This window comes from Coffea arabica, chromosome 3c (genome assembly GCF_036785885.1).
Source record: "Coffea arabica cultivar ET-39 chromosome 3c, Coffea Arabica ET-39 HiFi, whole genome shotgun sequence".
Taxonomy (NCBI): Eukaryota; Viridiplantae; Streptophyta; class Magnoliopsida; order Gentianales; family Rubiaceae; genus Coffea; species Coffea arabica.
The window spans coordinates 35,457,345-35,529,433 of record NC_092314.1 but is presented as its reverse complement, the minus strand read 5'-3'; the positions used below and the strand labels follow the sequence as shown (position 1 = coordinate 35,529,433).

General features: G+C 32.9%; 3 protein-coding genes and 3 long non-coding RNA genes across 8 annotated transcripts; 4 read left to right on the top strand and 2 right to left on the bottom strand.

Moving 5' to 3' along the window:
- Positions 1 to 16,502: 16,502 nt before the first annotated feature.
- On the top strand, positions 16,503 to 20,883 carry LOC140037698 (uncharacterized). Its single transcript, XR_011841697.1, has 2 exons — positions 16,503 to 16,908; positions 20,659 to 20,883. It is a non-coding gene; the product is annotated as an uncharacterized lncRNA (long non-coding RNA).
- Positions 20,884 to 22,581: 1,698 nt separating this feature from the next.
- LOC113736098 (uncharacterized) lies at positions 22,582 to 27,339 on the top strand. The gene is made up of 3 exons (XR_003459596.2): positions 22,582 to 23,042; positions 26,218 to 26,272; positions 27,107 to 27,339. It is a non-coding gene; the product is annotated as an uncharacterized lncRNA (long non-coding RNA).
- A 5,963-nt stretch (positions 27,340 to 33,302) lies between these two features.
- Positions 33,303 to 42,220, top strand: LOC113734986 (uncharacterized GPI-anchored protein At1g61900-like). 3 transcript variants are annotated; one of them, XM_027261819.2, is made up of 8 exons: positions 33,303 to 33,722; positions 34,061 to 34,178; positions 35,176 to 36,033; positions 37,680 to 37,925; positions 38,039 to 38,053; positions 40,007 to 40,147; positions 40,326 to 40,373; positions 41,925 to 42,220. In XM_027261819.2, the coding sequence occupies exons 2-8, from the start codon at positions 34,145 to 34,147 to the stop codon at positions 42,032 to 42,034; spliced, it is 1,452 nt and encodes a 483-aa protein (XP_027117620.1). In that variant the 5' UTR covers positions 33,303 to 33,722; positions 34,061 to 34,144; the 3' UTR covers positions 42,035 to 42,220. The 3 variants fall into 3 exon arrangements, with proteins under 3 accessions (XP_027117620.1, XP_027117621.1, XP_071938696.1); XM_027261820.2 differs by lacking the exon at positions 41,925 to 42,220 and adding an exon at positions 41,601 to 41,815 and having other exon boundaries at positions 33,304 to 33,722; XM_072082595.1 differs by lacking the exon at positions 33,303 to 33,722 and adding an exon at positions 33,883 to 33,977.
- A 1,441-nt stretch (positions 42,221 to 43,661) lies between these two features.
- LOC113735857 (protein NUCLEAR FUSION DEFECTIVE 4-like) lies at positions 43,662 to 45,544 on the bottom strand. The gene has a single exon (XM_072082594.1). The coding sequence runs from the start codon at positions 45,529 to 45,531 to the stop codon at positions 43,702 to 43,704; it is 1,830 nt and encodes a 609-aa protein (XP_071938695.1). The 5' UTR covers positions 45,532 to 45,544; the 3' UTR covers positions 43,662 to 43,701.
- A 6,434-nt stretch (positions 45,545 to 51,978) lies between these two features.
- LOC113734985 (cytochrome P450 704C1-like) lies at positions 51,979 to 55,111 on the bottom strand. Its single transcript, XM_027261818.2, has 6 exons — positions 54,572 to 55,111; positions 53,765 to 53,980; positions 53,348 to 53,638; positions 52,952 to 53,272; positions 52,645 to 52,848; positions 51,979 to 52,425 (listed from the first exon to the last, which is right to left on the bottom strand). The coding sequence occupies exons 1-6, from the start codon at positions 54,875 to 54,877 to the stop codon at positions 52,228 to 52,230; spliced, it is 1,536 nt and encodes a 511-aa protein (XP_027117619.2). The 5' UTR covers positions 54,878 to 55,111; the 3' UTR covers positions 51,979 to 52,227.
- Positions 55,112 to 64,455: 9,344 nt separating this feature from the next.
- LOC140038121 (uncharacterized) lies at positions 64,456 to 66,322 on the top strand. The gene is made up of 3 exons (XR_011841937.1): positions 64,456 to 64,621; positions 65,536 to 65,689; positions 65,869 to 66,322. It is a non-coding gene; the product is annotated as an uncharacterized lncRNA (long non-coding RNA).
- The last annotated feature ends 5,767 nt before the right edge of the window (positions 66,323 to 72,089 follow it).

Genomic DNA, 72,089 nt, shown 5'->3' with positions numbered 1-72,089 from the left:
TTTCTTGCTGGTGTTAAAGTGCCTATCTGAATGTGTGAACGATCCATGACATTAGCTGTAACTATTTACTATCTTCATTCTAAGTTTTTGAGATATGTGAAAAATATTTTGCCAATTTAACTGCATGTTTTCTTGGAACCTCACTGGATTTTAGTAAATTCCTTTAGTTTTGTTTTCCTTAACAGGGTGCGAGGATGAGAGAGACAAGAGTAGTACTAGTTGTATTAGGAATTTTAAACTTGTATTTGGTCGATACTGTATTATAGTACTAGTTGTTCAAGTTCTTACCTTTTGACTTGTACTTTGGCTTGTGTATTCGGATGATTTGTAGCATGTACATGGTATATTGAAGAATTATCATGTTATTGATTCGGCATCCAAAGAATGGTGAGCTCAAAAGTTATAGTCCTCATTTTAAATAATGGCCATCCTATTTATACTTGGTGAGGTGATTGAATTACTCGTATTTTGATCCGTTTAGCTGTATACTTAAGTATGAATGTTTTGTAAAGTTGGATAGTTGCAATATTTCTTGGGAAAGTTTGTGCTTACTTTATAGTTAATGCTATCTCTGAAATTAATGTGAATGAGTGAGTTCTGACGAGAGTTGGACAGGCGGTTCGCTAACCCTTGGGGTACGCCCTAGAGTGAGGTGGGGTCATCACAGATAGGTTTAATCTTTCTCATTTCACAGAGTTGAGAAAAAAATCTGAATAATCGATTTAGGAAGTGGAGTGAAGGCACAATTGACTCTTACAAATTACTATGTTGTTCGTAGGTCTTAGAAGAGACAGACCGACATAGATGGATTGATCAAAGATAGGACATTTGATGATACTAGGAGACTATTAAGAAGTTGGATAGCAAGATAATAGGTTAGATGGGTAATTTTGGTGATCATGATTGGGTAGCAAAAGTGTTTGTTGATGATAATTTTGATGGATTTAGGATTGGAAATGAGGTAGGTTTTCTTGAAATATCATGTTCGCCTAGACCTCTTAGAACTAAAATCAGCATGATAAAATTCCTCAACTTGTCTCTTTGACCATTGAGTTATTTTCGCTCATGATTTGATAGTTTTAAATAACTCTTTCATCTTTATTAGACTTAATATTATTCCATCTTTCAGTCCTACTCTATATAAGCCCTACGATTGACAACATTTTTAAATGCTCTGCCCATCTAAGAAAGGAGATGACTAAAATAATCTTTCTCTTGGGCACTTATGAAAATGTCAACCAATTCTCGGTTATTCATTTGAGCCTGAACTTGTGATGCCATTTTCCCCAATCTTATTGCATATGCTTGGAATGATTTAGATAATTTCTTCATCATCATCATCATACTATCACTATATGGGGGCCAAATCATTATTATACTCATACTGCTAAAGGAAAGCTATAGTTAAGTCTTTCCAAGTTTTTAACTTGTCATGATTGAAGTTTGCAAACAACTGCTATGCTATGCCTGATAGACATTGCTACAAAAAGTGCATCCTCAATTTCTCACTTTAATCATGGGGATCAAGTATATTACAGTACATTTTCAAATGTGTGTATGGATCACTCGTTCTCTCATGTTTCTCAAACTTTGGGACCTTGAAATTTGGAGGAATATCCATATATAAAACAAGCAAAATTCCGCATACTTAATGTCGCCAAAATAATTTAATCCTCTCGAACATATTTATAGAGTTTTTCAAATCTTGAAATCATTGAAGTAACTGTGGATCTTTTGATTATGTATACAGTAGTGGTGGTACCACATAGGCCAAGTTAACAAGAGATGGCAGAGATGTGTTAGAAACCAAATTCTCTCATATTAGATTAGCAACTTGAAACCTCTCTTACCTATCTACTACCAAATGAACTACATTCAATATATTTTGTCTCTTTGTATTGCTAAAATCAATTTATGTAGCACTAGAAGTCAAAGACTGCACTAACTAGAATCGACTGTCTTAAATTCGGCATCTTGAAAAATATTTGCTCAAAATCAACTGATCGTAGTGCTTAATGAAAATTTTCTAAGGAAAAATAGCAAAAAATCTATTCAATTTATGGAAAACATGATTTTAACTTTGAACGTTTTGAAAATTTTTAATAGCAATATAAACATGCATAAGATACAAAGTAATAAAACAAAAAGAAAAGAAAATTAAATTGAGTTAGTAAATAATTTAAAAAAAATGGTATGCGTGACCTATGGGGTTGCCTTTTTTATACCAAGAATTGGCCCAGAATGTAATGCAATCCACCGGAATAGGAACATACAAACCTAATGGACTTTGGTGCTGACTTAAAGACGATTATCGATTGTGGTTCATTGTTACTAGTCTAAATATCAATATCATGGTAAATCTAAAATAAGTTTCAAGAAAATAATGGTTGAAAGGATTTGTTAGTTTGATCAACCTATTGGAGATTGGACATTAATGGTTAGGTATAGTATTTGAGAACCTAATTCGAATGGATGGATTTGTCTGAAAGGTTATTTTGGTTCCACTTTAGCTTAGCAAGGGTCGAGAATTTGTTTAACAAATGGATAGTATATGAATCTTTAGATATCACAGTTTGGCCTTTGATTTAATGTTCTTGTTGTAGATGGAGAAAATTATTTTTTTTAATGTTTTATGAATTTAATGTCCATGAGTATAAGTAATTTTACCAACTTATTAATGTGGCCAACGTGTGATACACAAAAGTTCATGTTCTAGTAAATTCGAATCGGGTCTTTACTTGCGGTTAGAAATCATTTCTTGGATTGAATATTGATCCAAACCTTTATTTTGTACTCTCCTCCTCTTAATGATGCAAGAAAACATAAATGTGAAAATCATCTGGTTATGTATTTAGACTTATTGGGTTAGCTTGCCTTTGATAGGGTATCTAATTTAGTGTCCCCGTTATAGTTTATACATGATGGCAATTTATTCAAACGAATAAATATGCAAAAAGAAACAAGGCTTCAAGAGATCCCATTTGGATAATAGGGGTAAGTTTAGAAATGACATGCAATAAATAATTTTAATGCTATAGACTAGAATTTTTAATGTGCATATAGGAAATGGCTTCCTAAAGAGTGCATATAGGACTCCTGTTTTAAAATTTTTGAATGCCAGAAGCGAGAGATTAGTAGCATAAGAAATAGAGAAATAGCGAATAAGTACCTTGGAGCAACAAAGTTTACAAAAATGTAAAAAGAACAAGAATGAGGGTAAGATCTCTCCTATTGTGTCTGATATTCCTAATTGGGTAAAGGAAATTCTATCTTAGATGATTCTAAATAAATACATAAAGTAAAATCATTAATGTAACTAGACTCGATAAGATTTCAAACTCTTGAACCTTTAGACTAATTAACGGGCAAAGGTTCATCAATTTCAAGACTTCAACTCGATCGCTAAAATGATCCCTTAAGTACCGCTATAGATACAGGGCACATCATTCACATACCTAACAAAATGATCCTAATCCTACAAGAAATATAGGGTAGCATCCATAAAAAATAAAAATATTTAAAATAATGCATGCACATATGACGTGTTTTCTTTGGGAGAATGAATTAATACTATTAAACATGCATGAAAGTTTTAGAACAATTACTTCTTTGAATCCCAGATGTAAAGCATGACAAAAATAAATAATAAAAGTAAATAAACAAACTATCCATCATATATGCGAAAAACAAGGGGCTAAGGTGTGTGAAATGTCAAAAAGTCCTAAAAAGTGTAACCTAAATACAATCCATGAAAAGAAAAAGAAAGGAAAAACTAACTAAATCTATTATTCGAACTCATTAGTGATTCTTCAGTGAAGTCATCAAGCTATCGAGCCCCATTTTTTGATCAAAAAAGAAGTTTGTTTTTGAAAAAGAAATAATTTTGGAAAAAAAATTAAAAAGGCCTAAAATGGAGACTTCAAAATACAACGGTGTGACCGTAAAAAAAGAGTTTTGAGGAAAAAAAGAGTTGTCACTTGATACTAAATTTAGGCGTACGAAATCACCATAAAAAGTTTTTAGTGAAAAATGAGAAAACCATTTCAGTCAATTCTAGATCTTCGAAAACAAAAAAAAAAAAAAAAAAAAAAGAGCCCAAGAATCATAGCTGACGAGAAGGAAGGCACATCAGTTCAAATCTAAAGTATCTTTTTAACCTAGCCAAAGTTACTTACTAGATTTAGTTAAAATTTTCCAATCTAACCTTTAAAATTGTTACATTTGAATGTTTCTATATAGATGCAAAATCTAAATTTAAGGAAAAATTGGGAAGGACAAAATGTTCCTTCAAAATCTAATTGGTACCAACACATTAATTGCAAAATTCAAGAATGATCCCTTAAAGGGTTTACAAGTATGTAAAATGAGACTTAAAGAAATAAAAATTATACTTCTATATATAAAAATTATAACTTCTATGAGATTTAAAGAAATAAAAATTATAACTTCTATATATAGGTATAAGTAACCAAAGAAAGGGAATGCAGTCTAATGGGTGTAAAGGACTAAGATCCATGACAATTTTTTATGTTTTGTAGAGAATTAATGGGAGATTAGGGTTAAAGAATCAGTATCGCCCATTTCCATACATAAAGAGTAACTTTTTTAATCTAAACAAGCAAATAACTATCTAATTTCTAAATTTCTACATGGGATGCAATTTCTATGTGAAATAGTTTAAACACATATAGGATTGGAATATAAAATAGAAAAAAATACAAATGAAAAAATCTTAAAAATAGAAAATGTGCATAGAAATGACATGAATAACATATGATTGATGAATCTAGCGCGTAAAGGGTTTAAAGGTCAAACATTAAACTAACCTATTTTTACAATTCCTTACTAGCATTGAACTAGTAAAGAATAATAATAAATAACCAAATAAAGTATATCATTTAAAGTATCAATTAAAGTATGGATTAGTAATAAATAACCAAATAAAGTATGGATTAAAGCAAGTAACACATAAAAATACGTAGAGCAAATAACACATAAACACATAAGCCACACAAAACCTATCTACTTGAGGGACCTAATAATAATCTAAAAAGGGAAAAGAAAAGGAAATTAGTCTATCTAACCTATCTATTATATTCGAGTAGAAAAACAAACCTTTTTACAACTTTTCTAATAAAAGGAAAGAAAAATATAATATAATCAACATATTATATTTTAGTATTCAAGTGCCCTCCAAATAATAAGAAAGACTAAACTAAAGAAATAAACATGAAGATAAATAACTAAAGCCAAATGTAGACAAAAGAAATAGCAAACAAAGCACATAAATAGTTAAGATCACATATTTTGAAAATTTAGGGGGTCATAGGAGTACCTTCTTTTGAAATGGTGAGTTAAGATCAATATAATATTTCCTATCTAACATTTGAATAAATGACCAAAGGTGTCACTAACTTTGAAATACTTTAAAAAGAAAGCATTAAAATGAATTAAGCCCAGATTGCCATATTAAACATGCAAAGGAATTTATAGGCACTCAAAATGACTAGTTAAATGCATTCTTGAGAAGCACAATTAGCAATTAAAGAAAAGAAATAATCATAATTGAGAAGTTAACAAGTTATCAGTTACTTAATTACAAAAATTAGAAAGTTTTTGGAGTCACAAATATAATTTTATAAAAGATTAAGTGTCAAAATTAGACATAAACAAAGTTTATGATCAAAATGCAACTAAAATTGGGAGCCTAATGAAAAAGAGTCAAAGTCTCAAGGTTGTAGTTAAAATATTTAGAAATTCAAGGGTCAAATTACAATTCTATTTTTATTTTAAAAACCCATTTATTAATCTTTTAGTGGAGCAACGTCATTTTGATATTAAATTATCCAAAACAATGTAGTTTTACTAAACTTTTATTTTCTATTTTCTTTTGTTTTCATTTTTGTTCTTCTTCTTTCTTCTTTCTATTTTCTTCTTCTTTCTCTTTTCTTGATCTTTCTTCTTCACTAGCAAAGTGGCAGACAACCATGGAGATTCCAGAATTACTATCAGTCGGCCACTTATAATTAAATTTCACCGAAATCCTACCTCCCATTCAATTTTTTATGTAGATTCCATTTCTAGCCTTAATCTTAAAAAAATTATCAAAAGATGATCAAATGGGCAATTTGCAGCCGAATCTATTTTTTTCCAACTCTTTCAAACTAAGTCCAAATCTCAAAAAAAAAAAAAAAAACTCTACCAAAATGACCCTCATAGAATTTGTAGCGCGACCATGATTACAATTTAGGAAGAAATAATAACAAATATGATGAATTAAAGAGAGAACAAATCCCTCCTTAAGAAATTCAATTTTTGTTTTTTATGCATGAAATTTGCAAATTTCAATAAAAAAAATCACCGTAAGTCTACTAGTACCTAGGCTAACATATTATTAAACATGGAAGGCAAAAAATTTAACAAAAAAAAAAAATCAAACTTCCCATAGCTAAATGAAAAATGCATAAAGTTTTAATAGGGATGTCAATCGGATTTTTTGAGTCAGATTTTAGCAAGCCCAACCTTGACTCACAAATTATATAGATTCTTGGATTTCAGGCTTTCGAGATTCGGACTTATATTGAAAAGGTTCAATCTCAAGTCACACTATTTTATGAACTTCACGCTCAATTTGAGTTTGAGCCAAACTCATAATTAATACATAATTATATATAATATATATTTTATAATAAAGGTTTAATCTCAACTCACTCTATTATATGAACTTCACGCTCAATTTGAGTTTGAGCCAAACTCATAATTAATACATAAATTATATATAATATATATTTTATAATATTTTATGTCATAATATGTATTCAAGGCACACACTAATGTGTGTGCAACTAATAAAAAATATTTGTAAAATATTTTAAGTATACTTATTGAAATTATTTTCAAGAAAATTAGTTTTATATTTTGAAAATACATATGTAAAAAATTCACCAATATAAAAGTTATAAAAAGTAGTTGTTTGGTAGTTATTCATAACCATAATTGATTGTTGCTAATTAAAATTAAGATTTACTAAATAATTTGAAAAATAGAATATAAAAAATACATATTACTTTGTCAAAAATAATATTCATAGTAGGTAATTATCAAAGATAGATAAATTTTTGTTCATACCAAAAGTTCCCTCATCATTAACGGCAGTTTAGGAAGTATATAAAGTGACAGATTTTTGTTTCTTCCGAACCCTTCATCTCCCTTTATATATAGTATAAATAATTAGAAATGATAAATATTATTATATATATTTTACATATATAATTATAATCATATATGAATCGGGTTTTAATCTGGTCTGAACCTAGTATGGTCCAACCTCAACTCACATTTAATTCGGACTTAATATTTGAACCCAATCTCTATCCGGCCCAATTAAAATTTAGGTTCAATGAGATTTTTTTGGGCCGAACGAGCTGATCTCGAGTTGGCTCGGCCCTACTGACAGTTCTAAGTTTTAAGCATGTAAACAAGAAAAGAATAAATGTGATAAGGTAGTGGATTTATATGGGATTTGGCTGTGATAAGGTAGTGGAAGCATATAAGTAGGATTTGTTTCATGATTGAAATTCATAGAAGAACAAAAGGAAATAATCACATTCCAACCAACCTTGAAACACGAATCAAAGATTCGAGAATAACAAGAGAAAACTCTCAAAATTGGAATAACCAGTTAAAATTTCATTAATAGTTGATAAAGAAATAATTAAATACAAAGACCCTAAATATGCCTATTTATAGAGCTACTTCTACTAAAGACAATAAGAATAGGAAACCTATAAAACAATGTAACTTCTTATCTAAGAAAACTCCTAAATACCTAATTAGAATAGGAAACGAACTAATACTAAATAATAAAAAATAGGGAAAATCGTTCAAAACGTCCATCATATTTTGTAAAATGACTTTTTTCATCTCTCACTTTTAAAAGTGTAATCTTACGTTCCATATAAATTCACATTGGTCAAATTTGGTCCCTACCTAGGTTTCTGACTAGTTTTTTGCCGGAATTCATCACATGCCTTGTATGTGATCATTTTTTAGGGACAAAATTGTCAAATCAAAATCTACATAATCCATCTATAGTCTCTTACATTTCATAAAATGAATTGTTTCGTTCCTCACATTTTACAAAATATATTTTTTGGAGAACTACATAAATAGTTATATTTTTTCATCCCTCACATTTTAGAAAATGAATTTTTGTCATCTCTCATTAACGATGTGTACGAATAGTTTTTTTTTTAAATTCATATATATATGTATTTGATTTCACCTAAACAGTATGAATAGCATGTAATATATCTCTATTTGATTTCATCTAAGCAGACTGATTGTAGTTGTACATATTCTATTCAATAGATATATATATATATATATATAGGTTTAAATCTAACAATTTTGTTTTAAACCCATACTATTCAATAGATATATATATATATATATATAGGTTTAAATCTAACAATTTTGTTTTAAACCCATATATATATTTGATGTCACTATGCGAATTTATTCAATATTTGTAGTCTTTTCTATTTTGGTAATAATTCATTTATTGAATTATGTAATAAGATCATCTAATTAATCGGTGTTAATTTGAATTCTATAGTCATGCTAACAAATTACAGTTTAAATCTAAAATTTTTACTCGCTACTTTTAAAACCAACAATTGAATTCTTACCTTATGATTATCTTAAAATTTGAAAGTGTCAATCACTTACCTTTTTTATCATACTTTTTTTTTGTTTATTTTTCTGTCCAAATTTAATTCAAAATAAATACTTGATAATGTTTAGAATTAAATGTCTTCTTTATTTTCGATTTTTGAGTAAAAGTAATGAACATGAGTGAAAAACTAATAATTTTTTTAAACCCTTGTATATATCTATTTTAATTTTACCTGAACAGTATGTTCAAATAAAATCAAATAGAGATATATTACATGCTATTCATATTGTTCAAGTGAAATCAAATAAATATATACATTAGTTTTTTAAAAAAAAGGTATTTGTCTACATAATCAATGAGCGATGAAAAAATTTATTTTGTAAAATATGAGAGACGAAACAATTCATTTTGTGAAATGTGAGAGACAAAAAAATTTATTTTGTAAAATAAATCGTATATATTACGTTCATATAAAATCAAATAGAGATTTATTACATGCTATTTGTATTGTTCAAACAAAATCAAATAGATATATACATTAGTTTAAAAGAAAGTTATTCGTATACATAATCAATGAGCAATGAAAAATTTTATTTTGTAAAATATAAGGGATGAAAAAATTTATTTTGTGAAATGTGAGGGGCGAAACAATTCATTTTGTGAAATGTGAGGGACAAAAAAAATTCATTTTGTAAAATGTGAGAGATTATGGATCAGATTATGTAAATTTTGATTTGACAATTTTGCTCTTAAAAAATGATCGCGTGCAAGGCACATGGTAGATTCTGATAAAAAACTAGTTGAAAACCTAGATTGTGATCAAATTTGACTAATGTGAATTTGTAAGGGACATAAAAGTACACTTTTAAAAGTAAGGGACGAAAAAAGTTATTTTGTAAAATGTGAGAGACGTTTTGAACGATTTTTCCAAAAAAATACAATGAATAATAGGAAATAACAATAAAACCATGAAAATAAAATAAATTTAAATTCTAAATAATTTATTTTGATGGGGATGAGGGATCTCTGAACTCAGGGGACAACTCATTCCACATTAGACTTCCCTATTTAAAAAGAACTCTCCTCCGAGTTTTGCTCTCGAGTTCCACAAAGGAGCTTGACACATGATCTATGAGAAGATGTAGCAACTATTTACCCACAAATCTTGTAAAGATGATGCTTGCGATGGAACCTAAGTACCTATTCATGCTCATAAGAAATTCCACGTGATCTTGGAACCTGTATAGAGAGTTCAAACCCTACGGTTACCCTATCCTCCATTGACCAAACAAATTTTATCCCTTGATCAACAAGGAATTCAGCATGCAACGCCTTGATAGGAAAATACTTAGCAGGAACAAATTTGTAACATGGATTTTCCTTCACCATAAAGGATATTTTCTTTGGCCATAAAAATCATTACATCCTTTGAATTTTTAAGAAACAAATCAGTAGGGGCCGGAGGCGGTGGTGAATCATCTGTAAAAATGTCATCCACTTCCATATCTTCAAATTCTTCCAAGACCTCAAATTCTATGGTTGGAAAATGTACGATAGATTTATCTATCATGGACAAGCATGGAAGAGATTCAACTAAGCCTAGAGGAAGAGTGAGCTCTCCATCTTCAGGCTCACACATGTATTCCTATTCATCTTCGATCTCAGGCTTCAAAATTACAACATATTCATATTGAGCTACAACCATTGGTGTTGTTGTTTGGTGGATCGGATATTGATATTAAGTGATTTGGGTACTACTCTCATAGATCTGATAATTATGAAAGCATGGGGGAACTACACAGACACCAGGCTCATCAAGAGTAAATCTCTTAATTGCACAATGGTGATGTGTAGATCTCTTGTAGCCTTGTCTCGCAGCTGCTTGGTTTCCTTGATCACGTATATATATTAACAAATCCAAACATTGTAAGATCATGCAAGTTGTCGTTGTATACTACCCGCACTGACAATATGTTCATCCACACTAATGCGATTTGCAGTAGTATGCATGCGCTTGAAGCAATCGCGATCCAAGCTATTGAGATATGCATCGGTGTTCATCACAGGCGAATCCTACTCTGATACCACATGATGTGATAGCAGAAGCATGTAAATAAAATTTCTTTCACGAATGCAATTCATAGAAGAACAAAGGGAAACAATCACATTCTAACCCCGAAACATGAATCAAAGATTCGAGAATAACAAGAGAGCACTCTCAAAATTGGAATAACCAATTAAAATTTCATAAATAGTTGATAAAGGAGTAATTAATTACAAAGGCCCTAAATATGCCTATTTATAGAGCTACTTCTACTAAAGACATAGTAGAAATAGGAAATCTATAAGATAAGATAACTTCTTAACTAAGAAAACTCCCAAATACCTAATTAGAATAGGAAATGAACTACTACTAAACTCTAAGAACATACAACGAATAATAAGAAATCATAATAAAATCATGAAAATAACCTAAATTTAAATTCTAAATAATTTATTTCAATGGGGACGAGGGATTCCTGAACCTAGGGGGTAACTCATTCCACATTAAGTTGAAAATTTTTAGAGCAAATTTTTGACAATCACATCAACCTCCTTTGTTTCTTTGCTGCTTGCTTAGCCTATTCCTCATATCCAAAAATTTTGTATATGTGCATGTGAGTTATTTGTGTGTTTCGGTGAAATGCGTGTGGGCTGTATGTGTATCTGTGAAGTGTTTATGTGAAATTTGATATAACCTAAAAACAAAAGGGAATGACTTGAGTGTGTGTTAGTATGTGAGGAATAAAGAGAAGACTGAGGGAAAGAGGGAATTGAGTGAGTTATGTGTGAATGAGCAAAGTGTGTGTTTTTTAATAGCTAGTATGTATAATGTGTGTAGAGAGAAAGAGAGGCCCAAGAGAAATATGGATGGAAGATAATGACGTGTGTAATTTTAATGGAGAGAGTGATAGAGTAGAGAGTGAAAATGAGATTAGTGTGTGAAATATTGGGAAAAAAAGAAAAGCATAGGTAAAATAGTACAAGTAGTACTAAAGATGAATGTAAAAGAACAAGTAGAAGGTGATGTCTTGCAAGAAGTGAACTTGGGGGGGGGGGGTTTGGGTTTTTTGCTTTTGTTTCTTTCAATTTCTTTGGGTCTTGAGGTTGTGTGTTTTGTATTTCAATTTTTCTAAACTTGAGCTTAGGATTTTGGAATTTTGGACTAAACCGAACAAACTCTCTCAAACTGAAATATATTTTTTTGAGGTGCAAGAACCTCTTAAGAGTAAAACAAGCCTACTTGTATTACTTTTAAAATGCCAAAAAAAATTTGAATAAAAAATAAAAAGGGATTAAATTAAAGAAATTAGACTTCTAAAAAATAAGTACATACAAATATAACATGAAAAATGAGAAATGAAAATTTTTTGGCAAATAAAATTTTGAGGTATAGATCAAAATTTGGTGTCTACATGTGTCTTTAAAAAAGCATGCTCTTAATTTGGCACCAAACTTCTAAAAAACTTTTCCAAATACATGTTATTCACTTATCTCGTCATCTCCCTTTTTAGTGTCAGGTATCATGAGAAGAACAAAATGATAACTGTTTTTCCTTCCATCGATTCACATTTGGTCAATAACGTTTAACCAAACTTTTATGTGATAATGAAATTGTGATATCCTTTATCGGTGGGAGGAAATGAAAATGATTAGTATATTAGTTTAAACCCATAGGCCACCTAATAACTTGAGTGAACCATTTTGAAACCCTTGGTTTCGATCAAAAGTTATTTTGGCCTATCAACTTGTAGATCCGAGACATTACATTTGATATCAGAGTAAATTTCATGTGGCCTCTATGCGGAATGAGTTTGGGACCAAGTTGTGTAACGGTTCCGATTAAACAAGAGAGTGCATGGAGTTAAATATTATGTGGGGCTACTATATTTGATAGGAATGACCTCTAAAACTTGCAGGACTAAGTGCCATGTTGGAGAAGCGAACTCTAGAGGTCGTAGGAACCACCTGTAGAGTCTATATATGACTAAGCATGTAGTTTGAATTATGACATTGTTTTACGAGGATGCAAAGCCCCTAAATAGTGTAAATATGATGTCCCATATCAGTGGAAGAATGTAAAAATGATTGGTATTTTAATTTTGAACCTATAATTTCATTCAAAAGTTATTTTGGTCACAGGTTTAGGTCACCCCGTGGACCCAAGACGTTACACTTGGTATCACAATGAGGAATTGGAAATTATTGGTATATTAGCTTGGGCCTATAGGTTATTTAATAAGTTAGGTTATTTAAGGCTGTGATTTCTACATGATACGAATATGGGGTCAAGTAGCATTATGATTTTGACAACGCAAAGAAGTCAAAAAATCAAGTGTTGTATGATACTAAATGCTATATTCAACTAAAACCACCTCTAGAACCTATAAGACAAAGATACCATTTGGATTGAAGAAATCAGAGAGAAAAGAAAGGAAAAGAATCATAGGGATTTGATTTTTTTTTGTTTAGATTGATTTTTTAAGAAGAGAAAGGAAAGGATATGGAGTGAAATGGAATGAAATGCTCTAAATGCTAAGTTATAATTTCCATCCAAAGTGGGCAAAAATGGAGGGAAAGGGAACCAAATCTAATAAAAGATTTAATTTTTTAAAAAAAAGTCATCTTTTTCATTCGTTTCAATTCACTAACACTTTGATATTTTCCTTTTTCCTTACAAAATTTCAATATTTTCTTTCTTTTCCTTCCATATTTAATCCAAATAAAATGAATGGAAACCACTTTACTCCCTTTCCTTGCTTTTCCACTAGTATCCTTTTCCTTTTATTTCCTTCAATCCAAACAATGCCTAAATGCCATGTTAGATTGAGGGTCACCTCTAGAGTTTGTACGAGCTACTTCTAGAGTCAGCATATGATAAATGAATAGTTTAGTTTGTGAATAAACTTTGGAAGGACGTAAAATTCTTAAGTGGGGGTGAATGTAATATCTCATAGTAGTGGGAGGAAGCAGAAATAGTTAGTATATTGGCCCCATAGATTACCTAATAATTTGGATTAACCATTTTGAACCCCTAGTTTCATTTAAAAGTTATTTGGGACAGCCCGTGGGCCTAAAGCACTATAGTTAGTATGAGAGCGAACCTCACATGGTCTCTAAGCAATGTGAGCTCAGGGTCAAGTAGTGTTATGGTTCCGACTATACTAGGAAGTGCAAAGAGTAAAGTACTGTGTAAAATTTAGTGCCACGTTCGATGGGGGCGACCTTTAGAACTTGTTAGACTAAGTATCACATTGGACGATGACCACTTCTGGGGCCCATACGAGGCACTCTAGAATCCAGGCACGACTAAGTAGACAGTTTCGATCGTGACCGGGTTCTGCAAGGACACAAAATCATTAAGTGAGGGTGAATGTGATATCCTATATTGGTGGGACGAAGTGGAAATTATTAGTATGTTAGCTTAGATCGATGGGCTATATAATAATTTGGGTTAACTATTTTGCAATCATGGTTTCGTTCAAAAGTTATTTAGGTCGACCTAGGACATAACAACTCTAAGAACTTTATCTTACAAATGTAAATATACAAACAATCAATAAAATAAAAATGTCATATATTATTTTATAAATAGTTCAAGTACATATCAAATCCTAAAAGTTGATTGAATTTTGGATATATACACTTTCATTGATAACCCGATTAATTACTTAAGGGATTAAGTACTTTTTCTATTAAGCTTGTTTGATAACAAAATTTTCTTACCATTGAATTCATTAGGAGCTACTTAATTTATATACAAAATTTTAAGCGAAAGCTTAATTACTTAATTTGCTTAATATATTAATTAATGTAATAATAGTCATTCAAAATTATTATTACACATACCCACATTTAAAATTTTTTTTCCCTAGTAAGGGAAAGGTGGGATTTAAAATATAGGGAGGGTAAAGGAAATTTGAACCAAAACTTTTAAATTCTAAGGTCTCAATCTTCGCCACTAGACTAAGGTTTTCTTGGCACATACCAACATACTTTCATACATACACAATCTATTTCTCTCTTTCATACACACATACACACTTTCACACATATACATGTACTCTCTCGTTCTCTCTCCCATACACTCACTCACACACACACACACACATACATGCACAAGCATACTTGTTTAGCATTCTATATTTCAAATATAATCTATTTATTATTAGGGGTGACAACAAGTTAAATTGAAGTCGAATACTGGTGTATTCAAGCTCAAGCTTGAAGTGTATTATCTGAATTTGAATTCAATTCGTGTAAAAAATAGTGTGCTCAAGATTGAACTCAAGCTCAAACTGCTCAAGTTTGAGTAGCAAGGCATGTAATTTGTTCTAAAAATTTAGGCTCTGTTTGGATTAGTTATTTTTGGGGGTATTTTTCAAAAACTTTACTGTAACTATATATATGAAAAACTTCTACTATAAATGTTTTTTGGATTGTTTTTTAGAGGTATTTCTAAAATATATTTTGGAATATTTTTATAATTTATAACTTTTTGAGGTATTTTTTTAAATTTTACACCACCTACCACCACCCCCTATCTCCCTCCCTCCTCCCCCTCTCTCTCCTTTTTCTTCCTCTCCTCCTCTTCCTCCCTCTTTCCTTTCCCTTCTCTCCCCTCCCCTCCTTTGCTCCAACCCCAAATCCTTCTCCCACTCGCGAGTGGTGGCTGCGACTTTAGCACTGCTCTAGCCATGACCTTCTTGGTTGCTACCCAAAAGGTCACGACTGTGAGAACCCTGAAAATAGACATATAAATATCAGTGCATATTTTATTTGCATTTTAATTCCTTAATAAATTTTAGCACGAAGTCCAATTGTTTTTAAATAAGTATGTAGAATTAAACGTTATGTGCAAAATAAAAGAATTGTGCTAAACTACTAAACTTTTTAGTTTTGTTACATTAACTTCATATTTCGATGGTAAACTATTTCATTGATCTAATCATTAATTACTTTGAATTCTAATATTGTAACTAATTGTTTTGAAATAAAAGTGTAGAGATAATTTCTATGTAATAAATAATATAATTGTGCCAATATTAAATTATTTGGTTTTGCTATACTAAATTAATATTTCTTGAGTTAGATTAATTCTATTACTTTAAAATAAATTCTTTGATTTCCGATAACTAGTTTTAATCGTTAATAATGTTAAATGTTAATAGGAATTTCCGCGTTAAGATGAAAACCAATGAATTTTAGATAAATATGATTCTAATATACTAAACATACTTAATGCGTGAAAATTCGATAAATATATTTCCTTGTCTTTCTTTGTTTTCGCAATCAGTGCGTAAAAATACTTTTATGTGCAAATTGACACCTTGAATTTAATTATTATTTCACTTGACTCTATATTACTAAATCAATAAATTTCGAGTTAGACTAACCCTATTTCTTGAGTAATAATAATTGGAAATTCTAATAATTAATTTAATCGCTAAATAATATAAGAACTACTAGGAACCTTAATATTGAAGTTTAATCGATAATTATTCGATATAAATGGTTTAGGTATATTAGGGTATAATTAGGCGTTCAAATCACACTTGGGGATAATTTTTAGAATTAAGTCGAAATTGAGAAATTAAGTTGAGATTGGGGAGCAAAGTGAAAAGACTAAAATAACCCTACCTTACCTTTCCATGCAAATCAAACAACTCCTCGGACAGCAGCATAGCACCGCACCATCCGACCAATCAAAAACCTTCAACCATCTCAACACGCAACTATGTCTTACACTCAACCTCTTCTCAAAAACCGCGGCACCTCTCTTCATTTCCTCTTCATTTGCTGCAACACAAACCACCATTTCCATTTCCTCTCTGCACCAACTCACCCCAGTCCGCAACCAAACACTCCCTCTCCAGCCTCTGCCTCGTGATCATCGACCAAGAAAGTGAGAGAGCTGCACCCGGCAAGCTGAGAGTGAGAGTGAGGGAGAGCCGAAGTCTTTGCTCTGTTTTTTTTTTTTTTTCTGTTCGTGAGTTAAAGAAAAGAGAGTGAGACCTGCGGTTCTGCAACCATTCCATCCGTGAGTTGGGGAGGAGTTTGAGTGCCAAACTTCCTTCATCTTAGTTGCGAGCTTGAGCAAGAGAAAGGACGGGCTAGCAGGCTGCATTCTGGTTAGCCGAGAGGGAGAAGTTTTGCAGCCGCTTGTTGTGTGAGCTCGATCTTAAGCTGAGGTAATTTTCTGAATTTAAACTAATTGATTATGGGTTGATGAAGCCGTGTGTAAGCATGCATGTGGGGTTTGTGCAGTTAGGGGACAAATTAAGTTACAAGAAATCTGGTTGTGAAAGAATTAGAATTGCCGAGAGCTAAGCTGGAAATTTGTAGCTTTAATCTGCTAATTCGATGCAATCTGAACTTAGATATACGTTTAGCTAATTATAGATGGGATGATTATGCTTTGCATGAGGCTGCATAGCTCTGATTAATCCAGAAGATTGAAGTAGAACAGGATCGGTTGCATGCAAGCCATCCGAGAGGAAGGAAATAAAATTCTGATTGATGTTTTCTCTCTTGATGATGACCGAACCTAACTTTGGATTAGATCTGGATAATTATGCCTTGCACGATGTTAATTAGTGGTGATCAAACAAGAAAATTTAAGAGATATAAAATCTGTTTGCATGCGGCCTGTCCGAGGAGAAGTGGGAACATTTTTGGTCAAGTGATAACCTGTTTTTCTTTCTCTTGAAACTGTCCGAACTTGATGCTGAATTAAAATCTGATTTTGGAATTAAAACGGATAACTAATCAGTTAATCTAACCATGCATGCTGCTGTAATAAGCCGTGAGACTTGAGTTGGGAAATGTTAGTTCGAACCTGGAAATTTTGAGGATTATAGCTATTGTTTGGATTTAATTTCGAGCTGGAAGCGATTCTTACCTAGCTAAATATTTGCATGCCAAAATGGAGCACCTAACGCAATAATTTAGCCAAGGGAAAATTTTAATATAAGATCAATGGCTGCTGGAGAAATTTAGTTAACCAAGTGTTTGAGCTGAAAATATTAAATTGTTTCCGGAATTCACAGGTTGATTTTTGAATATTTTCCTTGGAATATAATGGTTGAGAAATACAGGGGAGTTGTAAGTCTTAAGTAGTGTAAGTTGGTTAACAATGAAATATTTGATAAATTGAAGATGGAACCAAAAAAATGTTGGGTTATACATGTTGGAAATTCTTGTGTGATAGCTAAAGGGTGAGTTGGAACCTTAACTTGATTTTTAAATTGTTCCTTGAATCATGATAGATGGAAATGCCTGGAATATGCTGTTTTAAAGTTTATAAGACATGTAGATGTGAAACACTCGAATTGTGGGTGAATTACCAATTGATGATTGTTATACTTAGCTGATGACAGATTAGTAAATATATGATTTCTTGGCTGAACCATGTACTGGAATTAAGCGTTACTTGCTTTGGTATATGCTGGTATGAATATCATACTTAAATGTATGATGATTTTAATAAGAGTATTATGGTTTTAAAAGAGGAAAAGGAGTTTTTCACAAGTGAAAAATGAGTTTCCAGATTTTCGGATTTCTCTGACCAGTCTCAGTAAAATGCTTATATCTTGGTGTAGGAAAATCCGATTGAGGTGCCGTTAGTGGCATTTAAAACTAGAGTCATGGGCCTTTGTTTTGTAGAAATTTCATATTTTTCCTCCATGTGTACTGCTGTCCGTGATTCCTCAAAGTAGGCTGTCATGTTTGAATGTCCTATTTTCTCAGGAAACTGAATTCTTGACTTGGATAGAATATTTGGCCCATTTGTGATTCGAATCTCTGAAAAGTGTCTTCTGGGATGTGATAGTATTAAAAATCTATTCTACAACAGTATAATTTTCATAACTGTTTGATTTGTGGAACATGAACTAAAGCAATTTTTGAAGGAAAATATTTTTCCAGCATGACCGAACTGGTTGGGACTTTTGGTGAGTTTATTTGCTGGATCCGTGTATTATTTACTTTAGCTTGGTTTGGACAGATTATAATCTATATGTATAGTGATTCTAGCAAATAAAAGTGGAAAGTTTAATGGATATTTTAGATTCTTGGAATCATTTGGATCTCAAGTTGGTTGTAGTTTTTGTTCTTGTTTTGAATGAATTGGTATTTGAAAGTGTGTATTGGTTGTCAAGAGCTAATGATTGATGAAGCCCTTGGCCATTTGAATGGTTGTATAAATATTAAAGGCTGATGAACTTTAATTGCTGGAATTTCTTGAAGGCCTTACCTTCATTTGGTTTTAGTTAAGATGTGATATGAGCTTGCCAATACCAAGTGCTAATGATTGACGAAGCCTTGGTCATTCATTTTATTCTTGATCAGAATTGAATCTGTGGAAAACTAGGGCTAATGATTGACGAAGCCCTAGTGAGATTTCTATTTGAAATGTGAATTGATTATATTATCGAATCTGAAATATTATGTACTGGTAAATCGGAATCGTCAGGAATCCATTTTGGTCCTATGAACTTGAGAAGTTTTAAGCAAGATACTTAAATGTATCTTCACTCTAGTATGGTACGATAAAAATTAGCACTATATGTTAAAGTTAGAAATTTCATGTAGGGATTTTCAAAACCTTGCCAACTCGATATTTCTTCCTTTAAGCTTAAACTAGCCTTATTACCTTTAGAAAATGATTTAACTAGTTTCTAAACTCTGGGTTTTGTTTTACTTCTTTTCTTTCCTCTAAGAATTGTTCTTGGCTAGTGGACTATAGAAAATAATTTCTCTAGCTTTTGAAAACCCTAAGTCTTATTTTAATTCCTTTTCTTTCTTTAAAATTTGCTCTTGGATAGTTATCGGTAGGAAAAGTTCCAAAATAAGAATTTTAATAACTTTAATTAAAAATGTAGAAACTTGCTCAACAAGAATCTTTATTTTAGGTAAAATAGTTATAGCGATAAGTTTTGCAAAAACCGTAGCTTTAAAGAAATCTTCAAGGTATCTTTCTAACTTTGATGTTAAGAGGTTGGTCGACTTATTTCAAGAAAATAATACTAGTTACCCTTTTATAAGGAAAAATATCTCAAAGAAAACTATAAGAAACATTTCTACTATTTTTGTCAAGCTTCAACCTAAGTAGATTCTTGAATTTACTATGGGAAAGTAAACTAGTAATATATTAGATAAACCTCGTTGTCTATAAGCTTAAAAACTGAGTAGAAACTTATAGTTTCAAAATTTGGTTTTTAGGATATTGCGAGGACGCGGAATTCGATTCCCAACTTGATATCTGAACTCCACTCTTAGTGAGTGTCTCTGCTTGTTTCATGTTTATGTAGTTAAGCGCTTTATCAACTCGCTATGTGATAATTGTCAAAATGAAATAAATGGTTTTTGATCCATCGAAATGAGCAGTGTGTACTTTATCGCACTAGCCGTTCGAGTGGTGACGTGTGTGAAACATTTTCTAATGAATCCGTGAATCTAAATGTAGTTGCGTCGTTGGGTGAATCCCTCGACTCGTGAATCCAACTACCAAACATATGAATCCGTGAATCTAAATGTAGTTGCGTCGTTGGGTGAATCCCTCGACTCGTGAATCCAACTACCATAACGTCGTTGGGTGAATCTCTCGACTAATTTATTACGGGTATATCTCGAGTATACTGCGTCGGTAGACGAAGTTCGGGCCCGAAGCAGAGGTATGAACAGTGACGGGTTAGGATTAAAATAAGTGGATCTACATGGACTATAAGTAGTGAAAGTTGACGGAGGGTCAACTACGAGGGTATCTGATCAAGCGAGGAGAATGGCTCCCGAGTGCCCTGTATCCTACCTTGTGCCGTTATACGCTTTCTTAATTGATTAAATTTGTTTAAATTGTTATCCATTGTTTGATTTATGTGATTGCATGTTTTGGGGCACCACTGAGCTTTAGCTCACCCCACGTTTATTGTTTTCCTTAACAGGTCCTGGAAACTGAAAGCTGGATGCTTACTTATGTTTTCCTTATGGATTGTATTTGACTACTATAACTTATTCTGTGGGCTGTAATGTGTTATTTGGGATAATGTACTTTTCTTTTTGGATTGCCACTTGAAGCTGGAAAATGTGTAAACCCTAATTCGATCACTTGGCCTGTAAATTTGTAATAGAGATTTATGTATTTATCTACCCGGATTGGTACGACTTTATATTTTGGTACGTAGCACGTGGGACGTTTAAGAGCCTCGACTGGCTAATTTATCTCTGCTATCTCTGAAGTTAAGTTGGATGTAAGGATGATCTTATTCGGGAAGATTTGTTTTATCACAGATTAAGTTATCCTTTGAAAGGATTTGGGTTAGAATGCTTGCGTGAGTCCTGGCGAGACTGGGCAGACGGCCCGCCAACCCTTTGGTTCGCCTCAGGGGGAAGTGGGGTCGCCACAACGACCAGAAACCATGAGTCGTGGCTTTTGGCTGCGACCTTTCTATTTGCGATCAAATTTGGTTGCCACTAGAAAGGTTGCAGTCAATAGAGGGGAGGGGGAATTGGGGGGCAGGGAAAGGGAAGGGAGAAGGAGAGAGGAGGAGAGAGAGAAGAAAGATGGGGGAGAGAGAGAGAGAAAGAGAGAGAGGAGGAAGGGTCGTGGGTGTGGGGGTGGTGGCGGTAGTAGTGGAGAGTAAGGGTGGTGGTATACATATATTTTTTGTATATGTAGAGTTGTTTTTGATATATTGTATGGATATAGTGTTTTTAGAGTTGTTTTTGTTTGTATATTACTGTAATATTGTATATAAAAAACTTATTTTTTAATAATTGAGAAATCCAAACTGTGAGAACCCTGAAAATAGACATATAATTATCAGGGCATATTTTATTTGCATTTTAATTCTTTAATAAATTTTAGCACTAAGTCCAATTGTTTTTAAATAAGTACGTAGAAATAAACGTTATGTGCAAAATAAAAGAATTGTGCTAGACTACTAAATTTCTTAGTTTGGTTACATTAACTTCATATTTCGATGGTAAACTATTTCGTTGATCTAACAATTAATTTCTTTGAATTCTAGTATTGTAATTAATTGTTTTGAAATAAAAGTGTAAAGATAATTTCTATGTAATAAATAATATAATTGTGCCAATATTGAATTATTCGGTTTTGCTATACTAAATTAATATTTCTTGAGTTGGATTAATTCTATTACTTTAAAATAAATTCTTTGATTTCCGATAACTAGTTTTAATCGTTAATGATGTTAAATGTTAATAGGAATTTCCGCGTTAAGATGAAAACCAATGAATTTTAGATAAATATGATTCTAATATACTAAACATGCTTAATGCATGAAAATTCGATAAATATATCCTTATCTTTCTTTGTTTTCGCAATAAGTGCGTAAAAATACTTTTATGTGCAAATTGACACCCTTGGATTAAATTATTATTTCATTTGACTTTATATTACTAAATCGATAAATTTCGAGTTAGACTAACTCTATTTCTTGAGGAATAATAATTGGAAATTCTAATAACTAATTTAATCGCTAAATAATATAGAAATTATTAGGAACCCTAATATTAAAGTTTAATCGCTAAATATTCAATAAAAAATGGTTTAAGTATATTAGGGTATAATTAGGCGTTTAAATCACGCTTGGGGATGATTTTTAGAATTAAGTTGGATTTGAGAAATTAAGTTGAGGTTAGGGAGCAAAGTGAAAAGACTAAAATGCCTTACATTTCCATGCAAACCAAACAAGACTTCTGACCACAAATCCAATCACCGCAGCTATTACCAATTTGATACGCAACCAATTCTTATACGCAATCCTTTCCTTAAACCACGACACCACCGTACCACCCTCTCTATCTCACGACTGAAACCACAATTCCATTTCTTTCTCTGCACCAAAACCGTAAACCATTCTCTCCACTTCATATCACAAACCGCGGCACCATATTTCTGTTTCATTTCTCATATCACTTACCGCAACTCCATTCCCTTTCCTCTGCAACAATTCACCTCAGACCACACTCCACCTTCACCTCGTTAACATCGACTGAGATTGAGAGAGAGAGACTGAGCCGCACTCTGCAATCCGAGAGGGAAGAAAAGAATCCGCGAGCTGCAAATTTTTCCTGCTCTGTCCGTGAGATGGAGAGAAGAAAGGGGAGCAGCACCGCGTGAGCTCCACCCCTTGTCGCACTCTTCACCTTCCACCAACCACAACCATCTTCACCGCAACACCATACTAGCTGCAATCCGTTTCCAGCAGCAACTACTGCAACCAGAATCAAACCCGTACGTGAGAACCGAGAGGAGAGAAAATTTCAGTTTCTCTGCCGTGTGAGTGAGCTTCGGTCTGAGGTAATTTTCTGGGCTGAGATGTGTTGATCGGAGGTAGATTAAATTGTTTATGGCCATGCATGTGAAGGTTAAGTGTTCGGATGATGAATTGAATAAGAGGAAAATCTGATTCTGGAAGAAAATGTTCCTGCCGAGAGTTGATTAGAAATTGCAGCTTTATTTTTGTTTTCCTGTGACAATCTGAGCTTAATTATGTGTTTAACCAATCATAAACAAAAAGATTAAGCTAATTAGGGGCATGCATGTATTGTTTATGCAGTCGGTTGATGAAATCAAAACTCTAGAAAAATCTGTTTTGGGGACAAATGATGTTGCCGAGAACTTGTCCTGATTAATGCAGCTTAATTCGGTTTAATTTGGTTATTCTGAGTTTATAACCATGATTAACTAGTTAATAACAAGATAATTGGGCCTTGCATGTAGTTAATTAATGGGTTTAAACCAGAAAAAAATTAATTGAAACAGAAATCTGCTGCATGCACGATCATCCGAAGATAGCTGGAAAATTTCTGAAATTTTGGAGATAATTATAACCGTGTTTGAACTTAATTCTGAACTAGAAATGTTAATCAGTTGGTCAAGCATCTGCATGTTAAAATTTAGTAAGGAAAATGAGTTCTTAACCAAGGAAATTTCTGCATAGAAGATGAATAAGTTATTGGACAGAAAATTGAAGGAACCGTGAGCTGTTTGCTTGAGTTGCAGCCTGTTATCAGTATAAAATGGAAAATATTGTAAGAAATGCATGCAATATGTGTACCTTAGGTTCTTATAAGAGGTTTAGCTGTAGAACTTGTGAACGGTTGGAACTTTGAGCTGAAACTATTGAAAGAAACATGCTGGAATTTGTTTTAGCTTCATCCGAGTAGGGGAAATGAAGAAGTTCCAGCTGTCCTTATGAATATTGGTCCTGAAATTTTATATTAAGCTGTAATATATTGTATAATACAATGGTCTTAACATGCATGCAAGATTTAAGTCTAAAATAAGGAGTTTATTGGGGGAATTTTCTTGTCTTAAAGACTGATTGCTGCTAGAACTCATCCATCATGGCTGAGAGAGGAAGTAGAGTTTGATTCAGCTTTTCTCTTCAAATTCTTGGCAGTAAATTTCTTATTGCTGCTTAAAAAAACTCTGTAGTGTGATAATTACTCTCTGCATGTTAAGTTGGTGGGTGAAAAAAAAAATGAAGAAATTGAGGGAAACAGTCTTGTACTTAACTGCCGAACTGCTGGAAGTTGCATTTAGCAGAGGACAGAATTAATTGTTGCTTTTGTTGGGATTATTTGCTCAAATTACATGTTATTTGTTTTAGTTTCGGTAGGACAGAGTGTATACTGAGTGTTGAGTGTTTTAACCAAGTAAAAGATGGAACTTTGTTGAAAACCTTGAGGTAATGTTGCTGCAAATCTATTGGGATGGCCGAGAGAGGGAAAGAAAGAACTTTCTAGTTTTCCTCTATGAATTTTGGTTCCAAACTTGTATATTGAGGTTCAATACATTACATGATACTTCAGTCTTAACATGCATGTTAGATTTAAGTGTGAAATGAAGGGTTCATTTGCCTTAATCCTTGAATATTGGATAGAAAATGATTTAATCTTAGTCTAAACATCTTACAAGACTTTAAACTTGGTATACATGTATATTCGTTGGGTTCTGTTGAAATTTGATGCTTAAATCATGTTAAAAATTGCTGGTATGAATGTCATAATTAAATGTATGGATGGTTTGAATAAAAGTCTTATGGTTTTAAAAGAGAAAAAGGAGTTTTTCACAAGTGAAAAGTGAGTTTCCAGATTTTCGGATTTCACTGACCCATCTCAGTAAAATGCTTATATCTTGGTGTAGGAAAATCCGTTTAAGGCACCGTCAGTGGCATTTGAAACTAGAATCATAGGCCTTTGTTCTGTAGAAATTTCATATTTTTCCTCCATATATACTGCTGTCTGTGAATCCTCAAGTAGACTGTTTTGTAAGAATGTCCTGTTTCTTCGTGAAACTGAATTTGGATTTGGATTGAACTTGTAGCTTACTTGTGGTTTAAATTCTTGATTAAATTGTGCTTGGAAGTAATTGATGTTGTCAAGGGCTAATGATTGATGAAGCCCTTGGCCATTTGAATGACTTTATAAGTACTACTGGATGATAAAAGTTAATTGTTGGAATGTCTTGGAGGCCTTACTTTTATTTTTATTTGTTTGTGATGGGCTTGCTGAAACCAAGTGCTAATGATTGATGAAGCCTTGGTCGTTCATTTTATCTTTATCAGAAATGCATTTGTTGAAATCTAAGGCTAATGATTGACGAAACCTTAGTAATTTGCTATGTGATTTTGTCATATTTTGATCCATAATATAATTTCGAAACGGAACCGGAGCTGTGGAAGTCGTTTCGACTTTGCGAACTCGAGTAACTGTGATCAAATTAATCAAAAATATTTTTCCAGCTAGTATTATATTATAAAACTCCATATCTAGTGTTTTGCCTAAAACTTTCCAACTCGATAATTTCCTTTAGCTCAAACTAGCCTTGATAGCTATAGTATATAAATTCTTTAGCTTTTGAAAACTCTAAGTCTTATATTATTCCTTTTCTTTTCATTAAGTATTGCTCTTGGCTAGTTGTTTAGAGGAACATTTCCAAAAAATACAAGATTTTAGTGACTTTAACCAAAACCAGCAGAAACTTACTCGGCAAGAAAACTTACTTTAAATAAAATAATACTAGCCGCACTTTTATAAAGAAAAGTATTTAAAGGAAAGCCATGTAAAACATTTCCTACTTTTACTAACCCTTAATCCTTAGTGGATTGTCGAATTATTTCGAGAGAATAAACCATTTATAAACTAGAGAATCTTTTATACTTATAAACCTAGAACTTGAATAGAAATTGAAAATGTTATATTTGTACTTTAAAGGTCAAACTTGATTTTAATAATTTACGCAGAAAACTTGTTTGGCAAGAAACCTTATTCAAAGCAAATTGGTTCTGGTTTGCACCTCTAGAAAGAAAGAAATCCTACGAAGTATTTCATCACCTTCATCAGTTTAACTCTAGGGAAATTGTTGATTTATTTGGAGTAGATAAACTAGTTATGTACCAGATAACCTTGTATTTATAAACTAAGAAACCGTATAACAACACTTATAGTTTTAAAACCTGGTTTTCTAGGGTATTGCGAGGACGCGGAATTCGATTCCAATTTGATATCTGAACTCCACTCTTGGTGAGTGTCCCTGCCTGTTCTATGCTTACCTGCTTAAAGTACCTTCTTGACTTGATGTGTGATAAGTTGAAAAATTGGTTTCTGATCCATCGAAGTGAGTTGTGTGTACTTTATCGCACTAGCCGTTCGAGTGGTGACTTGTGCAAAAACATTTTTCTCTTGAAATCATAAATCTAAATGTAGTTGCGTCGTTGGGTGAATCCCTCGACTTCTGTATCCAACTACCATAAATCTAAATGTAGTTACGTCATTGGTGAATCCCTCGACGCATGTATCTGATTGCAATCACGTCATTGGGTGAATCTCTCGACGCATGTATCTGATTGCAATCACGTCTTTGGTGAATTCCTTGACGCATGAATCTAACTACCATAAATCAATATGTAGTTACGTCGGTGGATGAATCCCTCGACGCATGTATCTGATTGCAATCACGTTGTTTGGTGAATTCCTCGACGCATATATCTGATTGCAATCACGTCATTGGGTGAATCCCTCGACTAATTTTATACGGGTATATCTCGAGTATACTGCATCGGTAGTCGAAGTTTGGGCCCGAAGCAGAGGTATGAACGGTGACGGGTTAGGATTAATATAAGTGGATCTACATGGATTATAAGTAGTGAGAGTTGACGGAGGGTCAACTACGATAATTGGTGATCAAGCGAGGGAAATGGCTCCTGAGAGCCCACGTATCCTACCTTGTGCTGTTATACGCTTTCCTAACTGGTTAAATTTGTGCAGTTATTAATCGCTGTTTGATATTATGTGATTGCATGTTTTGGGGCACCACTGAGCTTTAGCTCACCCCACGTGTATTGTTTTCCTTAACAGGTTCTGGAAACTGAAAGCTGGATGCCTATTTATGTTTCCTTTTGGATTGTATTTGATCACTAATACTTATTCTGTGGGCTGTCATGTGTTACTTGGGATAATGTATTTTCCTTTTTGGATTGCCACTTGAAGCTGGAAAATGTGTAAACCCTAATTCGATTACTTAACTTGTAAGTTTGTATTATGGATTTATGTATTTATCCATCTGGTTGGGTACGGCTTATATTTTGGTACGTAGCTCGTAGGTCGTTTAAGGGCCTCGACTGGTTATTTTTATCATTGCTATCTCTGAAATTAATGGGGCTTTAGGTATGATTCTATTTGGGAGAAGTTGTTTTGTAATAGATTAGTTTATTCTTCGAAAGGTTTCGGGTTAGATTGCTCGCGTGAGTCCTGGCGAGAGATGGGCAGACGGCCCGCCAACCCTTTGGTTCGCCTCAGGGGGAAGTGGGGTCGCCACACAAACAAAGCCTTATTTTTAGTTTATATATATATATATATATGTGTGTGTGTGTGTGTGTGTGTGTGTGTGAAAACCTCGAAAAGCTAGACAAGCTCGAGACCTAAATAGATAAATGCTCGAGCTCAACTCAATAACTAGACTTGAGTAGCTCGAACTCGGTCTTGAGTCGAGCTTTGATCGACTTGCTTGTGACCAATTCGCCTTGTTAGCCACCCCTACTTATTGCACAAATAGACATGTATTTTTTTTCTGAAGCACATATTTGCATACATAAACACATACGCAAATTCAATTTTCATATTATAATTTCAGTTAAACAATATTAATTAGTGATATTTAAAGAACTAATTTAACATAATAATAAAATAAGATAATTGGTATTAAATTATATAATATACATCTACTAAAAATTTTTAATTAGTACTCAAATTCAATAGATTATTATACAAGTTTGACTCGGATTGCAAACGAATCGAGCCGTTCACAAGCAACTCACGAGTGACTCGAGTCCAAGCTTGACTCGAGCTCGAGTCGAGGTTGAGCTGACCAAATCGAGTTCGAATTCAAAAATACTAAACTGTTAGTTCGTGAGTTGGATCGAACTCGATTATATATATATATTATTTAATAGTAAAATTACATATATATCCCTAATATTTTTGCTATTTATTAAGAAAATTATTATTTTATTCATTTTTTAAAATAAAATAATTATTTTTTATTTTTTTAAACTTGAGTTCGACTCGAATTTGAGTCAAGTTCAAGTTCGAACTTTACATTTTGATCTCGTCGGGTTCAAACTCGAGTTCAAACTTCACACACCTAGGTTAAGAATTGATTCGACTCGTCTCGTTTGTACTCCGAGGTTTGACTTAATGAATTCAGCATGTTCAAACTTCAGTACTTAAATTTTAGTTTTCAGATTTCAGTTTTATCATTAAATCTCCTCCAATTAATTTTATATTTATAAGTTATCTATCTTCTAACAGCTTCAATCTCTTTTAATAAATTTGAATTATTCTTTTCATCCATATTTGATAACTTTGCTTGATGTGAATTTAATTATTACATTGAAAAATTCATTAACTTTGATTAAAAGTAATAAATATTCATATGAAAGTATATTGCTGTATTTTTTTTTCCTAAATTGAAAATAAATATGAATAGTTGTACAACCATATTCATGAGAAAATTTAATTACTATATTGAAGATTACATGTTATTTCTATTTTTATGCATTCTACTATTTAATAAACATTATCACATTGTAGTAAATTATGTACAAAAGTTTCTAAAGATTAATATGCAAGTTAAATATTTGAAATATAATAACTTTTTAATATAAATATGAATAAACAAACCATTGTTGATGAATTATTTATATATTGTATCAATTTATAATTAATAACAATAGAAAGATAAAGTATGTTTAGATAGGAGAATATTTACTGTAGCACTTATAATAATATGATATATGTGAAATTAAAAAATAATTAAAAAATATATTTACGATGGAAACAAATAATTTTTATTTTTCACAAATAATGCGAATCTAAACACACCCAATATTTGGCACTACCGTATGAGCTAAATAAGTACTTCTTTTGAGACTAGAGTATTTCTGGCTGTGCAAGGCACAGCCAATGCCCAAGGTATTGTGTAAAGAATATTGAAAGATTTTTTTGGCATAACTTATGTCGACAGAAATTGCTTGTCAGTAATGAGCAACGCGGGCGCTTTCTTGTAAAAGCATTGTACGCATATGAAGCTCATATATGAAGAATAGATAGGAATGGGCATCTTTACTATTCAAGAACATTAATGATCAATGCGAGGATTTCAAATCAAAATCATGCCTGTCTACTCATTTGTCTAGACGAAGGTAATAAAAATAAAGTGTAGAAAGAAATGCTTACTCTTTTGTTTCCAATAAATATCAATCTGTTGATTAGTCAACTTGATTATAGTCATATAAAGCATACATTTGATTAATAAGTAAAGCAAAGGAACCTACAATTGAAAAAGTAGGATTAGCAGGGAATCGAACTACTGAACTGACACGCAGGAGCTAAAGGGGAATTGCGCATTGACAGAATTGGTTTCCATCTTTAGAAGAGTTAGGCCTTGATATAAGGGAGTAATACTCTTTCTTTAGTTGTTTTTTATTTTTCCATGTACTTTTGGATGTTTTGTTCATGTTCTTCTTCTTCTTCTTTTTTTTTTTTCTTAATAAAATCTAGGAGTAACGTTCCTCACTCATGTACGAAATTTTACACCAAAAAAAAAAAGGAGAAAGAAATCAATCGATGCACTGAAGAACTTAGTCAATCAGTTCATGATAAGCACACCTAGATTAGTACCCTGTCAATACAACTCCCGCATTATGCTTGATTAGATAAGGATGAAAAGAAACTGAACAACAGATGAGATCGTGACACCATTGCTGCCTTTCTTTTGCATGCTAGATTTTGAAGCCTGTCATGTACGAAAATTTGCACCCAAAAACTCAATATGTGGTCTATACCTGTTAGATATGACCATAGAGATGGCGTTAGAGATGACATAACTGAACCCAAACCTTCACAGTTCATCCAAAATATGTTTGTCTGCATATCCTAGATTCCTAGCTGCCTACATAACTTTTCCATTGCACAAAAAATCAAATGGTTCCTTGAAGCATCACCCTTCCCATATCAACCATCTGTTCTTCCACTACATGACCGGTCAATAACATGGGATTTTCTGCTAACATATGCAGCAATGCCGGCTTCTTCTCCTTCAATGATACAGATACGTGGATTTCCCTGAACTGTTGTACATGCATGTGGGTTTTGTGGCATGAGAGATGACATTTTTGTCGTCGAAATTTTTTTTTTTCTCTGTTACATCTAGAAGATTAAGAAAAATGAAAGTAACTTATTAAGTGAAGATTCGCAATTTTTGGGATTCATCAACTCATTGAAATGTTTTGATGTGGAATACTTCCTTAAGAGATTTTTTTATCGTTCAATTATTGCTTACTATAACCAGATCAATTCGTTTCAACGACTTTAAGATGCTTTTTTATTTTGTCCCGCAAGGGCTATATCAGTTCTTACCAGACAATCTGACCTCATTAGGTTTGTGCATTTTTTGGTGCAAATATCAGGATGTATGGTTCAAAGTTACTGAGCAAACATATTTGATCAAGGATACCTCATGTTTTTTTAATGTTCCAGCTTTATAGATACTTGGATTTAGAGAAACTACCACAGATTCTGTAATCTTCAATTTGGTGTAATGTATTCATAGAAGAGATTATGCATCACTCACTGCATTCAAGTCCCAGTTTTCATTGTCTAGAAAGCAGAAAGCAAAACGAAGTAGAAACAAAATAACGAGAAAGATAGAGAAAGGAGAAACTGTTGACCAAGTGGTGGAAGAGTTGAATTCATACTTTTCTTTGTTTGGCTTGGAACTACACATAGCAGGCGGACAACCCATTTCTTGGCCACTGTTTCTAAAAGCTGTTCAGCTACTTCCTTGCTTCTCTGCTTCTCTTTTTCCACCGAAGAGGAGTAGTCCAACATACAGGAACAATGAAAAGGAAAGGAGGATTATTTGACCCAATATTCCAGAAATAACCCTGAACAGTTACCTACTGTTTTGAGAAGATGGTATATCTGGTAGGGCAAAATTGTTATTAAATGATAAAAGACGTACAAGCCCCTTAACAGTAGTCAATTTTTCAGTGCAGAAACTCAAATTTGGAGGGCATTGTTGGCAAAAGGTAGCTGCTACAGTACACTCCCTCCCCAAGAGCAGCCACGTGGATCAACGTGGGAGAAGAAGGCTTAGGTTTATATATATATATATATATATATATACTAGTTTTTAAGCCTTGACGCCATGCGTCAGGTAGCTGAGACTCATTATTTTGCTATTATATTTGTGTTTTTTTTTCTTTGTTAGATATAGTAGTCATGTCACATGTGTATGAGTGTGTATTTTTTCCTAATTGCATAAATAAACATGACTTTAAAATCAGGTTATCTTACATTCTTAATATAGCATTAATCAGTAAGTAATGCCTGAAATTAAGCAAAACTAAAAGGCATGATTGTTTAACATTCTTAATGTCGCATTAATCAGTAAGTAATGCCTAAAATTAGGTAGAACTAAAAGGCATATGGCTATACATGTCTCCTAATCAGGATTTCATATTGGATCCTATTCTTTTTGTTGCAATTCAGATGATTGTTTGATTGATAGATTAAAAGTGTTCAAGAATGGCGGGAGCAACAATGATTTCTTTGGACATGACATCATTTATTGAAAACGAGTCTAGACTCTCAATATTGAACAATTTTAACTTGCAAGGGTGAATATGCATATTTTACTATTTTTCTTTCGTTCTTTCCTTTTTTAGGCTGTCTATCTCTCTTTTTTTTTTTTTTTTTAGATTTTGATGATTTTGGTTTTGATAATTTGTATGGGAGGCAACACTTTATGTGGTGAGTATGAGGAGCATGGAAGAACCTCTTTGAATTTTCACTAAGATAATGGCTTAGATATATACAATATCTAATAATTTTTTGAGCTTAAAATTTTCTTTTCTACTTTCTAGGTTCTTTGGATTTATAATTCTTACTTATTTGATGTTTCTTTCTCTTACTTGGTTGATGATTTTTTTTTTTGTAATCTGTATCATAAGCTGCAAAATTATAGGTTATTTTGTGTTCTTAAATCATGTGCTAAAATAGGTGAGTTTCTCTTTTATTTTTCTTTTTAAATAAAAATGGTATTCAAAATCAAGAGATAGTTGAAAACTTTAAATGGTGAATTCCAAATCAACTTGCGTTTAAGGATAGGTTAGAATAAAATGGTAAGAAATAACTGGTGGAACTATTCTACCAAATGGGGTAATAAACTCGTGTTTAAGGTTAGAAAATATGTATTTATTGAATAATTTTTTCATGCTCGAAAAGAAAAAAGTTGGGTCTACTGTAAAAGTTCAAAAACTATAATCCATTTGTTAAATTATATTTTTTTATGAAGAAAGTTTATCCTTTTGCAAAAAAAAAAAATATATATATATATTTTACATGGGACCCTTATGTATATATTTTTTTAAAACAGGAAGACTCTCTAACCATTTTAACTGAAGAAACAACCGAGCAGCAGCTTGCAGCAAAGTGCAAGGTTACATCACCCACTCACCACTGATCTTAATTTGTGAACCGGTCTTAATTTCCATGCAATAGACTTCGCAAGCGAAGTTAATTTAATTTTTTTTGTTAGTAAGAGGAGTTAATTTGAATTTGATGGTGCTAATTTGAATGTAATATGTTTTGTACAATCGGACAGTTAACCAGAAGCCAGCCTGATATTTACGAATTTTGCTCGCAAAAGGAAACCACAGCCAACAATACCAAATGCCCTCAAAGTTGGTGAAAATTACTGGATAACCGGTCCACTCACCACTCCAAGAGAGCCCGCGGACAGAAGCAAAATGCCAGCAGAGCCACTGCCACCCATCAGCAAAAGACCGAAAAGCCCCTCAAGCTCACAAAAATAACGGCATAACCGGTCCATTCTGCACTGTTCACAAGCGATTCGTGCTTTATATATGTAAGATATATATATATATATGTATGTATATGTATGCAAGAAAAGGACTCATTTTTCTAATCATAACACGTGGCAAAATCAGGTTGATTATATTCCGAATCCAGTGGTACACCGCTGCTACACTGGAACGGAGTAGGTTTAGGTAAGCATACTTAGAAAAAGGAAAGAAAACAGACCCCGTAAAGACACTCTTCAAAGAGGAAAGCATTTTTACTTTTTCTCTCGAATCATTCGGTTATTGAGCTCCCAAAACTTTACTCTTCACTCTCTTCTCAATCTAGGGCTTTTCTTTTCTCTATCTCTCTCTCTCTCTCTCTTTTTCTTTGTTTTTGTTTAAATATCCCATTTCCCATTTCCGGAGCTCAAGAAAAAGGATAATTCATTTTTGAAGTGAAATAAAGGGTTTGAAGCACTGATTATTTGGTATTGTCGAAATTGTTTTGGTGGGAGCGGAGAAGGGTTTCTGAATTTGGAGCCCTAGGGCTTACAAATGAGAAATGATCTGAGAAATTTCCGGTCCGTTTTGGGGTTTAGTAACTTCAGGTACTGGTTGAATTTATTTTTTCTGCTTTTATTTTATTTTAAAGCTTTTTTTTTTTGGTGTTTATGTGTTGATGACTATGGATCTTAAGGATTTCAGCTGCATTTTTCTTTTTACTAGTTGAGTAGGTAATGAAGTGTTTGTATTTTTTCCAACTATTTAAAACAGCGGAAGGGTGGGATTTTAAGAAGCGGGAATGGGTAGGAGTGGGATTTCGATATTTTTTCTGAGGAACTGATTTTATCCGCTATGAGTTGGTAATGAAGTTCTAATCTTGTCTAATTTTATTGTAATTGATTTGACTTTTATTACTTAATTATGTCGTGTTATCTGTTTTCAGGTTTCACAATGGAAATAACCTGAACTGCTAGCGTGTTTTTGAGCTTGGATTTCTCCATGTTGCTGGAGGAGGGTTAGTGGAGTTATGGATTGTGTAAAGAGAATTACGCGTCTTAAGGGTGAGTTAGTTGTTAATTGTGGTGTTTGAGGTTTTGGATTTTCTCTTAATTTTGTTTTACTCGCTGTTTTCGATGATCTCGAAGTTTAATTATGAATTCTGATGGGTTGCTAGACTTTCAAGCAGCTACGGGTTCCTAGTTCTTGGTTCTTTTGGTTGGTTCTTTGATCTTGTAATTTTAATTTATCCTGGTTTAGCTGAAGTTGTTAAGAGAGCTGCTGCTTTCCTTTAGTGTTTGCCGTGCTTTGCTTTAGATTCCTCTGCAGGTGAAAATCAATTGATATTACTATCATCACAAATTGTTCTATCGATGAAACCATAGGTAGACAAGTGAAGAGTAAAGAAGTTAACCAACCTATGAACAGAAACTACCTTCAGTTGCTCCTTCAATGCAGAATAAGAGAAGGATAACATCTATGTGTCTGAAAATAACTCTAATCCACAAAAGAATGGGACCTCTTAATGTAGTGAGTTAGTGAATGCAGTTATGAATAGAAATTAAATACCTTGATGCGGGCATCACGACACATGACTTGTGTTTCCATTTTATGTATCTCCACTTTATCTCATATACTACCACTCTGGGAGTATGATGTAATCATCCTTTCTGTATCTTGAAAATCATTCTTGCACCTTCTTTTTTTGTGAGTCTTGAGTTGATGGTACCTGATAATTGAAGGCTAGACCATAATATTGCTTAAAACCAGCGTATAAACCAGGCTACTACCCTCCACCACTGCAGTATGCAAGATGTGATGATGATTTCAAGTATTGACTCTCTCTCTTGTATAGAAAACAAAAAAAGTTTCAATATTTTCATCAATCCCGGGGATAACTAATTAACCATAAGTACCATCATGGCACACGAATGATGTTGTCTAACTCAATATCTTGTCTAACTAAATATCTTGTTCTTTGTTATTTCTTTTCGTTTTCGATGTTACCACAGAATGATGCATTCATGGATGAACACTTAGTCTGGTTGTGTTTTATTGTAGGTCCTTTCGGCCATCATTTCCTACTTTTTGCAATTTGGTGTTGGTCTACCATTCAGGATGGAGTGGCTTTTCAAACACCACCAGAACCTGGGTATATTTCTTCCAATTCAGAGTTAGCTAGTCCACCTGCTGCTGGACTATTTGAACCCATAGAAATATCACCAGCTGTTTTTCCGCATTATCCAATTTCTGGGCAGCCTCTGCCACCAATGTACCCTATCTACCCAACAACGTATGAGCCAGTCTTGACTGGAAGGTGTCCTGTAAATTTCTCAGCCATTTCAAGTATCACACAGAAAACTGCATCTGATTGTTCCCAACCGCTTGCGGCAATAGTAGGAAATGTCATATGCTGCCCACAGTTGGGTAGCTTACTTCACATATTCCAAGGATTTTATAGTAAGAATTCCAGTAATTTAGTTTTGCAAGATGCTGTTGCTGATGATTGTTTTAAAGATATCATCAGTATATTGGCCAGCAGAGGGGCAAACAGCTCGCTACCTGTAATCTGCTCTGCTAAGTCATTAAATATCACTGGTGGTTCTTGTCCTGTGAAGGATATAACGACTTTTGAGAAAACAGTGAACACTAGCAAATTATTAGAGGCTTGTACCACGGTGGATCATCTAAAAGAGTGTTGCAGACCAATCTGTCAGCCTGCGATTATGGAGGCTGCAGTACAGATTTCAGGGCTACAATCTGTGATGACCGGTAACAAGGACATAGCTGCTGCTCAATCTAGTGTTGACACCATAAATGATTGTAGAGGCGTTGTGTATTCCTGGATTTCAAGTAAACTCCCATTGGAAGATGCCAATTCTGTGTTTCGGATGTTATCTGCCTGCAAAGCTAACAGAGGTATTTTTTTTGTATCTTCCATTGTTTCTTCTATGCTCTGAACTTCCAGAGCACCTTGAAGTCTTGAAAAAAATTTGCTTGCTTGCATCTTGTGCATGCCTTACTGTGCTTCTACCATTATTCTTTTCCTCACTGAAGTATGATAGATTCAACTACATACTATAAGATATGTGACATGTTAAAACTAGTTACCACCTCTCCTGTATTCTCTGCTTTGTCAGTTAGAGAATGCTTCTTCGAGTGGTCTTTGTTTCTATTTCAGATGGAAGAATCATTTTTGGTTTTAATCTTTCAAATACTTTGACTTTTGGATATTTTGCATTTATACTTTGTTGTAAGGCTGGAAATCTGAGATTTTTAGAAAGAGTTAATCAATAATGGCCCTTTGACTAAAATCAGGTGTTGTTATTCAATAGTGAGCAAGAACCTAAACTTCTCATTTACTGGATATCAGAGAGCTCATTGAGCTGCATAATATTTCAGCAGAGGTTTATGATCTTATTATATGCAACTATGCATTACTCCCGGAAAAGTAAACAAAGTAGAAGGAAAAGAATAACCTAGAGTATATTGTTTACTCAATATATGAAATAATATCAAGGATTCAACAGGCTGTACATGTGTCATCTTTGGTTAACTATCTGAGTTGTATTTAGTCAATGTTTTTCTGTTTAGGAATCAATTATTTGCACACAAGTGTACCAAGAGAGAGGGGGAGACATAGTATGTTTTAGGGTTGGATGAGTTTTTGTTTTTAAATATGGAGGTAACTACTGAGAAATTAGGGGGAGACAGTATATTTTAGGGTTGGAGGAGTTTTTATTTTTAAATACGGAAGTAACTAATGAGAAATTAGAGTGCTAAACATGAGGTAAACTGGAGAATTTAGTTGGCTGGAACCAAAATCAAGCTTTGAAATCCTTGTTTGCTTCTTCTTCTTTAATCCTGAATTTACACTGTTAAGTCAGTAAACCTTTTTTTTTTTTTTGGTGATTAGACCCAAGAGGGCCAAAACCACTCGGACTATTGTGTGTGTAATTACCACCAAGACAATTCAATCCAAATCAATAGTTTGGACACCACACCTACAAATCACTAGGCAGATTTTTCCAATTCAATGCCAACATGGAATTCCACATGCTATCTGACCTATTTTACTTATAATTGTGTGAACTGTTTACGTAATTTTTTTTTTCTTTTTGTCCTTGCTTCGTTAGCAGTGACAAAGAAGCATTTATGTGAATTGGTTATGGTGATGAAATCCATTGAGTGTGTTTACAGAGTTTGGGATTCTAAAGAAACAATGTAGGACTTAAAAAGTAAGGCATTTTTTTTACATTTACCTTGGTGGCATTAAATTGAGCAACACTTTCTCACATTACATCCGAAACCCAAGATGGGAAGCCTGATTAAACATTTCCCTGGATAAGAAGTATGGTTGCATTGTCTTTCAAGCTTAAGTAGTTTGGATTTGGTATCTCATGGTTAGCTCTATACTGAATATTATATGTTATTACCTCTTCGAGAAGAAGTTATGAATAAAAATGGTCAGGAAATTACAGCATAGATATCCTGGATTATTGTTGCTGCATTTTTAGTGCTATGCTGCTGGAATTGTTCTTATAGTTGTGGTATATGGAATGCAGTTTGTCCTTTGAATTTTACGCAACCATCAGAAGTGATTAAAGCATGTCGAAATGTAGCTGCTCCAAGTCCTTCATGTTGTAGCTCCTTAAATACATACATTCTGGGGATACAAAGACAAATGTTAATCACGAACAAGCAAGCAATAATTTGTTCAACGGTGTTTGGGTCCATGCTACAGAAGGCTGGAGTAATGACTAACGTTTATGAGCTTTGTGATGTGGACTTGAAAGATTTTAGTCTTCAAGGTGATTTGCTTGTTACAGTTTCAGTCTCTATTGCTTGTACAAGGTTTTATATTTCCTCTGATTTGAATTTTTTTTTTAATCTCTCATGATATTGCACTCTTTGGCTGGAGCAGCAAATGGACAGCAAGGTAATCATATTATCACTGCACTTGAGCTTTTCTTTGACTATATTCTCTGTCTTCTCCTTCCTACTATATGGAGTTATTGTTCAATGTCAATTTGTTGGTCATCTGTAGGACATGCAGACGTTTTCTGCTGGTGTAATCTTATGTTTACACCTTCAGTTGACATGGGTATCTGTTGGATGCTTTTATGTTTCTACTTGAAATAGTGAATGCTAAGGGGTTACTATTTGGAACTCGAATCTCTAATTGCCTAGGTAATCCAAGTGATGCAAGAGTAAAGTCATTCAATGCTCACTTTCAGTTTGTGACTTTGTTATGGGCCTTAATTGCCTACTAATTGTTACAGATATTAAACATGTTTCCTGACTGCCTACCGCTTTCTTAGCTGCATCTAATTATTTACTCCCCCCTTTTAGCCGCTTTGCATTGAGGGTGATTTTAGATTGGGCTGCATCCTGGGAGTGATGCCTCTGGTGTCTTGATAAATAGCAGGAAGCTTTGTTTGAATTTGCTGTGTCTCTTTGTTTCTGCATGCACATTTATAATTGGTGGGTTTATGACGTGGATGCATAGAGTTATTCAACCAGGCCCGGCCCAGTGGTTGAACCAGTCGGGCAGGTGAACCGGGCTTCAGGCCAGGACTCTAGTTTGATCAGACAAGGAGTTGACTGGGTCAAACCCGTTTGACCTGCTTGTTCAACTGGGAACCTGTCCGATTTCCAGTTAACCCTTTTTCTTTTTTAACAATTGTGGGTCTTTGTTTTTGAAACAAAGTGTATATATGCTTTTGACAAGATTTGTAAATTGGATCTTCATTTAAATGTACATAAGACTTTACCACATGCTTAGTTTTTATTTGATCATTAATTTTTTTTTAAATAAACTTGTTTACTTTTTTATTATACAATGAATCATTTTTAACTTTCAAACTGACAATATTTGAGTAGTTAGATAATTATTTTGTTTTTATACAAAAATAAAATAATAAAAAAGTAAAGCATATCTTTGAAAACAAGTGACACAATTTGTTTTATATTTGACTATATTATTTATTTATGTAAAAGAATGATAAAATGTAATTAAATCTTCTATTATTATTTATTTGTTCATTATATATCTAAGTACAATAATTAGTATCAAAGTACTTTATTAGATATTTTACATATACTAGAATTACTATTTTGTATTTGTAAATGTTAAATTACTACACACCAGTTCAATCAGTGACTCACTGGTTGAACTAGTGACCCATTGACCCGGTTCCCTTTGTCGGATTCCTTGTTGGGCCGGATTTAATAACTATAGTTTGCCCCGGTTGTAGCATTCCCAGCCTTCCTGATGCGTAGGATCTGACTTTGGTTGCTCAGATGATGTTTTTCCTTTGATGTGAAGATGGTAGAAAGATTTGCAGTTAGTGCTTTCCACACATTTGCATTAAATAATGGAAATTATTTGAGGTGTCTTGTTGAGTGCTTTTATTGTTCCTAAAGTCCCATCAAATAGTGTAGTTTCTAATACTTTTCGACTGATATCTGTTCATTTTGACAAATCCTGCAAAATAGTTCTGTTATTTGTGCGTTGAGATTGGAAATATTTTGTTCTGCTTTTGATTTCTTAAATGAAGATGAGACAGGTGCCATTTGGAATATGTACAAGGTTTACCTGCAATAGTCTGTGTATGCATGGATATGTGTGTACATGCATAAATGCATACATATACATGTAAACACATATTCTTTAGATGTACCCCCACACGCAGACACAAATGTATATGAATGTGTATGTGTGCATATCTTAAGAGTGTGTACGCATGTTTGCGTGTCTGTATGGAAGTGAATTTTTATGACTTGGTAAGTGACAAGCAGTTAACGGATTACATCTCTTGGGTTGCGCTGATTGAAATATACAAAAACGAAAATGTAGCACTTGTTGATGCAATTCTGGCATAAATTGTAGGCTGTTTGCTTGGGAGCTTGCCTGCAGATGTGGTATATGACAATTCAACAGGCTACAGCTTTACTTGTGATCTAAGGGACAATATTGCAGCCCCGTGGCCTTCATCATCCTCTATGACATCCTTATCCCTTTGTGCTCCTGGTAATTCATTCAAATATAACCTAGTTATCCAATTTTGGTTCACAATCTTTGTATGAGTACCAAAAAGAAAAATGTTGATTTAGTTTATCAAAAGTAATAAATTGCATACAAATTCGATAAGGTGACTTAGTTTAAAAGTCGTGTCTGGGCTACTGATGGTTTGAACTCCAATTTGCAGAGATGTCCTTGCCAGCACTACCCACGTCAGAGACACTGCACAATTATGGTGCGTATTGCTGCTGGCAGCAGCTTCACACTTCTGTTAGTATCTTTTTTAGGCATTGTGGATTTGTTGTTGATTGGGTCATAAATATATGCCCTATGGAAACTTGGAGTGAGCTATAAAATCTAAAGGCTGACTTCAAAATTTTGAAGACGTTAAAATTTTGAGTGTGTGTGCATTTCAATCCACTGATAGTTCAAATGGACTTGAAAATTCTCTTTTTACATGTATGATAGGTAATGTATTACATTTCCATCTCAAAAGAAACTTAAATTTAACATAAAAATATTGTCTAAGTTTGCTAGATTGGTACTGCTTTCGCTTAATTTTGATATAATCTCATTATACTGGATTTTCATCATATTTCTACCTTTATGGTTCTTTCTTTTGTCATTATTGCTCTAATATCTAGTGAAAGCAGAACTTACATGGAAGAAAATATTTTTGTTGAAAGAACGAAGATTTATAACCTGATGGCGAAATCATTTTCTTTAATGTGGATAGATGTATACATGTGGTAACTCACGTAATTATTTTACAGCTATTATGTGGTTCTAAATGCTATTTATGCATTAAGGGAAAAAGAATGTTCGTGAGGGGGTGTCTGGAGGTGTGTGTCTGTTTAGAGAAATTACCAGGATATTTAATCTTTTCGAACTTAGCAAGTAAAGTAATGCTAAGAGTGTTACAATTCAGGAATGCTAAGTGATATTATTGATTAGAACTATAATATGATCAGAATGGGATGAAAATTATGTTTATTATGAATACTTGATGCAGTCACTAAAAAAATAATTTCGGAAGGTGTGGTTTCTTAAAAGGACAATCTTACTGATTAAACTCGTGTGTTGCACCTTTTTTTTTTCCCTTCTTTTGGCCGTGTTACAACTTACAAAGCCTAATCTTCTGTGTTTATGTATCTCTAGCCATGAATAGACCTTTTCTCATTTCCTCGTGTTGCATTTTAGGTAAGGAAGTCTACTTGTACATAACTTCATAACTTACTTTTTTCCACGATGAAATAATTTTGAACAAGTATTAGAGCTAAGAATTTTTCAGAAAACGCATTGTAATGGGCTAATGTGTGGCATGAAGTTCTACTTTTTTGTGCTGAAAATTTTGTTCATGTGGCAGCAGTACCACATTCTTGTAGCAGTCCGTTGGCTTCACGTTGTGTAATAATGCCATTTTATTAGTTGGTAGCTGATATTCTGTCATGCTATGGTGCAGGTTGTCGTCACGTGAGGCTGGATTTTGTTGTAACCATTCTTTTGTTTGTAGTTTTGAGTACCCTATCGTACTAAGTAGGATTAGAGGGTGCTGAGGCAGTTTGTGTTAGATCAAAGCACAGTTGACTGTCATGTATATTTTTTGTATCCCTTGTCATGTATAGTGTCCTCATTATTTGCCTCCTTTCTGATGTTCTAATCAGTTTTTTCTTCTGATTGCCATGGCAGAGAGGGGTGTGTGTGTGTTATTATTATTATTATATCCAGTTTTTGGTAAAATGAATTTTACTTGGTAGAGGTGTGCGATCAATTATGATGCCTGCAGGTTGCAGAAAGGATCTGGAGATATCAGATGCACATAGTAAACTCTTTTTGGACAAATTGCAGAGTATCCTCAATTACCTTGTACGTGCAAAAGACCTGTGGAATCAATGACTATCTGTTGGTTGTCCTCGGTTTGCTCTTATTATAGTAAGAATTATAGCAGCAAAGAAAAAAAAAAGTAACTGTGTTGAGCTGTATTTGTTTTGCAACTTTGCATGAATCCACTGGGTTAGTTGTAATCTTGTTTTATATGAGAAAAAAAGAAAGCAGAGAAAACAAGATGAATTTTGGATTTCATATTCATGGCGAAGCCCATTTTGATCTCCTTAAAAATCTGTTCTATGCATGTTTTCACGTGCGACGATGCAAGCCAACTGAAGCCTCAGTTTTCAGACAGAATAATGGCTAAATTTTCTCATTCTCTGATTGGATTAGTCCCAGTTCCTAAAGGTCAAAATTGAGAAGCTGTAAACATTTTTATAGGGGAAACTTTTTCTTTGAGAAAGATTTTCCAAGAAAATTATCGTTTGTTTTATCAGAAAAAAAATTAATAAATTGAAAAGGTTCAATTATTAATTCAAGTCAGATCTTGCTATTTACGCAACCAAAAAATAACCATAAATAGCAACAGCTACCCTTTCCTTAGAGGTGTTAAAATGGGTGACTTGGGCGGGTCTTGGTTGGGTAAAATGGGTAATAGGTATAAGTGAGTCAATTCATTTATATCCATTTAATTAGATGGGTATAAATGGATAAGTCAAAAAATGAATTGGGTAATCCAATTACCCATTTATTTTAATTTTTTGCACACTCATTTAAATTTATTTTTGCAAACTAAGTTATCAATTTATATCACTCTTTGTACCCATCATTAGTTTTAAATATTTACTTATAATGCTCAATAAACTTAATTATCAATTTTTTTTTCATTTATACTCTATGTCACAAAATTACCTATTATTTAATAATTGAATAATAAGAATATAAAATTTTGAACTAAGTACTATAAAAATTAATATAAAAACTTAATCCAAAATTTTTGAACCCCTAACATTTTTTTCATATATAAATTTAAAATTTCATTTTATAAAGATAAGAAAATAGGCTAAAATTTATCATAAATTGGTAATGCTAAAAAATGAGCAAATTAACAAACTAAGAGAAAATAAAATAATAAGATAAAATCAACAAATAATAATAATAATAATAATAATAATAATAATAAAACAAAAGCAGTTAACATCATGACAAAATGAAAAATTTGAAAAAAAAAAGGTGGGGGAAAAGAAGAGACTTGGGGGGAAGAGAATTCTAAATGGGTTAATTGGCTTTGATGGGTTACCCAATAATACCCATTTATTAAATGGGTATTATTGGGTAACCCATTTATACTCATATACAAAAATTTAAGATACCCATACCCATTTATTCATGGACGGGTATGAGTAAATTTAGTTAAGTGGGTTGATTTGCCACCTCTACCCTTCCTATATGCTCTCAAATATAAAGAATCAAAGTTAACCTAAAAGTTTCTACGTATCTTTTTGTTTGTATGCAAGCCAGTCTACATATGATGATGTGCTATCCACCAACATGTCAATGTAATATCCGTGCTTATTAATATAAACAAATAAATATTAGTACTACAGTACCACTATTATTAGAGTTATATGTATATATATATATATATATGTATGTATTTTGGAATTATTATATAATAATAGAAGTATAAGGGAATTGGTGATCAGGACCAGATAAAATTTGAAGGGGTTTCTCACCTATGTGCAATCTTCTTGCTTCTTTTCATCTATACATTCAGTTTCATGCTTGGATTTAGTGATGGTGCCATCATATGCTTCAGTACCAGTTGCATCAGCAAAATCCATCTTTGTGCCATCTCTAAACTTTCTATAAATGTCTCCTTTGTAAAATTCTCTTGTCCTAACTACCAGAATTAAAGAGACAAGGCAACTAAAAAGGGTTGCAGCTGCTACTATAATAAAAGATTTTCTGTAACACTTCCCCCCAAAGCATGTCAAGTCCTGGCCAGATTGTCTTGTGAGCCCCTTAGCTACCATTTGCTTCATTGCCTCTTTATCATAGAGATGACCAGCTACTTTCACATTGAGAACATAGGCTCCAATTGGGCTTCCCAAGGCACCAAATTGGAACAATGTGGAGTAGTATTTAAGGCCAAATATCTCTGATATTATTGCAAAAAGTAACGTCCATTGTGCTCCAACACAAAATCCAATGATCACTGAAGCTGTGTAGAGAGAATTTGGAACTGGAAAAGCAATCAGGATATGACCAACACAGGCAAGTGCAAGTACGAATGTAAGCATCAAAGATCGCGGAAATTTGTATTTTATCAGAAGGAATTCTGAGGAGAATCCGGCTGCTACTCGTCCCAGATAATTCCAGATGCTGACCAGTGATACAAAAGTGGTAATGCTATTGCTTGGATAGCCTAAAGATTTGCCAATTTGACCCAAGTTATCTATTGCTGTTAGTGCACCACCGATGCCACATGATGTCGAAATAAGAAGAATTAACAGGTCCAAACTAAAAACTGCTTGCAAAATGGTGTAGTCCTCCCCTAGTTCTGGTGGATGGAAGACATTTCTCATTGAAGCAATTGTCTTGTTCCATGAATATGTTGCTGCCGCCTCATCAGCCTCAGGGGCTTTCGCCACTGAATCCGCAGGTGTCTGCGGGGAAACTTGAGTTACTGCAGGTTCAACTTGGATATGATGTGAAATGTCACTACTTGGCAACAATAGTCTCGTGCTTTTCCAGGCACTAAATTCTTCTTTTGCAACAACAAGAAGTGGAGAAAAGACCAGAATAAGCACAGCAACGGCGCTTGCAATATATTCACTCCTACTAAACGTAAGCCTCTTTTGGATAATGATTATAACCATCAGAAAACTGGCAAGGCCTAGTGAAATATACAACATAGAGTAGAACAACCTGAGCTCATTCTTCTGCTTGATGACCTTCATGAGTCGAATTGCAGGAAGAAACACGACTGAAACAGCTGCCGGAAGCCATCCTACGAGTAGTATGATGGACTTGGTATCATCTCCATTCAGGGCATGGTACAATTGTGTCATGATAGCGCCGCTTAGGCCAACAAAACCTTTCAAAAGGCCTAAAACGATGCCTCGACTCTCAGGAAAGTTCTTAACGGTTGTGATCAAAGAGCCCGTATGAGCAAATGCCTGTGAATCAGCACCGATGAATATATACAAGCACAGCTGCCACACCTGAGGCTTCGGGGTACGGCCCGTGACAGCTAGCCAGATCATGAAGTAACCAAAGAAGTTCATAACAGCGCCAATGGCCAAAACGACCCATGGGGGACAAACTTCATTAATCAGCCCTGATATGATTCCGAGGTTGCCTCCCAAATCCTTGTAAAAACTGACCAAATTAAGGGTTGTTTGATCATAGCCTAATGTGGACTTGATGTCATTGGAGTAGACACCGAATAAATAAGCACCGCCATTGACGGACATGATCAGGAGTGAAGCGAACAGAGTGAACCATCTGCCGGTCAGCAAATGCAGCCCAAAACTCCTCATTTCTCTCCAATGACAGCCCATGTCCCCCTTGCATTATGAGTATGTTAACACATGCATATATACACACACAAACACAAGCACACACGTATATATGTATATGTACGTATGTCTGATATACGTATGCATATATATATATATATGTGTGTGTGTGTGTGTGTGAGAGAGGAATTATAAGTGATGTAAGCTTACAGCACTTTTTGACTGCAGTTTTTTTTTTTTTTAATTTTGTTCGTGTATTACAAAGATAAATTGTCTTTGAAAGTAAAGAAAATGTTTTTCAAATTATGATTATTGAATCCCACGGATTGAAATTATTACCACAGCCTCTCTATAGATACCATGGAAATGGTTATTTCATTTTCAAAATAAGCTATGGAAAATTTTAAGCATCAAGTAAATTTACCTTTCTCGAGATTTGGCAATATTACAAATCATTTCTTATGGTTTGACCTTACTACAATTATGCTCTCACCCTTTTCCACATTCTTTTCACCCTCAATTATTAAGTATAAGATTTGAATTAACCTGATAACGAGGAAGAATCTAAGAGCCCTCTTCTAACTATTGAACCGATTCTAGTGGTTTACAATTATACACCTTGAATAAACATTTATCGATTCGCCATTGAATGTTATGGACGTTAGAATTATTAAATTATTCACTATTAGATCATTCTATAACGTGGCAAGTTCGAACTTTTCACCAGTTCCGTCAGTCAGAGTTAATGGAGATCATTGATAAGGTATTTCTTATATGGTCAAACCGCAGGGTGTGATATGCAATACGGCCAAACCTTGAAGGAGTTAAATATAGTTAACCCAACTATTAAAAATTAGTATTTTTTTGTTATCATTTGTTGGCTAAAAATTTTGCTATCATTAGTATTTTTGTTGCCTTGTGGGGTATTTTGGTTTATCTTAGTTTTGTGTATCCTTGGCATGACATAAAGGTATCCATCACCCAGATTTTTATATGCTTTTTTCATGATTTTGACAATTCCATTTAGCTTCAAGTGCCTGGCTCTTTATGCCATTGCCGTATTACAATATTTCAAAAGATCCTAATACCGGAAAATTTCCAAGCATAGGGTGTCATATTTTGAGTTTTTGAACTTCTTAAATAACGATTTCACTAATAAATCTTTATTTAAATTCAAACATACGAATCTGAGATAGGAAAAGTTTGGTAATGTCAATACAACTGACTGTTACGAATGCATAGTCCACTAAAAGCAATATAAATTAAAAAAATTAATTTTTTTTTTGTCTATAAAGAATGAAAATTATTTAGCGTAAATGAAAGGTTTGGCAGCCAATTGTCGGGAAAATACCGATTTTCATCCCCAAACTTTGGGCACAAGACACATTTCGTCCCTCATCTTTTGGGCATGACACATTTGGTGTCTGAATTAACAATTTTTGACCAAATGTCATCCTCGGACGGCAATTTAACCAACCTTTAACGGACCGTTAAGTAAATGTGGCTAACCGAAACAAAATTAGGTCGAAAATGACATTGTCTTCACTTCCTCTGCAAATTTCCAAGACTAAGCTCCTACTGCAAATTTCTCCGAGAGTAAACCCCCTCTTCCAATTATAAATATATAATTATAATTATATAATACATATAAATATTACTTATACTAATATTTTATATAATTATAATGTATATTAGATATTAAATTTAATCATTATATAACCTTATATTCATAATAATAATTACAATTATAATTATATAATTTATTGATATTATATACACATATATATTATAAGGGATAATTTCATAAACCTCCCCTAAATTAGCTTATGGAAAAATGGGAAAATGGATAATTTATGGAGAAAAGCCATAAAGAGTTGGTGTTTAGTTGGTGTTTTATTGGAGAACTGGTTTATTTTTATTTTATCCGATAAATAAATTTGTTTATGAAAAAATGGGTACTCTGTTCTTATAATAGAGGAAAGCCATAAAGAGTTGAAGTTTTATTGAAAAACGAGTTTATTTTTATTTTATTCGATAAATAAATTTATTTATGAAAAAATGGGTACTCTGTTCTTATAATGGAGGAAAGCCCTAAAGAGCTAGTCTTTTATGGGAAAGCGATACTTTAGAGAAAGTGACCGCGATTTGGTTTATGAAATTATCCAAAAAAACAATTTAGAATGAATTTGTTTATTTAATTAAATTATTATTATATATATTTATATAATGCATTATATAATTATACTAATATATTTTATGAGTATAAAGTATATTATATATTAATTATAATTTTTAGTATATATTAATATATTTATCATAATAAATATAAATATAATTATATAACATATTATTACTATATACACATATATATTAAAATATATGCACATATAATATACATTTATAAATATATATAAATATATTATTAGGGTATATACCCTAATAACTATAATATATTTAGGGTAATAACTATAATAACTATAATAACTATACCCTAATAACTCTAATATATTTAGGGTAATAACTATAATATATTTATATATATATTTATAAATGTATATTATATGTGCATATATGTATAATATATATGTGTATATAGTAATAATATATTATATAATTATAATTATATTTATTATTATAAATATACTAATATATACTAAAAATTATAGCTAATATATAATATACTTTATAATCATATAATATATTAGTATAATTAATATTTATATATATAATATAGTTATAATTATATATTTTATAATAATAGTAGTATAATTATATTATGCATTATATAAATATATATATAATAATTATTTAATTAAATAAACAAATTCATTCTATTTTTTTTTGGATAATTTCATAAACCAAATCGCGGTCACTTTCTATAAAGTATCACTTTTCCATAAAAGACTAGCTCTTTAGGGTTTTCCTCTATTATAAGAACAAAGTACCCATTTTTCCATAAATAAATTTATTTATCGAATAAAATAAAAATAAACTCGTTTTCCAATAAAACTTCAGCTCTTTATGGCTTTCCTCTATTATAAGAATAAAGTATCCATTTTTTCATAAACAAATTTATTTATCGGATAAAATAAAAATAAACCAATTCTCCAATAAAACACCAGCTCTTTATGGCTTTTCTCCATAAATTATCCATTTTCCCATTTTTCCATAAGCTAATTGAGGGGAGGTTTCTGAAATTATCCCTTATAATATATATGTGTATATAATATTAATAAATTAGATAATTATAATTATATTTATTATTATGAATATAAGTTTATATAATGATTAGATTTAATATCTAATATACATTATAATTATATAAAATATTAGTATAAGTAATATTTATATGTATTATATAATTATAATTATATATTTATAATTGGAAGAGGGGGTTTACTCTCAGAGAAATTTGCAGTAGGAGCTTAGTCTTGGAAATTTGCAGAGGAAGTTGTTGAAGTGAAAGAAAAAGGGAAAGTGAAGACAACGTCATTTTTCACCTGATTTTGCTTCAGATAGCCACATTTACTTAACGGTCCATTAAAGGTTGGCTAAATTGCCGTCTGAGGATGACATTTGGTTAAAAATTGTTAATTCAGACACCAAATGTGTCATGCCCGAAAGATGAGGGACGAAATGTGTCTTGTGCCCAAAGTTTGAGGATGAAAACCGGTATTTTCCCGCCAATTGTCAGTGAAAAGATGAGTTAGGGTGGTTTCCTTAAAAAAAAAAAAGAAAAACAAATTACAAAGTAGAAGAGGGTGGTTTGCCAAGAGGGAAACCAATTTGGGCAGCCACCTACTAAATAAATTTGACAACAATGTGCTGAGTAACTATTGTGTTTCATATTTAGGACCATTTGGAGATGCATAACTTATTGAAAAATACTTCATCAATAGGGTTTTCAATAAAAAGCACTTATCCAGTGTTTAAATACTTTTAAGTATATTGTTTGGATACATAGTTCAATAAGTACTTATTACATTGGGTAATGTATAATTTAAAATTTTTTTAAATGTATTTATCTCTTTATTTAGTTCGTAATATAGGATAAAATGATTAAATTTAATATTTTATTTTTTTAAATACAAAAGCTATTCTAAAAGCATCGAATTTGAGATTTTGCTAAAAGTACTTTTAATACCAAAAGTTTTACTTCTAATTTTATAGAATGGTGCTCACCAACCATCTCAAAAATACTTTTAACACTCAAAAGTGCTTTTTTACTAAAAGCACCGTAATCCCAAATGGGGCCTAAAAGAAATTAATTCTCTGAAGAAAATGCTTTTGAAAATTTTGAAACATGTTTTGAAATTGCTTTTTTCTTTTGATCTCACAACTATGTCAATTGATAAAAAGTACTCCGTTATTTTTTTTTCTGAAAACACCCCCAAAATAACCATGATATCCTTTGGTTGGTTAATGTATTTGCAACAATGCAAAGTTCAGGCAAAGTATGTGCTGTAGTAATTCAATGTGACACTCACCTTTCTATTACAAATTAAAAATTGTCTTATGAAACTATTGTTCTTACTAAATTTATCCTGTAATTTCCGTAAGTTAAAAAAACAACCAATATAGACTTAAACATGAAAAGAAGTCCATTAAAATTTTTATATTCGAATGGGAATGGAAGAGGAGAAAAGACAAATTCACACATAATAAAACAAAAAAAAAAAAAAGAAACAAAAAGAGCAATTATGTGACAAACTTTTCAATGAGGGCATGATTGTCTTGCCGCTAGCTAAATACATTTGACTGTTAATCATAGAGTTTATTCACTACTAACCTCTAATTACAAGGTGCAATACATATGAATTTAAGCCTTTAAAGAAGTATACCAGAAAAGTTGACAAAACATTTTTAGAAATTGAATTGAACCCATAAAACACTGCAAATGACTTGAGAGTTTAACTGGGGTATAAAAAATTTAGAATCCAATCGTTTCTGTTTATAAAGAGCATCTAAAGTCCACAGACAGCACTAGGAAGGTCACATCATGCTCCCATTATACTAATATTGTGTTTCTGTCCTAGTTGATGAAAACCGCCTTTGCAATTCCATGAATTAAATTTTGTTCAATTCTAGACTGGAGCTCGTCCTTCTCTCTCTCTTTTTTTTTTTTTTTGTCAGCACGATAAATTATATGTTGTAACTTCTTCTATTCTAAATTAGAGGGAGGGAGAGTCAAACAGATCAAAAGGAACTCGATGAACCACAATTGATTCAAACGGATCCCTGTGCACCCGCTGGCAAAATTTTTTCAGGAAAACCTAGAGCTCGTCCTTCTCGTTTAGGAATCATTCTACTTGAGATATCTCTGCCTATGTTACGTGGACTCGAGTACGGACATCGGACACGGGTGCATATTTAGGTATCGAATTTGTATAAATCTAAAATTAGGATACGGATATTTCTAAAGACTTAGACATGGTTACGTAGACACGACACTAACTTTAATAAATTTAAGAGTAATGACTAATTATTTTATTACACTAATCGACCAATTGATAAATCGTCTCTGCTAACACGAAAATCTGATGCTGACACATTAACCTCTTCTCTTTTCTTATGTTCATCCATCCGTTCCTACCATGTTTTTCTCTATATTAATCCATCTCCTATTCCGTCAGCAGTATCATCTTTAGCAAGAAATAAAGTAATGTGATCCTTGAAAGATTCTAATCTCGAAATTCATGAAGAACTTTCGTTTTTCCACTTAGTATGAAAGCTGGAGCGGCCATGGAACATTCTCATGGATACTGCAGCGGCCATCAAGCTAGCAATGATAAAGGCAAGTGAGCAGCAATGGAGGAGAATTCAAGTAGCAATCACACAGCGACAGCTTTTGAAGATGATAGAAACCAAAAGGGCTACGGATATTCGATTCCATTCTCATCTTGAGCACATCTACGATTTAAGCTCAATGTTTATGGAATGCTCATTTGTTTTAGCTAGGGAGGAAGTGAGGAATAGCTTAGCTAACCTCAGTTTTTATGCGCTAAGCATATATTTTGATGAGGAATGGTTAAATCCTCAGTGTCGCGGACACTTGTATAGTGAAGCTTGAGCCTTTGCTCATTAAGTGTAAATTTTTACACAAGTTAATATAATTTATTATCGTTTCCGGAAAAAAAAAAAAATGAAAGCTGGAACCAGTGGTTTTTCTATAGTAAGATATAGATTGGGTATATCCGCTAGCTTTTTTTCAGTTCTTTTAGGAAAACATGTTAATGAAGAAATTAATCTATTTCTCAAGACTTCAACTTTTCTCTGTTAAACTGCAAGCAACCAAACTTCAATGTCCTCTTCGAGTCCACCACATTATTTATGCTTAATACAACACATTTAGAACATTTTGAATGTGAAAGCCATGGAAGTACTGTATTTAGCTAATGATGCCACGATTTACTGTTTTGCTTTTCGTGTGCTAAAACAGTATAGAGAAGTATAATTGTTCGAGGATGATACATTACTCGTACACGTGCCTTAATAGTTAACAAGGAGAGCGCTACTTTGTATAAAGTAGAGATATTAGTCAGGTGATCGTGAAGTTCCAAGTTCTGACTCTTAACCCCTCCCCTTTCCCTATTCCGCTTGTAAGGTTTGAAGTCGCCTCTCAAACTAAAAAACAAAGTACCACTATCTGTACTAATGATGCCATCATGTTCCAGTATATATTTCTAGGTTTATAGGATAGAACAAAGTGTACAACAATAAGGTGGCTGAGCAGCCACCTTAAGGATTTATGTCACCCCATCTGGGGGAAGCTTGAAGATGGAGGCCTCCATCCACATGCAAAGTTAGCATTGTCTTATACTTGACCACTTTCTGTTTGTCACTTAATTTGAATGTGAAACTGCCCAACAATACAGCTGAAAAGATTTTCATCTGCCTGTAAGCAAACTCCTTTCCAAGACAGATCCTTGGTCCTGCCTGCATTTACACCAGCTCGGGTTTTTACAGTGTCTTTTAGCAAATTGATGAGAAATTTGATCTAAATATGAGAAGTAATAACCGCTATTTGTGCAAGAAAAGGAATGAAGAAAAGGAAATGCATTGTTTAGATTATGGTAGCAAGAATGTAAAAATTAAAAGAGCCTTTTATTAGAGGTCTATGAACATTTGTGTTAAACACAGAATTTAAATTTTTACCTGGAAAGCAGGGAACTTAAAAGGACTTTCTTGTTGAAAAACACCATTTTCATTGAGCCATCTCTCTGGGCGGAAATCTTCTGCATCTTCACCCCATATGAATTTCATCCTGCCCATAGCCCAAGGCTGGTACGAGATGGTGTCCCCTTTCCTGATACTGAGTCCATCTGGGAATGTATCATCAGAAAAGCAAAACTTCCCATCCTGCAGTAGAGAAAGATACCACTATACCATTTAGCTGATCTTTGATAGTCACACAATATTCTGCACGGTATACCAGCTAATAACATATTATCGGTTACATCACCAGAGGAACAGCAGGATACAGTCTGAGTGTTTCGGTCAAGGCTGCATGAAGATACTGCATTTTGTCAAGTGCTTCTTCAGTGATGTTGTTCGCTAATTCATCCGTCAAAGGATTGCCCTTCACATTTGTTGCTTTTACCACCTCATCTGCAATTCTCTCTTGCATGTGAGGGTGCTTGCACATCATGTAAAAGAACCAGGAAAGAGTACTAGCTGTTGTGTCCTTCCCAGCAATTATGAAGCTAAGAATGATGTCTTTTAGATACTTCGGATCCGTTTCATTATTTTCCAGAAACCTTGACAGAATGTCTTCTTTCTTCATCTGTCATAATGCATTTTATAGTTACATATTCAATATGCTTAATTTAAGGTCAAGAAGAAGTGTAGTTTAACTCACTAGCCAATCATCCCGCGACTTGTGCAGTTGTTCTGTCTTGCTTCTGATGATTTTATAGACATATTCATCAATAACTTTGACATTGTTCCTCAATTTTGCTTCTGATCCAAGGTTCAGAAATCTTTTCAATTTCCAGGGTAAATCCACATAGCGATACAGGGTGATTGCACTTGCTTCATCAAAACAACGAGAAAATCGTGTGCCTTCTTCATTTGTTCCGCACATGCTGTCGAGTTCCACTCCAAGTACAACCTTAAAAACTGAGTCCAGGGCTGATTTCATAAACAAATCCTGCCGATGAGATAAAAGATCAGTCTATTGTCTATTGAAAGGAGTTCATTTAACAAAGTTTTCCATCCTTGAAACTGGAAGGATCTTTCTGTTATTTCTATTATGGAAAAGCAAGAAGATTCCTACTTGGACATCCATTGTCTGATTTGATGCCACTGCTTCTGATACTAGCCTAGCAAGTTTTGATGCATTAGTTCTAAAGACTCCACTGCTGAAGTCCCTCAAGATTTTGGTAGAGAATTCGTAACTAGACGTCTTCCTCTGATTTCGCCACTTTTCTCCATCTACCGTGAAAATCCCATCGCCAAGAAGGTCCTCCAAAACGCTGTGGTGGTATGGTCCCTACACAAAATCTTGCATAAGATACTTACAATTGGAAAGATTTGTCAGTAGACTGTCCTCTACATGCTGAATTCTGTTTCACCACTTTTTTCCCCTTTTTCTTTGCGTAAGTATTTGTATCACAATGTTTACTGCTACATACATCCAATTGTAAATATCATACTGCAATCCACAAAGGTTTTCTTTCTTTCAATGTGTTGGCATCCAAGAAACTGTCTAGACTTCCTAAACTTAATTTGTTAATCAAATTCAAAGAATATACGGCATTCCTGGATGCCAATGTAGATTCTGACATCTTAATGCTTCTCTGTGATGTCAATCCTGAAAATCTTGTTTCTATTGTGCTGAAACAATCTGCAAGAACATAGACCTAGACAAATTCCAAAAAGGTATTCCACTATAGTTCTTTAACAGGCACAATTTATGCTGTTCAGGGAAAATGTATTAGCCATACCATTAGGCTAAATAAGCTTTTTAACTTCTATCTTCAATAACCTTCCCAAAACAGTTTAAGATACAGAACACAAAATTCCTAACACCATTTTTGCCTCCTGAAACTTGAAATTCATGGTTGTTTTAGCATGTACTCACCCTGCCATAATTTGCAAAGTTGGTTTTGAGAATGTACTCAACATTTGCAGGGTCTGAAGTGTACACCTCGCACCTGGAAAAGTTGAGCATCCTGAAAGTCCTGTACTTTCTAGCCAAATCAGTCAGATAATGATGCAGCCTGTCGAAGTTGAGCAACATGTGGAAGACGGTGCCCCCAACAGGAGTGTAGTTTTTCTTCTCCCTTGATCCTCTTCTCATACTCTTCAATACACATGCCGTCAGAACCACAGCTAAAGCTGCTGTAATGATCCATGTCGGATTAAACAGAACTTCGATTGAAGCCATTTTTGCAGAAATGTTACAGAAGAGTATCTTATCTGTTAACTTGATCAAATGCTAAGCAAGATTTGACATTTGAGAGTATAAGTAGTATCTTTTGTAATATCTACTTGCAAAAGCTAAAGAATTAGTCAGATAAGGATGGTAGCCACTTCAGGAGACGACAAGATTTTCGGGAACTTCATATTGTCAGATCATTTCCCCTTTTTTTAATGCTGCCAATTGATGCTTTTTAATCGTAGGTTCCAGTCATAATAAATGAGTTCACATTAGAACTTAATTAGGAAGCATTAAGAAGTAAGAACCTGTAGATACACGGAATTTCTATTTCTTAAAAACGCCAACGTTTTTATCCAAAAAAAAAAAAAAAAAGGTCAACAACGTGACGTTAGGTCTATCATGGGATTTTAAAATTTGATATGATATTATATTTTTTGGGGTTAATCATAGTGTGCCTCCAGAAAGTAGTAGTACCTAGTCATACTTTATTGCCCCCAACTTTAGAAATATTCACTTTACTCCCCTCTTGAGTAGTCAAATATTGAAAAGGTTAAAACCGTCAAAAAAATGTGTTGAAAAGACTTAAATAGCCATGGTTTGTTGACGCTTGTGTTGGAGGAAAGTTAAGCATACTGCACGTATGACTTCAGAAAAAGAACAAAAAAAGTTATTACGAAGTGAAAAAAAAGACAGCCAATAATAAGTAGGGGGGAAAAAATTCTGAAAGAGCCTTGAATCCTTTTGAGAGACTAGAAAAATTTCTGAAATTCCCTCAAATTCACTGAATTTTCGCTTAATGAAACAATTCAATCAATTGATGAAGAGGACGAATTAGGCAATTTAACAGCATTGAAGTAACCTTGTCAAGCATTAAGCTAATTGTTGTGATCCATTTGTTGACGTTAGATTCAAAAGTTTAGAATTTGGGTTTATTTATTGAAGTTAAAGTATAAAAAACATTTGGCTTGACTTTTGTTTCGTATTGTACCTTCTAATGAATAAATACTATATAGAAAGGTATTAATATAACGCTCATAAACTTATTCGTTGAGCTATGAGAGGTTATGGATAATTCCAAAAGAGAAATATTCAAATGGAGTGATAGAGTTAACTACTGGAATCGGTCCAGTAATTAGGGAAGAATGTTTGGAGTCTTTTTTGATTATTAGATTCAGGATTTGAATTCTGTAGTCACAATTGTGAGGAGAAGGAAATGGCGAGTGGTTAAACAAAAAATTAACCTCATTAACTTGAAGATGGTGAAGTGATATATATTTCCAAAGTCAGAGGGGATAAAGTGTGAATATTCCCAACCTTTACGAGGTGGGGCAGAGTGTGATCAACCAGATCATTTATTATGCCATTTCAGAGGACCCGTAACAGCGGCCATCCGCTTACGTGACGTAGCAAAGGAGTGATAGCAGCCACTAGCAACTAGCAAGAAAGGACGAAAGACACGGCAAAGAAAAAAAGAAAGATAAAAGGCCTTAAAATATAGAAGCAGGTTTGTCCAGTGGCCTATCATTTGCTACAGAAGGAATGGCCTGCGAGTATAGCTTACTTTCTTTCTTTTTTTGAAAAAAGAAAAAAAGAAAAAGCCGTGCTTTTCATTCAACTTAGATCAGCAATAGCAGCATTGATAACATCCTTGGGGAAGTTTACCAAACAAACTTTACTTCCCTCAAGAGACAACTGACATTTTAGACAACAAATGTGCAGGTATATTGTTTGATCTTTTCACATTAACAAAGCCAAATTCTGCTAGCATGGACCTGATGCAATGGATAATGTCACCGATCAAGAACAGGTCATGATCTGCACTGTTTATCTTCTGCACGATATTTAAAGCATCTCTTTCCAAATGGAAATGAGTGATGCCAAAGTCTCTAGCAAACAGAAGAAGACCACTGAGACAAGCTAAACCTATTTGGATTGTTATTTTTTTGAAGTTTTCTTCGATTGTTACGATTTAATATGAGTAAATTTTATATATATTGTCAGTGTATATATTATCACGATTGGATAGATGATACATGAATAAATTTTGAATTTCAAATTTAAATTTTACACGTGTATCATATATCTAATAATGATTGTGTATACACTGACAATATATATAAGATTAATCTATTTAATATATGTGAAGTAAAAAAAAATTAAAAAATGTGCTTAGGAAAAAAGTAAAAATTTTTAGATGAAAAATGGGAATACAAACAAGGCATAAGCTCTCAACATGCTCTGCACTAAAAGCTTCAGGACTTCTCTGTGTCATTGCTGCTTCAATTTGACCAATTCTTTAAAGTTTAATCCCCACCTCCCCTCATTTTTTATGGAAAGAAACTAATAATGTTGCACCTATTTTTAACTTTATAAAAATAAAAAGGTAAATACTAATAATTGTTTTTAAAGTGAATTTTTTGTAGTGATTATTTTGTTGGTTTTCTTCAAAGATTAGAAAAAAAGGAAAATGATAGCTTTCTTTAGAGTTTAATCCCATCTTCCTGTCATTCCTGATGGAAACCAACTAGCCCACCTCTAATTATTGCGCCTATTTTTAACTTTATAAAAATAAAATACAAATAATTGTTTTAAAAGTGAATTTTTGAAAGTGATTTTTATTATTTTTTTTCAAATATCAGAAGTAAGGAAAAAGAGAAAAGATGGCCTTATATGGGAGTTGGCACAATCGATGGGTTACAGGCCTACTAATAGTTTAGGAAAGCAAGATCTTTTTCTTTTTTTAATATTGCCACTCAGTATTAAATTTTAGGTGTACAAATTACCTATAAAATTTGTGAAACAATTGAACTTGGAAAATTGAAAGTACGCATGACACATTGAAAAAATGAATAAATACAAAGTGAATAATCTCAAGGCTTATGTTAGAAAAGTTATGAGTAACATCCTCTCATATAAGCTTAAAAAATAAATAAATCTTGTTCAAAAAAAAATCATCTCATATACACACAAGCTCACATTCCAAAACTTTGAAAATAAGAAGTATATAAAGGAAATAAAATCAAAGAAGCAAAATGATAAATTTACAATAGTCTATGTCCCACAGAGCATCCAAGATTTTGTTTCCATTTTGTTTTAACACAAAAGTCGAGAAGTAGCTTTTCAGGTTATGATTATTGAATCCCATAGACTGAATTTACAACATCTGTCTCTCTCTCTATAGTACACCACCGAAACAGTTATATCATGGAAAAACTATAAAACTTAGTAGGAGTATATATATTTTTTGTTATCATCATTTTTTAGTGTAAGAGGTTGGTCTTGAAACCGGGATCTAGGGATGGTAACATTTCAGGTTTGGACTGGAATCAGTCCAGAGGTTTTTTGAATCGAAACCGGAATCGAATTTTGGGAACCGGAATCTAAACCATAACCATGAGTAAAGATTCAGATTCAGGTTCAGGTTCAAGTTCACTAAAATTTTGAACTGGAACCAAAACCGACAGTTATGACCTATTCAAGCTGTTCAGAAAAACATTTGCTATCTAAACCTATTTAAGCACTTTATAGTTTAATATCAATACTCAGTACCTGATAACAACAAGTCCAAACCTCATTCAACAATTCATTATTCCATTTCATTAGTAAGTCTATATCTCATAACTAATCTAAATCTAAGACCAATCTAATCTAATCAATAATGAAATAATTTTTCATAAAATTTATATCATATTCTCTTTTTTCTTGTACATGATAATACAATAAAATTTTTATATTCATTCTCATATTTTCTTAGAATTAATTTTATAATAATATTTAAACATAACTAAAAGAACTGCAACCGTAATCAAAAGAAATCAAAATCGTAACCAATATAAAATTAGAACTAAAACCGAACCAAAATCAGAGGTTCAAAAGCCATAATTAACCGCCGCTGTAAGGATCGATTCAAATTCTACCTTTCAAAAAAATCAAAATCATTATTTTTTAAATCAGAACCGATGATTCTAGAACCCATCCCTCCCCCCTCCTTTTTTTTTTTTGTTTTGTTATCATTTGTCATCAAATAATTGCTTACGCATCATTAATCAAATGCTTATGCAAAGGGATGGCAACAGGGGAGTGGAGCAGGGGAGCCCGCGCCCTCTTCCAACGACTTACCCCGCTCTCACCTTGCCCCGTTGCCTCCGGGTGTCCTGTTGTGCCTCACTTTTTATTTGACTTTGATATATATATATATATATATATATATATATATATATGCACACCCGCACACAATACTAATAATAAATTTAGCAATTATTGTTTTGAATTTTTAGCCAAAAATTTCAACGTCAAACAAAGTTTAAAATTTATTTTGATCTTGTAAATTTGTTTCTTTACATTTTTTTTTACCTAAATTCTAAATCCATTATTTCTTGTATATATAAACAACATGCCTTACACAAAAAAAAAAAAGAGAAAAGAATAAACTACCATAACAACATTATCATTGAAGTACAACAGATTAACAAGAAATATTAAATTATTTTATCACAAGATAATATCAAATTAATCATTTCATATCACATATATATATATTCTATATTTTATATGGATAATATTAAATCATTGGCTAGGGTGTGGCGGGGAAATGGGACGAGGGTATCCTGTACCACTGCATTAAAGTGCGGGAAGAAAAAATCCTCACACTCCCGCCCCCATTTTTGGCTTCGAATCCTTTGTTCCCAAAGGAGTCTTTGTCCCTTATTTATACAGCTGTCACGTGTTTCTAGTCTTTTGTTAATCCAAAGTCAAATAAATCGATAATAATCGGTTTACAAGTTTACTCAAAATCAATTAAAACAGATAACTCAAAACTTTTTTTATTTTCTTTTTAACAAAAAAGAGTCTTGTTGATCATACATGATCTATTGATTTGTTTTACCTGGATATGATCTATTGATTTGTTTTACCTGGATAAACAAGACTATTTTTTGTTAAAAAGAAAATAAAAAAAGTTTTCAATTATCTGTTTTAATTGATTTTGAGTAAACTTGTAAACCGATTAGGGCTTCGAATCCTCTGTCTCCAAAGTAGTTTCTGTCCTCTCTGTCCCTTATTTGTATAGTTGTCACATGTCTCTAGCCTTTTGTTAACCCAAAGTCAAATAAATCGATAATAATCGGTTTACAAGTTTACTCAAAATCAATTAAAACAGATAGCTCAAAACTTTTTTATTTTCTTTTTAACAAAAAAGAGTCTTGTTGATTTGAGATAAAAAATGAAGAAGTTTACAAGTTTACTCAAAATCAATTAAAACAGATAACTCAAAACTTTTTTTATTTTCTTTTTAACAAAAATGAGTCTTGTTGATTTGAGATAAAAAATAAAGAAGAGTTTTTGGCTTCGAATCCTCTGTCCCCAAAGTAGTCTCTGTCCCCTCTGTTCCTTATTTGTACAGCTGTCACGTGTCTCTAACCTGTTATTAACCCAAACTCAAATAAATCGATAATTATTGGTTTACAAGTTTACTTAAAATCAATTAAAATAGATAATTCAAAATTTTTTTATTTTCTTTTTAACAAAAAAGAGTCTTGTTGATCATAAACATAGAAATCAAAAACTCTTCTTTATTTTTTATCTTCATAAACATAGAAATCAAAAACTCTTCTTTATTTTTTAGGGAAAATTATCCAAAACGCCCCTCACATTTTATAAAATAACTTTTTTCGTCCTTCACTTTTAAAAGTGTAATTTTATGTCCCTTACATATTCACATCGGTCAAATTTAGTCCCTAACTAGATTTCCGATCATTTTTTGGCCGGAATCCATCACGTGCAAGGCACGTGATCATTTTTGAAGGGTGAATTTGTCAAATTATATTTTACATAATCTGATCTATAGTCCTCCACATTTTATAAAATAAATTTTTTTTGTCCCTCACATTTTATAAAATGATTTTTTCATCCCTCACATTTCACAAAATGAATTTCTCCATCCCTCATAATTCAAAAAATGAATTTTTCATTTCTCACTAATTATGTGTGTGAATATATATATTTTTTAAACACATGTATATGTCTATTTGATTTTGCTTAATAATAATAGTATAAACACATGAATGTAATTGGGCCCAACTTGTGGGTTATCTTCTCTTTTTGTATGATTATGACTAATATTTACCAATAAAACCTTAATTTGCATATTTTTATTGTATGTTGATCGAAAATAGATTTGTTGGCCAACTTGACAATGAATGCAAGATTTTTTACTAGCTAATACCAGATGAAATCAAATGATGACGTATAATATATGGTATTCATATTGTAAAGTGAAATCAAATAGACACATACATATATTTATGCTATTCATATTATTAAGCAAAATCAAATAGACATATACATGTGTTTAAACAAAATGTATTCACACACATATTTTTTTTTAGGATTTCCCTCACACACATAATTAGTGAGGGATGGAAATATTCACTTTTTGAAATGTGAGGGATGGAGAAATTCATTTTGTGAAATGTGAGGGATGAAAAAATCATTTTATAAAATGTGAGGGATAAAAAAATTTATTTTATAAAATGTGGAGAACTATAGATCAGATTATGTAAAATATAATTGACAAATTCACCCTTCAAAAATGATCACGTGTCTTGCACGTGATGGATTCCGGCAAAAAAATGATCGGAAACCTAGTTAGAGACTAAATTTGACCGATGTGAATATGTAAGGGACATAAAATTACACTTTTAAAAGTGAAGGACGAAAAAAGTCATTTTACAAAATGTGATGGACGTTTTGGACGATTTTTCCTATTTTTTATCTCAAATCAACAAGACTCTTTTTTATTAAAAAGAAAATAAAAAAAGTTTTGAGTTATCTGTTTTAATTGATTTTGAGTAAACTTGTAAATCGATTATTATCGATTTATTTGAGTTCGGGTTGACAAAAGACTAGAGACACGTAATAGCTATACAAATAAGGGATAGAAGGAACAGAGATTACTTTGGGGACAGAGAATTCGAGCCCCATTTTCTGCCACCTAGATTCCAGTGTAACTCTCACGAGGGGATACGGGGCAGGGACGGTGGTCCTCTCACAAAAAAAAATGAGAGGACTGCAATAGGCCACGTATAATGGGAGCAACAGCAAAGGAAAACGACGTTGTTTTAGTAAGTGAGTAGGAAAAAAAATAAAAAAACATCTGAGGGGCTAACGGGCTCCGTTAAAATACCTCAGCTGTCCGTTCCAAAAAATCCCGCTCAAATTAATGAGGCACGACTCTTCATCTGAACTCTTCAAATGAAATAAAATTTTGGTCTCCCTCCAAAACCATATCTTGTGAACATTCATTCACAATTCCAGAGTATCAGCAAAATAATATCCCTACCCCAAATTGGGAGTTTCAGATGAGAGGTTCTTGGAGAAAGTGTATAGTGTTGCAGAAGTAACTGTTGCGGAACAAAAATTTTCATGAAGGCTGCAACAAGACGGAAGTTGGTGAGATCTAAAGCAGATATAGACTCAATCGAATTGGACTAAACCCCAAAGGTAAGAATATTGCAAACTCATTGCACTATTTGGCTTGTTTTACGACAGAAGGGGGATGAATTTACTTGCATGATTTTGTTTGTACAACTCGTTTTAAGACAATGTGACATGAATAATGAAATTGAAATTCTGGCGAAAACTCCTAAACAAGGAAATCATATGGGTAGCATAAATTAGATACGTTGAGAGCCAACTTAAAGAATGTATGCACAGGGAACTTATGCATGCCAAGTGTTTGTAAATTTGACTCAATTGATGAATTAAAGTTCTCACCTTTTAAAATCTGGTTGCATAGTATACATATATCTTGGCTAAAAGAGGTTGAGTGGGGTGGCTTGCGTAGCAAAAACTATCAGGGTAGTTGATAAGTACATTTGTACACGTTGTAACACTAGAATAACATTTGTAACACTAGAATAACACGTTGTAACATTTGTACACGTTGTAACACTAGAATAACACTAGAGTAACACTAGAAAACTATCACGGTGTAATATCATTTGTACACGTTGTAACACTAGAATAACAGCGAGTAATTATACTACCTTTAACAGCAGTAACCGTCCCTGCCCCTTCTCCACTAATTACATAGTCCATGATACTACATTGGATCAGTCTAGTAACATGATACGTAAGCCTTATATTGCAATCCAATTCTGAACAAAAACACCATCTACAACTAGTTGTTTAGATGGTGAGAATTGCAATGCACAAAACTATACACAAGTAGTTCTAAGATTAGTCAAACAGCACCATAAGTGGCAGGGAATATAAATCAGATGCACATTGCACCACTTATCAAAAAATTGTCCACAAAAGCTAACATTGCTTCAGTATTGCTGGGAGCTAAGAAGACTAGTGCCTAAACTACTTCAGATACCACAAGCAAGGATTGCGGGGAACCTTTAGCACTCTCAAAACATCATAGAGAAACTGCTGGTTATAGTGTTAGAGGCCACTATTGCAGCAGTATTAATGCTAACAGAAGTTTCGGCTTGAGATCCACCATTTAGAGTAGCTTGAGCATTTGGTACAAAGGGAATTATACCTTGCTTGTTTACAGCAGCATTGATTTTCATTGAAGACCTTCCTCTCTGCATCAGAAAAGAACAAATTTAAACTTTTTTGCTGCAAAACTTTAAATTACTCCAGTAGTGCACTAGTTCTGAATTTTGCAGCAGCAATGTATGACATTATAATGCTTACCCTCTTACACAATCGAATTGGACAAGGTGATCTACGAGATACAAGGTGAGTATCTTACACAATCGAATTGGACAAGGTGAGTATCTTACACAAGATGATCTACGAGATACAATCAGTTTACAAAAATGTACATCATGTTAGGTGTTAGTTACTTGACTATGTATATATATAAAAGAGAGATTAGATATAACGCAGAAAAAAGTAATTACATGAGTTGGAATGTATTATACAAACTTTGGTATAGTTGATATTAAAATTTCTCTGTTGAGGGTACACGTTGTTAGTGGATATGGAGTAGTGCTATATGTTATGTACGCTTACATGGTCATAAATTTACAGAAGTTAGTCCATCGTTTAAATTTGTAATTGGTTGTTAGCCCTTACACACTGTCACATGCATACACATAATGTAAGAATAAATTTAATATATAGTTGTTAATTGGTTACATAGAGTTCATATAGGCATACAAATTGGGGTTTGATTAGCTATACTCTGTATATAATTGTTAACACATTATATCGTATTCACCTTATTTTGCAGCATGTCATGGGCAAAGATAGCGTCTTTTGACAAATTAATGGATATCAATCAATACTGGTGAAGCAAAGACATTAGGTATGTTTAGCCTATTTTACGATATGTTTAAGGAAATAAAGATTTTTATTTCACAAATTGGTGAAAATTAGTTACATTTGGGGTGTGTTTGTTTGAATGTAAAATGTTTTCCTGAAAATGTTTTCCAAATTTTCCTGTATTTGGTAATCATTTTATCTTGGAAAAAGATTTATGCGGGGAATATATTTTACTTCACTTGGTGGAAAATAACTTCATCTTTTGACTTACTAAGTTATTTTCCTTCATTAAAACGAGCGGCTCTTGCACTTCACAATAGAGCTCCCTACCCACATTCTAACAAAAACAAACAAAGACTTTGCGGCTAAAGATACAGAGAGTGGGCAATGAAGATTGGAGAGACTCAGAAATCACCAACAATATGATCATTTCTGATGGCAGCCATCTCCAACTCTGGCAAGGTGCCTTGGGTGAGATTCTTATTTAGGGCTTTGTCTTGAATATCTTTTTATTTTTTCCAAAAAAATCTGATAAAATCGGTTGTTCCAATCTAGGATTCTATCGATTTTTTTTAATTTTGTTGCTATAATTCTTGAGAATTGTGGCACTAGTTTCACAGAGGAATTTGGATTTTTATTTAAAGATGTTTCTTTTATCTTTAGTTTTCAGTTTTCTTTTTCTATAATTATATGAAGCTCTAGGAATTCTGGTAAAATTTATTGCTCCACTCCCATTTTCTGACGATTCTTATTGAGGTAAGGGCTTGAGCTTGCATGATTGTTTTTGTATCAATTGATTGATAGATTAAGAAACTTCAGTAGTTTTTTTGTAAATTATCAATCAATTGGTGTCCTTAGAGTTTGATTTTGTCTTTCTATTGAGAAATTTGTTGTTAAATGTATATGGCTGTTATTGATTTCTCTGAGCGATATGAATACTGAATGTTGGAATTTCTTGTCTAGAGAATTTAAATTTTAGGATTTATGTTTTGGGATTGGGGTAAAGGTTAAGTTGTTAAGACGTTCGCAAGGTGAGGTTCTCTAGTATCTTAAATATTCATTCAGTTGCGCATATACTCTTCTGGGATTAGGGAGAAGAAAGAAGAGAAAGGAGAGAGCGTGTGTGTCGAAAGGTAAACAATAGAAAGGAATGAAATGCTCATCATTTTGAGTCAAATCAAAGAGTTTGTTTTCTTTTCTAATCATCTAGATACTTCTGTTTTCCTTTCTTTATGGCCACTGTGTTAGTGCTTCATTTTTGCGCATCTTGCATATGTATTACTTATTTATTTTAAATTGTGAATGAAACAATCAAGTGAAGATTAAGTTTGTGTGCTAATATTATGTTACTCTGATGCTTTTTTCCCCTTGTTTTAATTTTGTAGAGACATACATAAATAGTGGATTATCCTAAAAGAGACTGCAATGGAATTTTGCCGGACTTGTGGGATGTTATTGCAGTATGAATTGCCGCATATGGACCGCCCTGCCAGATTCTTTTGTCCAACATGCCCATATGTATGTCACATAGATAGTAAGGTAAGTCATTATAAATCCTTGTTGAGGGTTTATTTACTGGCTATTCACAATGTCCATTGTGTCATTGCTAAGTTATCAACGCATGTGGCAGGTTAAAATAAAAAGAAAGCATCAGTTAGTTAAGAAAGAACTAGATCCTATCACGTATTAAGATATTTATTTTTCCTGTTGTGTTTCAGCATCACCTTGGAGGTGATCTACAAGTGGAAAAAAGGAGGGCTGACTGAGTACCTTGCCACTTGCCTTGGCCTTGGGAATTTGTAGGTGCAGGCCAACTGGATTTGTTCAAAGCTCTGGTCACTAAATTTTTTCCTGTAAAACGTTCACATGAACATTGGTGACGTGTTGTATAGATGTTTCCTTTTGTATCCATGATTTACTACCTAGGCAACTGATATTTTTGGGACCATTTTCCATTTGGAGATGTGATTTTCCTTTTTGTTGAGCAATATTTTATATTTTGGCTTATATTTGCCTTTGTATGTATTGAATTGTTCCAGATTTTTGATCCAACTGAGGCCAACAACATTTAAAGCAGGGATTTGAATCACTCTAGGCTTGATTAGGGTGCTTGTATGTACCAATGGTTCTAACTCTGTACCATGAATAAGATTTTTGATTCTGGAGCTGAAATCTTGGTTTATATTCCAATATAGGATTCTCTGCATTTAGGTTCTTCTCCCTTTTCAAAGGAACAACATAATGACATGATACTATACCAATAAAGAATAGTGTTCAGCTAGGTTTTTGTTTGGTTTTTAACTCTTCTTTCCCAACCAATTCATTAGTATCATTAATAATTCCATTTAAGAATTCATGGTGTAATATGAATAAATATTTTATAGAAATGATAATATGATTATAATGGATAGAAACTAAAATTAACTTCTAACGAAATGAATGTTTTAAGAGTAGAAAAATATTTGCAACATATCAACAAACATATTAGAAAATATTTTCATTGATAAACCAAACATTGGAAAATTATGAAAAAAGGAATTTGGAAAATATTTTCACTTAATAACCAAACACTGGAAAATTATGGAGAAAGAAGTGATTTTTCAGGAAAATGACTTCAATGGAAAATATTTTCCCTTGTCCCTAGGAAAATATTTTCCATTTTGATCCAACCAAACGGACCCTTAGTTACTTATAAGTTACATACACGCTGATTGAATAAAAATTTAATTAGTCATCTATCACTAATAGTCAAACTGATATGTATTGAACAAAGTAAATAGCCTTTACAATTTGCATGAGCAGTGGCAAGATGGCACGGAAAAGGATAAAAAAGAATCCAAATGAAAAGGAAGAAATATAAAAAGTGGGAACTATTGACCTTGCAGAACCAATCCCACCATTTATAATTAGAAAGAAAAAGAAGAAATCAACTTGAGAAGAAGAAATGGAGCAAGTGAAACTCAGTTAACAGCATTGTATAACTCTTTTAATTTATTTTTATAGATTTTTGTTAGCACAATATTTGTAAATTTTCAATTTCGATTTATACAAAATGTTATGTAGTGATAGGTAAGAATCCTTGTAGATATCATTGTAATCATCGTAGATTTTTGTTCAATTTGTAGATTTGTTTGAAGCATTGTATATATCCATTAGAATTGTTGTCCATAATGTTATAACTAGAGTATTCATTTGGTTTATTTTTATATGCATCACAGTTAATAAACTTAAGGATATTTGTTCAAAGATCAATTAAATGATAGAAGTATGCCAAAATTGATATTCCAACCACGTTTTTAAGGTTTTTAGTTTGGGGTTTGATAAAAACAGAAACGAGTGACACTATGATTGAGTGTAACAAATTTACTGATGGGCAATTACTACTTTTTGAGATTATAATATATTGACAACTAAAATTTTACCTAAAGCTACTATTTCCATAATAGTGGTATATGACTAGTTAAATTTGTGTTTAATCAACATGTATGTAACTTATAAATAACTAAATGTAACTAGTTTTCACCAATTTGTAAAACAAAAATTTTTATTTCCTAAAACATATCATAAAATGGACTAAACCGTTTGTAAGATGATAGCAACAAAAAGTCAATAAATACTAACATGGGGTACAACATCGGGATGTTACTAATTAGCAATAGAAATTTTGTTTTACCAATTCATAGAATCGAAGTTACTACTTTGGATATATTGTAAAACAAATCGAGCTAACAATAAAAAAAATTAACAACAAATACTACTTAAATACTAACTAGATGTACAATACTGATAAATAGAATCTAAAATTAGCAATTTAACTTTTTTTCCTCTAGTACATTGTAAAATAGATTGAACATGTGATAATGCATTAAGAACTAAATGTAAGTACATTCTAGTGAGTGTTATGAGTCTAGCATAATGAAACTATCTAATTATCCAATATAATTTCTTTGCTCCACCAGCATTGATTGAAATCCATTGATTTGTCAAAGAAGCTATCTTTGCCCTTCACATGCTACAAAATAAGGAGAAAAAGATATAATGTGTTAACAATTACATACACGGTATAGCTAATCAAACCCCAATTTGTATGCTTATATGAACTCTATGTAACCAGCAAACAATTATATGGTAAATTCATTCTTACATTATGTATATGTACGTGACAATGTGTAAGAGTTAACAACCAATTACAAATTTAAATAATAGACTAACTTTTTATAAATTTATGACCATGTAAGCATACATAACATATAGCACTACTCCGTACCTACTAACAACGTGTACACTTCACAAAAAAATACTAATAGCATTATACCAAAGTTTCTAAAATACATTCCAACTCAGGTGACTACTTTTTATTGCACTATATCTAATCTCACTGTTACAGATATACATAGTCAAGTAACAAACACCTAACATGATGTACATTTTTATAAACTGATTGTACCTCATAGATCACCCCGTGTAAGATACTCACAGACAAACTAGTATTACTCATACAAGTAAAATTATGCATCAATTGTAGAGAGATGCACAAGTTGATCAAATGGCTAATAACCATTCCAAAGTTATGCATACCATTGCACTACCTTTCATAGATATACACAGTCAAGTAACTAACATCTAATATGATGTACATTTTTGTAAACTGATTGTACTGATAGATCATCCCATGTAATTTGCTTATAGACAAATTAGTATTAGTCATACAAATATAATTACACACCCACTGTAGCCTGCAAAGAGATGCACAGGTGGATTAAAGCACCAATAATCATTCCAAATGTATGCATACCATTGCACTATGCATGTGGTTGCGATATACATGTGGACAAATAACTGCAAATTAGCAATATCAATAAACAAAATCTAAAATTAGCAATTTAACCTTTCTTTCCCCTAGTACATTATAAAATAGATTGAACATGTGGTAATGCACTAAGAACTAAGTGTAAATATATTCTAATGAGTGTTATGAGTTTGGCAAAATAAAAAAAAACTATCTAATTATCCAATCTAACTTCTTTGCTCTACCACCTTTGATTGATATCCATTAATTTGTGAAAAGAAGCTGTATTTATCCTTGGTATGCTGTAAAATAAATTGAACAAGATATAATGTATTAACAATTGCATGCAGGGTATAACATATTAGATCCCAATTTGTACGCTTATATCGATTCTATATAACCAGCGAACAACTATATAGTAAATTCATTGGGTTAATATCAGAAACCTCCCCTGAGGTTTCTTCTAATCACATCTAGTACCCCCCATATTTTTGAAATCACACTTAGCACCCCTGGCAATAGGATGTGACAGGTTGTCCTAATCAAAAGGTGAGAAATTACCCAAAAACCACCAACACCAGGCAAAGTTTTAAGCGGGGAAATGCTGGAAAAAAATAATGAATAAGAAAAATTATTGGAAACCAGAAAATAACAAAAATGCCATTGTTTTGGCGCACAATTTGCCTATAAACACCTTACACGGGGTGATTTATGAGGTACAATCAGTTTACAAATATGTACACTATGTTAGATCTTAGTTACTTGATTATGTATATCTATAAAAGGTAGTGTAATGGTACGCATAATTTGGAATGGTTATTTAGCCCTTTGATCAATTTATGCATCTCCCTATAGTAGATGTGTAATTTTGCTTGTATGAGTAGTCCTTGCTTATTTATGAGTACTTTACAAGGGGTGATGTATGATGTACGATCAGTTTACAAAAATGTACATTATGTTAGATGTTAGTTACTTGACTGTGTATATCTATAAAAGGTAGTGCATGTATACGCATAAATTTCGAATGGTTATTTAGCCCTTTGATCAATTTGTGCATCTCCCTATAGTAGATATGTAATTTTACTTGTATGAGTAGTTCTTGCTTATCTGTGAGTACTTTACACAGGGTGATTTATGAGGTACAATCAGTTTACAAAAATATACATCACGTTAGGTGTTAGTTACTTGACTATGTATACATGTAAAAGGGACCAAATTTGTCCTGATAATCACAAAATATTAGCTAACTTGTGGGAGCTAGATAATTATATGCTCAATTTTGAAGTTGTTACATTGCAGGGTGCTCTAAGGAGAGGAAAGCCTGGTAGAGGCATAGCTAACACGGGATTGGCAGGGGTTGTGCTTTGGGTAACTAAGTTCAATCTGATCATCTGATCATGTACCAAAGTATATACGTTGCACATATTATTAACTTGTTTATCATGTCTTCTGTGATCTAGGATCAGGTACAAGGAAATGTGCCAGTGGTTGTTTCAAGTCAGGGGAGTAATCCAAGTTTTCGCCAACAAGATGCAGCTGTCAATGTGCAAGTTAATTTGCAGGCTAGCACAAGCATTTCTACTAAGAGGGTAAGCATTATAATGTCATACATTGCTGCTGCAAAATTCAGAACTAGTGCACTACTGGAGTAATTTAAAGTTTTGCAGCAAAAAAGTTTAAATTTGTTCTTTTCTGATGCAGAGAGGAAGGTCTTCAATGAAAACCAATGCTGCTGTAAACAAGCAAGGTATAATTCCCTTTGTACCAAATGCTCAAGCTACTCTAAATGGTGGATCTCAAGCCGAAACTTCTGTTAGCATTAATACTGCTGCAATAGTGGCCTCTAACACTATAACCAGCAGTTTCTCTATGATGTTTTGAGAGTGCTAAAGGTTCCCCGCAATCCTTGCTTGTGGTATCTGAAGTAGTTTAGGTACTAGTCTTCTTAGCTCCCAGCAATACTGAAGCAATGTTAGCTTTTGTGGACAATTTTTTGATAAGTGGTGCAATGTGCATCTGATTTATATTCCCTGCCACTTATGGTGCTGTTTGACTAATCTTAGAACTACTTGTGTATAGTTTTGTGCATTGCAATTCTCACCATCTAAACAACTAGTTGTAGATGGTGTTTTTGTTCAGAATTGGATTGCAATATAAGGCTTACGTATCATGTTACTAGACTGATCCAATGTAGTATCATGGACTATGTAATTAGTGGAGAAGGGGCAGGGACGGTTACTGCTGTTAAAGGTAGTATAATTACTCGCTGTTATTCTAGTGTTACAACGTGTACAAATGATATTACACCGTGATAGTTTTCTAGTGTTACTCTAGTGTTATTCTAGTGTTACAACGTGTACTAGTATTACAAATGTTATTCTAGTGTTACAACGTGTACAAATGTACTTATCAACTACCCTGATAGTTTTTGCTACGCAAGCCACCCCACTCAACCTCTTTTAGCCAAGATATATGTATACTATGCAACCAGATTTTAAAAGGTGAGAACTTTAATTCATCAATTGAGTCAAATTTACAAACACTTGGCATGCATAAGTTCCCTGTGCATACATTCTTTAAGTTGGCTCTCAACGTATCTAATTTATGCTACCCATATGATTTCCTTGTTTAGGAGTTTTCGCCAGAATTTCAATTTCATTATTCATGTCACATTGTCTTAAAACGAGTTGTACAAACAAAATCATGCAAGTAAATTCATCCCCCTTCTGTCGTAAAACAAGCCAAATATTTCTTTGTCTACATTCTAAAATTCTAGACTTTTCTGGAAGTGTTGCCCGTTTGAGTCAGTGGTGGTTTAATCCCTTCCGAATTTTCTTTGGATCTTTTCAGGTTCCAATCCCCCTAGTATAAAATAAGTGTAGATCTATCATACTTGGAAAAAAAAATACTAGTAAGCGTTGCAGATTTATGGTCCTCTAAGAGCAATATAAAGCTGATGAAAAGATTTTACTTTTGCGCTAAAGAATGCAAAGTATTTCATACAGACAATAGGTTTGGCAGCGGATTGTTGGTGAAGGGATTAGTGCTATGTTTTCATAACTGGACCGGATAGTGACTCGGCCGAGATCAGGGGTCAGGGGTCAATGGGTTCGATCGGGGGTCGATAGGGGTCGAATCGGATGACGTCAT

What these genes read in the sequence shown, in the direction of transcription:
- LOC113734985 (XM_027261818.2), bottom strand. Translation starts at nt 54,877, where the DNA reads ATGGCTTCAATCGAAGTTCTGTTTAATCCGACATGGATCATTACAGCA. An exon ending in TGTATCCTGCTGTTCCTCTG is followed by an intron (nt 52,849 to 52,951) that starts GTGATGTAACCG and finishes TCTCTACTGCAG; the next exon opens with GATGGGAAGTTTTGCTTTTC. An exon ending in TTAAGTTCCCTGCTTTCCAG is followed by an intron (nt 52,426 to 52,644) that starts GTAAAAATTTAA and finishes GTGTAAATGCAG; the next exon opens with GCAGGACCAAGGATCTGTCT.
- LOC113734986 (XM_027261819.2), top strand. Translation starts at nt 34,145, where the DNA reads ATGGATTGTGTAAAGAGAATTACGCGTCTTAAGG. An exon ending in TGCCTGCAAAGCTAACAGAG is followed by an intron (nt 36,034 to 37,679) that starts GTATTTTTTTTG and finishes TATGGAATGCAG; the next exon opens with TTTGTCCTTTGAATTTTACG. An exon ending in AGAGACACTGCACAATTATG is followed by an intron (nt 40,374 to 41,924) that starts GTGCGTATTGCT and finishes TGATGCCTGCAG; the next exon opens with GTTGCAGAAAGGATCTGGAG.
- LOC113735857 (XM_072082594.1), bottom strand. Translation starts at nt 45,531, where the DNA reads ATGGGCTGTCATTGGAGAGAAATGAGGAGTTTTGGGCTGCATTTGCTG.